This window comes from Mytilus trossulus, unplaced genomic scaffold (assembly GCF_036588685.1).
Source record: "Mytilus trossulus isolate FHL-02 unplaced genomic scaffold, PNRI_Mtr1.1.1.hap1 h1tg000261l__unscaffolded, whole genome shotgun sequence".
Classification (NCBI taxonomy): domain Eukaryota; kingdom Metazoa; phylum Mollusca; class Bivalvia; order Mytilida; family Mytilidae; genus Mytilus; species Mytilus trossulus.
The window spans coordinates 560,903-615,994 of NW_026963321.1; the positions used below are offsets into that span (position 1 = coordinate 560,903).

Here is a 55,092-nt window from a genome sequence, read left to right on the forward strand (position 1 = left end):
ACCAAAACTCCATAAATCAATCCCAACCTTCCTTTTATGGTCATAAACCTTGCGTTGAAATATTATAGATTTCTATTCTTTTATACTTAAGTTATGGTGCAAAAACAAAGAAAAATGCTTATTAGGGCCCCTTTTTGGCCCCAAATTCCTCAACTCCCACAATCAATTCCAACCTTCCTTTTGTGTCCATTAACCTTTTGTCAAAATGACATAGATTTCTATTTACTTAAACTGAAGTTATAGTGTGAAAACCAAGAAAATGCTTATTTGGGCCCTTTTTGGCCCCTAATTCCTAAACTGTTTGGACCAAAACTTCCAAAATCAATTCCAACCTTCCTTTAATGGTCATAAACCTTGTGTTTAAATTTCATAGATTTCTATTTTCTTATAATAAAGTTATAGTATAAAAACTAAAAGTCTTCGGACAACGACGCCAACGTGATACCAATATACGACCAAAACATTTTCAATTTTTGCAGTCGTATAAAAAGTCTTTATTGAACAGGTTACAGTTTGATAACTGTTTACATTGGCATGATAATATGTAGCTTCGTGTTGTATGTATTCTTGTCTAGATGCCATCTAATTAAATGTTGAGTTAACCTACGGAATACCACTGATGTCATTTGAGGGAAAAAATATAAATATAGATATAAATAGATAGCAGAACTCGTGGAATTGAATTCTTCTGTGTACGATTGATAAACTTTGATGGAGTTTGACTGTTGGTGTCTTTGAGCAAATCTTTTATGGAGGTCTGCTCTGTGCTCTGTGATTTTGGTCCATATTTCGGTTCATTCAACACCAGTCGTGACTTTTTTCTGACCATGATGGTATCTGAATAGGAAAAGAAATCATTTTCAAGCTTTAAAACAAAATATTTGGAGTAATTTCTGTTGAGCCTGCGACTAATGTCACAGAAAGCTCAACATAGGGATAGTGATCTGGCAGCGTTAGCTAACTTCTTAAAAGCTTTATATTTTAGAAGGTGAAAGACCTGGATGCTTCATACTTTGTATATAGATACCTCATGTTTTGAAGTCTGTCAGTCACATGCCCAATTAGTGGGAGATATTAACATGCAAAGTCGAGGGAATTGTGCAAATGTTGATACAAACATGAAAATTACCACAAAGCATCATTATTATAAACTTTTGAAGAAACAACTGCTGGCCATTAAAAAAATCATATTTTCAAGATAGCCACGGCCTTTTCTAAAATGGCTGTTTGTACATTTGAAAATACTATTTTTTGTGAAAAACAGCGATCAAGTTTGGTAGCTACCTTCCTGACATGTGAAATATTTAATAGAAATGAATGTGTGGCATATACAGGGTTTGCGCGTGCGCGAAAATGTATCAAAATTCATCAAAAAACATTTGAACTATTAACTACAAAATTAGTGTTTCGGGATTTTCAATGATCTTATGATTTGGTTTGATGACATTTTATAATGTTATGATACACATGATTTAACCATTTTGCGCATACGTATAAATCTATGTAACGTATAAAATTTTCTGACGTTAGACACACAAACCAATTAATGTGTTTGTAGATAGATTTGTGTGTGTGTGTTCTCTTAAATTGTTTCTTTTAAAATTGTTATACGATGATGACTGATGTACCCATATTTTGACTTTTATTTATTGTGTCTGTTTAGTTAACGCATCAGTTTAAATATACCAGAAGTTGATGAGACTGTCATCAAAGTGAAAGGCTTAGCGCTATAAAACCAGGTCTAAACCATCATTTTCTACATTTGAAAATGCCTGTACCAAGTCAGGATTATGACACTTCTTGTCCATTCGTTTTTTGATGCGTTTTGTTATTTGATTTTGCCATGTGATTATGGAGTTTTAGAATTGATTTGCCTCTAAGTTCAGTATTTTTGTGATTTTACTTTTTGCAATGATCAGGTATTCGATGGACAAGGAGAAACGTGGTTAATACGGGAGACACATCACTAGTAACGGCAGATCAGCCACTTTTGGTAATGGTTATTCAGTGGGAATGTGTACGGAGAAGAAAAGTTTATCGTCATGTGGGATGGATTGCACATTGAAATGACTTGTTATAAAATTCTGAGTGATATATTACTTCATAGTGGATGGACATGTGTCCTTACTAAACCCATTATTGCAACACCTAGAACGGCAGATTCTTTGTATGTATGTTTAAATGTACCTAGGACTAGACACACGCATCAGATAACCGTATGTGTTTTGCTTGAACTGATTTATCGGCTTAAGAAAGCTAAACTCAGAAATTATAATCATGTCATGACTCTGTGACGTTCAATGATTTGATAGACTGGTGCAAGGAAATATATTCATCTAGACTATTAATCCCCGGCGTTCAATTATAAAATAAAAACTTCTTGTGAATTTGGTAGTATGCTCATTTCATGAGTCTGATTTTGTACAAACAGTCCATATAAGCATGATGCTGTATTTATCTAGGTCTTGATCGTGTAAATTATTCTCGATCGTTAACGACCTTCTCCGAGATATGGCTTCCATTCTCTAACATCACCCACAGGTGGCAATTGATTTTGAAAATGAAAATTTCACTGTACGCAAGACCAGCAAATATTTTTCTTATAGCACAATTGATCAGGCAAAAACAGAATAATGCAATCGTGATTGGCAATGTTGTTGTCATAGGGTTAACAGAAGATCCCTTTTAGACATATGGATGGTAGCTAGACCAGAAGTCAGTCGAATATCAGATGAATTTGAAAGATCTAGTGGTTTTAGGCACTACAAAAACACAAAAGGATTTCTTTAAAAAGATCTCAAAGGCAAACAATACGAAGATCGTTTTAAGCAAATGCAAAACAAAGGAGAACCTGTTTCTTATAACCAGATCAAAAAGAACAATTTCCTGTTCGTAAATTAAACTGTTAATGTCTTTGTCAAAAACAAAGCTAGATAACCTTAAAAGTGATTGCAAAATCTTTTCTAGACTTGTATTTCTTGTCACAGTAGACAAATTGACTTGGAATATTTCTTTATTCATTACAAACAAACTGCTCTTCCGTTTTTGTCTCAGGATGTCACTTTAAACAGTGGTATTATATCGGTGCAAATGGGTATACTTGAAACGTTATTGCGATTAGCTGATTCAAATTCTGACGCATTTAGATAGGTGGGACAGCAATGGTTTATTCTAGGCCACCTTGTTGGGCAACACTATTTGATGATGTTGTAAAAGAAGTCATACTGCCGTACATAAAATCTTGCATCGATAAGTATTCAAGAGTAGATATTGTATTTGATTTTTACTAAATTAATAATTTAAAGGCTAGATGTGACAAGACAAAAGCAAGGCTCTTGTGCTACACTGAGATGTGTTGGTTCTAGTAGAACACAAGGGGACTGGAGCAGTTTTCTCTGTGAAGATGACAACGAGACGAAATTTTTCAAGTTTCTTGCCGACAGAATTGCTTCTTTAGAGACTAATAATGATACTTTCCAGCTACCCCTTGTAATCATGGAGAAGCAGATACACAAATGTTTGTCCATGTTCGGCTTGCTTCCTGTACGTGACATATCAAATGCTTTTGGTTCTCGTGTAGCTGCTCTTCCTTTCGTTCATACATTGAGTGGATGTGATACTTTATTGGATTTTCGTGGGAAAGGGCATAGGTCAGTTTGGATGACATGGGAAGTATTTCCAGATGTAAGGGACGTTTATTTTCTTCGCTGAGTTATAAAGACGCATACATGGACATCATAGAAGCATTTGTTTGCATCATGTATGACAGAACAGCATATGATCAACATTTGCTGTTAACGAGGCGCGATGTAAATTGTTACCCAGGAAGCAGCGGCATTGTGATGCAGTTCCGCCTACAAGAATATTTTCTCGGAGCACATTTAAAGAAAAGCATATCAAGGAGAACAAGTTTGGGCTCAGCCTGATTTATGTATTCGACAGGTACATGTACCAAGTCATGAACGCTGGGTTTTAGTAAAACGAAATCTATGAAATTTAAACACATGGTAAATTACCACACAAGGAAGGTTGGGAGTGATTTTGAGAGTTTTGGTCTCAATAGTTTAAGAATAAGCCAAAAAAGGGCCCAAATATGCATTTTTCTTGGTTTTCGCACCATAACTTTAGTATCAGTAAATAGAAATCTATGAAATTTAAACACAAGGTTTATGACCCTAAAATAAAGGTTGGTATTGATTTTGGGAGTTTTGGTCCCAACAGTTTAAGAATTAAGGGCCCAAAGGGACCAAATTAAACTTTGTTTGATATCATCAAAAATTGAATAATTGGAGTTCTTTGATATGCCAAATCTAACTGTGTATGTAGATTCTTAGTTTTTGGTCCCGTTTTCAAATTGGTTTACATTGAGGTCCAAAGGGTCCAAAATTTAACTTAGTTTGATTTTCAACAAAAATTGAATTCTTGGGGTTCATTGATATGCTGAATCTAAACATGTACTTAGATTTTTTTATTATGGGCTCAGATTTCATGTTGGTCCAACTCAGGGTCCTAAATTAAACGTTGTATGATTTTCAACAAATATTGAATTATTGGGGTTCTTTGATATGCCGAATCTAAACATGTACTTAGATTTTTGATGGGGTGAAAAAAAAATTTCAAAATTTTTCAAATTTCAAATTTTTGAAAAATTCGAGAAGAAGCTTTAATTGCACAAAATTGTGCAATAGATTTGTAAGATCTTGACATTCATTTGGTCTAAGAAATCTATACTATGTCAACAATTTGATCACAATCCAAGTCAAATAGTTTAATCAAGCTTGAATATTGTGTCAAAATTTCTCAGGAATTTATAACATGGAAAAGACACCAACTCAAAATCGAAATATTAGGGCAAAACATTTTTTGTTAATATTCTAACATGATTTGTTTAGATGATATGTTCCAACGTAATTTGGTCCGACAAGTAATGCTGGGAAATTTCTAGATCTTCAGACATTTCTTCTCAACAAATTATTAAATGAATCACTAGTTGGAAATTTATTTGGCCTTTTAAACTTTTCTTTAATTAGAGCGTCACTGAAGAGACTTCGCAAATACAAATTTCAATCCTGGTATTAATGACGAGTTTATTTATAACCACTGGGTCGATGCCACTGCTGGTGGATCCCCCTTTCCGAGAGTATCAACAGTCCAGTAGCCTCTAAGTGTAGAATCCCCTGACGCATTTTCCCTAGAAAAATAGCCTACTGATTGAAGATGAAAGAGAAAATAATAAAAGCAAAACACGCATATTTCATTCATTTTGTAATGGTACACATATATCAAATAATAAATAATGAAATGGGGGAAGAGGTGGGGGGGGGGGGGGGGGGGGGGTGTTAAAGATGTAGGTAAAATAATATATTAATGTATATACCTCACATTTGAGAACATTAAAATTTGTTTCTTTCAAGAAAACAATGCCAGACATAAAGCAAAGGATTTTTTTTTCGAAAAAGACAATACATTTACATTTGTCAATAAAAGCATCTAATGTTGAATGGTTTGAATTCAAATATTTTTACCGTGATTTTTATAATTATAAAAAAAAAATCAAATTTCAAAAAGCGGAATTATATAACATTGTGTGCTTTTTGAAATAAAAAAATAAGATAAATAAATATTAAATTTTACCTGAAGCAGAAGACCCAAGTTATTTTGTCCTCACAAACTATGTCACTGCTATTTCAATTCATCCATTGCAATGATGAATACCTATGCTTTACATTCACTTCATTATAAAAAAGTGAACTCTTACTTAGGTTTGAATATTACAATGGGAATGGAGAATTTTGCAAGGTCACCCAAACGTGTGAATATGATCTAAATTGGCCAGACAATACTTGGTCATGTTTAATGAAGATTTTACCCCTCGGCTTCGTCTTGGGCTTAAATCTTCATAAACCATGACCAAGTATTGTCTAACCTATAAGAAGAAACTGTTTGTTTCAGACCGTAAACCATCTATAGCCTCAAGCAACATGTCCCTAGTTTTGGCTTCTATCGTGTTCATTATCTTGACGTCTCTTAGTGTTTCTGAAAAAAAAATGCATGCAGTCTATAATTAGCCTGATAATGTTAACCGCTACAAATAATTAGCCTGATAATGTTAACCGCTACAAAAGCATTGATTTTCCTTTCATTTTCTCTTAATATTGTCTTAATATTGTTAGTGAAGTCGAGCAGAAAACGTTACCTATGTGTGAACGTTCCAATCCAAATTCCCCTGTAATTTCATTTTTTATTTGATGTTAATTTACCACATTCCTTTAGATTTTCATGACCTTGATCCAACCCAGTGCTGTAACACAAACAATTAATCTAAATTTTTTTCGTATTTCTTAATATAGCAATTATTTATATACTAGGTAAACCCGTACTGACAGGGAAGTAATTTACCTGTACAGTGTTATGGCGACATCAGGTGATGTGAAGGAAACAGAATTATTTACATGTGCTATCTGTTTAGAACAACTTAAGTCACCTAGAAGTCTACCATGCTTACACACTTTCTGTTTTCAATGTATCAGTGAGTACATTCAGTCATCTGAACGCCGTGCCGGACATAAAATCGCAAATTATACGTGTCCTGTTTGTAGATCAATTGTCACGCCCCCTAATGTAGATTTAGATACAACACGGTGGATTGAATCTCTGCCACATAATTGTACCATCTCATCGCTAATGGAAACTACGAAAGAACCAAACAAGCAAGAGTGCCACATTTGTAAACGCAAACAAAAACATAGTACTTCGACTAAATGGTGTCGTGACTGTGGTGAAGCCTATTGTGACGAGTGTTCTGAATCTCATAATTTTATTAAACCATTGATGGGTCACGTATTGATAAATATTGAGCATATTCAATCCAAAGAATGTGGAATAGATTTGGGTAAATTTTCGGATGCGTGTCCCGTACACAGTTCTAAAGTAGTAGAAGCATACTGTTTCGATCACCAAAAACTCTGCTGCGTGTTGTGTGTAACGTTACAACATAGAAAGTGTGAAGATGTCCAATCTATTGAAGACATTACAAGTAAAACAGGCGAAAATGATACATTTGAAGCAAATTTGACTAAAATTCAAGCAGCTACTGAACAATTACTACAAGAACAAAACAAAGAGAAGGTTGTTGTGAATAAATCGTTGTCCAGTATTGAAAACGATGTCATTGATTTAGTTAATATTGCAAAAAATAAATTAGATAGTTTGCTGGTTGTATTTTTGAAAGAATTGAAGATGATTGAAGAAAATACCGAAAGCAAACTTAATTCAAAATTGGATTTGGTCGAAAAACTCTTAAATCGCATCAACGACTTTGTCAGAACTACAACGTTTATACGATCTTATGGTTCAAAAACACAACTATTCATTCACATCCAAAACTCAAAACAAGACTTTAATTCGGAAATCGAGAAAGCTATAATGTTACTATGGCAGACCACTGGATTAGAAGCTAGTTTTCTTATTGAAAATACACTACAGAACGTGATGGAAATGAAGAGTCTTGGAGAAGTACATGTTACAGAGAAATGTAGTAAATCTGATATAAAGTATGAAGGGCTTGTATCAGATTATTTCCGTGTACCAACAAGTAAAATGTTTGATTCTGTTCATTTGAAAAGAAAGAAAACTGTTACTCTTTATGGACATGTTTTGACCGGGGGGATGTGTATTTCAGATCAGACAATGGTACTTTGTAGTCATACGTTACACAAAATTATAGTCGTCGAAATATCAACAGGAAACATCATAGCAGAATGTGTCTTTTCCAAAAACCCAAAACGACTGACGTATGATACTAAGAACAAGACATTCTATATTTCTTTTTACGGTGGTTTTTTCTACAATGTTAGCTTTGACCAGAGTTTCGGAAAACAAACGAACATTAAAAAGCAATCGCCTTATAATGGAGGGGTATGTATTCATGATAATCATCTTTATATGGTCGTAGGTTGTGAAATCATGAAAATGAAGTTGAATCAAGGTGGATTACTGACGACTGCATTTTCAGCTAGTACAGACTGTACAGAATTAAACGGACTTGCAATAGATTTCAAATCCGAACGTTTAATACATACGACCAAAGATTCCCATATCGTTTGTTCCTCACTTGATGGAAAAAAATGTTTTGATTACAAAGATGATCAAATGAAAAATGTAACCAGCGTAACAGTCAACTCTCGTGGTCTAATATTCGCTGGGGATGAAACTGGGATCGTACATATGCTGTCTGACGACGGGAAACATAGAAAAACCTTACTGGACAAATGCGAGAAAATAAATAGATTGTGCGATATATGGTTGGATAAATCTGAAAAGACTCTGTTCATTTGCGGAAAAGACTATGTAGAACTTTATGATATTTCCTTTTAAGTAAACATTCGGAATCTGATGTACAGTAGTTGTCGTTTGTTTATGTAATATATACGTGTTTCTCGTTTCTCGTTTTGTTTATAGATCTTTATATAAATTAGACCGTTGGTTTTCCCGTTTGAATGGTTTTACACTAGTATTTTTAGGGCCCTTTATAGCTTGTTGTTCGGTGTGAGCCAAGGCTCCGTGTTGAAGGCCGTACTTTAACCTATAATGGTTTACTTTTTAAATTGTTATTTGGATGGAGAGTTGTCTCATTGGCACTCACACCACATCTTCCTATATCTATTCAATATATCAGTGTATGTAAGGTGTGAATCCTGAAATGTCATTTTCACTGTATCCGTGATGCTTTTCTGATGTAGAATGATAAATAGACAGACGACAAATTAATGATTTTTGAATAAGATAACAGGAAATATATAATATGTTCTGTTTTATGAACTCGTGATATAGATATTGAAAAGAGAGGCGAAAGATACCAGAGGGTCAGTTAAACTCATAGATAGAAAATAAACTTTCAACGCCATTGCTAAAAACGAAATAAACAAACAGAGAAATGATTATAATAGTACAAATGAAATAGAAATAGAAATAGTACACATAGAAAACTAAAGACTAAGCAACAAGAACCCAACAAAAACTGGGTGTGATCTCAGGTGCTCCGGAACGTTAAGCAGACCCTACTCCACATGTGGCACCCATCGTGTTGTTTATTTTATTACAAACTTGGTAAACAGTCTTATTCGGTAGGTCACTTTCACGAAAAAGGAAGGAGGTTGTTATTACGACGTACGGAACATATCCGATATCATCTGTGAAACTGTTATTCCATATTTGTCAACCAACTCGTGATGGCGTCCGTAAAATTTACGAAGGGTTGGTTTTCACACTTACTGTTCAGTTTAAGGTAGATATCGTAGTTTAATTAAAGATTGAAATAATTTCAGCATTACTGTGTGGCATATATTCGGCCGCAAGTGATAAAGGTGGACTGTTTCGCTCATAATTGCAGGTTGTACGGTCACCTATGGTTGTCTACACCAACGTTGTCTAATCGAGATCTGAATGATTCAAGAAATACTATGTCAGGAGCCTATAGTTCAGTGGTTGTCGTTTGTTTATGTGTTACACATTTGTTTTTCGTTCATTTTTTTTACATAAATGAGGCCGTTAGTGTTCTCGTTTCAATTGTCTTATCGGGGCCTTTTATAGCTGACAATGCGGTATGGGTTTTGCTCATTGTTGAAGGCCGTACGGTGACCTATAGTTGTTAATGTTTTTGTCATTTTTGTCTTTTGTGGATAGTTGTCTCATTGGCAATCATACCATATCTTCTTTTTTATATGTGGAATAATATCGTGTGCAGGAAAAAGCAGTAAAAGAAATCTGGGAAGACGATACAAACCGCCGCAAATTGTAATATTGACAAGTAGGTGCTATTCCGGGAACAGAAGTATCAAAGTTCCTTTAGTGGAATTAGAGTGAACGAGGAGCACGACTCCACACCGAAAAAAAATAATCTAAAACTGGTAGCAGTAATGAACCGGCCGCTCTGATAAACAAGAGGAGACCAATTATAAAAAAAAACACACTTCACTATGGTACCATAAGAAATACACTGGCATATGGTCTAAAAAGTAGAATTATAGGTGCATGACCCCCTGTCATCTTGCCAGATCACGCACCTGCATTTACACCGCGACAATTGTTTTATTGAAAATAATACGAAAAAAAATAAATCATGAACATCTAAAAGCCATTAGAAGTGTCTCTTTTTTGAAAACTTGTATAGAATATGAAATTCTAGATTGAAAGTTTTTATTTTTCAAAATCTTCAAAACGTCCACAGACTATTGGATGCCAAAAAAACCCGAGCATGTCTCTTTGCACTGTCTGTTTCCTATACGTATGTATTAAGTATTCAAATAAAACGATCCATCTAAAAGTTCCTCCAAAGTAATCCTTCAGTAAATCGTGAAAATCGGAATAACTGTTAAGCTTAAAAGCTGGACATAACCACATACTGTAATACTATTTGTAAAATATTTGAACAAACTTTTGAATATTGACTGAGCACTTTTGCTGTTTTTTTAGCCCTATGATGCTATATATATTAGAGAGTTCTTACAACAAAGCAGACAACTAGTGTTATTATATGATTGTTTTGTTTTGTTTTCTCATTGATTGAGGTTAATACATGATTTGGCACAGCGTCAGCGTCCGTTTAAATTATGAATATTTCAAGGCAACGTAAAGAAAGTTTCCATTTTTCCATTATCTTCTTGTTTCTCTGTTCTTCGCTTTGTTTCGTGTATTTGATTTTAGTTAAACTATAGATCTTTACAACCAGTTTTTATTTGAAAACAATGACAAATTTGACAACTCGGAATGTCAATCTAACCAGTTTCAGCTCTAGGGCAAATATTTCCGTGGTTCCGTCACGCAGTCAAATCCCACAAACTCTCTGACAGACATTGAGTTAAGTTTTCAAATTGATATTTTATCGTGTGTTGTTCTGTGTAGTGCTGTTATACTGTTGTCTCTGTTTTTTGTACCATTAAAACGTTTAATCCCGTTGCAAATGTTTGCACCTGTCCTAAGTCAGGAATCTGATGTTCAGAAGTTGTCGTTTGTTTATGAAATTTATACATGTCATTCGTTTCTCGTTGTTTTATATAGCTAAGACCGTTGGTTTTACCGTTTGAATGGTTTTATAATTGTAATATTGTGGCCCATTTTAGCCTGTTGTTCGGTGTGATCCACAGTATGACTTGATTGAAATTCTGAGAATTGAACTTTTTAAGTCGGCGAAAACTGTAACGGATTTTCCAAACTATTATGAGTAGCAACCTAAAACACAGACTTGAGACACACTGTCCGTAAAGCTCGCACTTGATTGCTATGTTCTAAAAATTGCATTAACAGCGTCTTTTGTGAAAGAATTGAATGATGTGAAAACAAGTAAACGTAGAAAAAACAACACTATCAACGAAAATTAAATGACTTCCGACGTTTCACAATTGTTTCATTTAGTTAGCGATTTAGCGAGTTATCTAGCCGACATAAAGCAAGGGCAGCAACAACATGTCAAGAACCTAACGAAATTGAAAACCTTGATCATAGAATTTGTCAGGATGTACTAAAAGATTCGTTGCGTATCAATACTATAACAGATCGATGTTGACCGGTGAATGTACACTTAAAGCGAAAGTTGAGCTTATTAATGAAAAGCTTAAAGATAATGATCCGGCAGATGAACATCTCAAAACTTTGGTGTCCTCGCGTAATAAATCAGTGTACGATTTATGTTTCAATTGAAAGTATCAATGAACCGCACACACTAGAGTGCAACATTTGCGAACATTAACAGAAGCATAGTTCGGCGACTATATAGTTAAGCTTCTATTAAATCTTGAATAGGTCTAATAGGAGTTTAATTCTGAAATTGAGAATGTTCTTGCGTTATATTACGTCAGGTCGATTGCGTATAAAATTCCTTCGCATGGATAATTCTTTCAAGAATTTGATTGATATGATGAGTCTTGAGAAGTACAAGTTACAAAGAAATGTATCTAATCTATTACCGAGTATGAAGTAGTACTATCAGATTATTTGTTTTTTCCGACTTGCAAATTGTTCTTTTCTTTGAAATTGAAAAGAATAAAAAACTATTAACCTTTATGGTTATAATGTTCGTGCAGGACTGTGTATTTCTGATGAGACAATGGCATTATGCATTTATACGCTTAACAAACTAACTGTTGTCGATATGTCTTCAGAAAAAATACAACAGAACGTGTTTTTCCCAATATCATAACCGACTGACTTATGACACGTCGAATAAGACATTCTATATTTCTTTTTACGGAGGTCACTTTCACAGTGTCATATTTTTTCATGGCTTTGGACAACAAACCCGAATGAAAAATGCAGGACTTGTAATTGTGGCCTGGGGTTTCTATTTACAACAATAATCGTTATATGGTCGTCGGTTGTGAAATCCAGAAAATGAATATAAATCAGGTTGTTCAATTGATACATATTGCACAGATCTTAATGAATTAAAAATTAATCACAAGAAAGATCGTATAATACTTATAACCAAAGATTTTTCTGTTGTCTGCACGTTACTTGAAGGAAAGAAACTATTTTTTTTTACAAAGATGATGAAATGAAAAAGAAAAATGAAATGAAAAAGTTACCAGCGTAACAGTTAACTCTCGTGGTTTAATTTTTGCCGGGGACGAAACAGGGATGGTTCATCTGATATCTGAAGATGTTAAACACATAAGAACAATTCTTGACAAATACGAAAAAAATAAGAAAATTCTGCGAAATCCGGTTACTTCGATATTTTTGTGGTAGGGGTGTGCCATTTTTGCCTCAAAAAACGTACCCATTTTAATATAACATTCAGTGAAATTCAGTACCTATATTTATAAATATAAATATTTAAGAAAGAATGACCTATACTTATATACAATATTTAAAATATGACGTCAAAACGTTATTGAAGATCAAATCAGGAGACAAATTTCCGGGGGTCATTTGGGAACTTATTTGAAAGGTGATCTTTCAAATGAATTTTTTAATTCATTATAATAATTGACCATTAATAATGTAAGATTCTCAATAGCATATTTATAGATGATATGTAGATCGATAATACCCCAAATCAATATACAGTTATCAAACGTAAATGCATCTTAATATAGGATGTTATTAAAAAGGAGGGCCATTCTTATATAAAATCTCGCAAAATTATGACCCATATTTTTGGCACATCCCCTGGATATTTTACCAGGTGTCTCAGAAATGTCTTTGAATTTAATACACCATACCTTAATAAATATTTTTAATTAAATCTACGTTGTTCTAAGTCAACTTGAAATATTCTTTGTAAATTTCGTTGGATAAAAGTAATTAAATTAATCGAGAGACTATACTAGAAATTTTTAAGTGATGAAATCCAGAGGTATAATAAAGTACGGTTTGAATTTAGTTTAAAGTGTCAATTAGGGATTTAGTTGAGTGAGTGATTCGTCATAAAAAAAAAAATCCTAAAATGAATTAAGAGAATGAAAAAGAGATGCAGGTTCTACTTAAATGCGACAAGAATGAAAAAAAAAAAAAAATCTAAAACATATTTCGATATATCACCCAATGCAATTTGCAATGAAAAGTATGATGGATTCCACTAGTAGAGCAAGACCTGTTTTCGCTACCGGAGTATTCATTGTCGGTCCGCATCCAAGGAACATGGATAGATTCGCAGAGAGAAGTACACTTTTGCTATCAACAGCTAAATCCTAAAGGAACCGTAAGCATGAGAATTAAAACAATGATGAACATTGATGAGAGTACGATTCCTGACCTTGGGTATGTACATTTAATATATATTTAACGGAATGAAGTATTGTTCTGATTATATTTGTCGTTATCGTTATGATCTTGAAATGTACAATAAGGATGTTTTATTTAAACTACCTCTAGATCTATATATTCTAGTATATACTATTAAAGTGGACTTAAGTCAGGAACCCTTGTAAATTATTTTCATTAGTTATATCTTTATTCGAAAACTTTTTTTTTCTTTGCACACAAATATCTGCATATCAAAACACCTTTGATTGACCTGATCTTTGAAATTCTAATCGTATTCTGATTTGAATCTCTTATATATCGAATATGGTTTTATCCGCTGCTGAAATGAAAGGAAACATACACAAATATATCAAAGTCGCTTTGATAAAGTAAAGATAGGTGCAAATATACTTACTTGATATGCAAACCGTACAGTAAATCGCTGTGAGTACGTTCACACTATTTACATCAAATTCAAATATTGGAACTAAAAGGTATCAACGGTATTATTCAAAAGACTTTGAGTTCGTTTCGTTTATTCTTTAGTTTTCTATGTTGTGTCATGTGTGCTATTGTTTGTCTGTTTGTCTTTTTTTCATTTTTAGCCATGTCGTTGTCAGTTTATTTTAGATTTTTGAGTTAAAATCTCTGGTATCTTTCGTCCCTCTTGTAATGATGAAGCCCTCGTTATTGATATCAACTTCTTGTATTGTACTGAAAATACAAAGTTGAAGTTTGTTGACATAGTTTTAATCGCATATCGGACTGTTTCCGCTTTTTGTAAATGCTTACGACCGCGTCTGCACAATACTAATAAGTAGGTTTCGATTGATAGCTATAGAACAATAATTGTAAACTCAATTTTCAAATAATTAATGTTCCCCTTATATTTCATTTCCGTGTAAACTTTGGCATTGTATCCGCTGTTTTTGGATTGATGTCACAAATCATAATATGAAAAGGAAGTTCAATCTTTTTTTAATTAGCATGTGATGCCGCACAAAAATGGTGAGTTAAATAGGTATTTCATAAGTATACGAAAACTAAATTTGATAATGATAGATCAATGTGTAACTTCCAGGTGCGAGTATAACATGTATATATCATAACGAGAACATGTCAGTATGATATAACATGAACCCTGTCTGCTCTGCACTTAACTGAAACGCAGAACCTGACTTGTTCAAAACGTGACAACAAGGAAGAAGGCATAACGCCTAAAAAGACAGAATATTCTGATTTTTACCAGCCTTTACACATACTAATACATTATGGTTTTGTAGCGAAGAAATAACAACCACCAATGTTAAATTGTTGATTTAGTTATGCCCGGCACTGATCGAACTTACAACTTACCACATTTCAGGCGAGCATGATACATTAATACACGAGATCGAGGCAGAAATAAAAAGAGTTTTCAACCTCGAATCCGTATCCACCCGAGACACCAATAAACACACTGGTAAGTTCTCTGCTGTGTACGGATTGCTTGTTCACGAAGAGATACTTTTGAGTATGATAATGTGAAAATAAAGCAATCAAGGGGGGTATTGGTTTCATGAATGAAAATGCTGAGCGAAAAAAAAAAAGAGGAAATACAAATTCTCGGCCGCAACTTAAAATCAAATCGATTCAACTTTGAAAAAAATGTGTGCACTCCAATTTTTTACCTTCAGGTTTATTAAATGTATTTTTTTTGTTTTGATCGATTGTGTTTTAAACATTTCAATTTTGAATAATCAAATTCAGTTTGAAAAATATCAAAAGTGCATTTTGTTTTCAGCACATTTACACACTGATTGTTTTGCATGTCATTGGAGTATATTGTCAAAAATGCTTAAAACCGGAAAGCGTATTGACATGTCCAAGAAGTTCTAACGCATGGCTTATTGAGTCTCGTCAAAAGTGTCAAAACAGTGACCACTACCTTTGTTTAGAAACAGACACTCAGACTTCAGACATCAAGACTTTGATAGAATGTTGTATGTCGCCGTTAAATATATCAAAAGGTAAATAAACTTCAGAAGATATATTACCAGAAAATTCAAATTTGAATGAATGATTTTACTGAAAAACTATCTCGGAAAAAGATCAAGAATAATTAACATACGGAACTAACACGATTCTTACAGGAAACACTCATAAGAAACTATCATATTATTAATGGAGTTATAAAGCTAAGAGTTCCAAATGGTGAAGTTGAAATCATCTCTTCGTAAATTTTACGGACGCCATCACGGGAGGGTTGACTGTAATAAAATAACCGTTTCACAGGTGATATCGAATGTTCCTTATGTGGTAACTGCAATACCCTTCCCTTTTCACGAATGTGACCTAATAAGTTATACTATTTTCCGAAGTTGTAATAACATAAGCAACACGACGGGTGTCACATGTGGGGCAGGATATGCCTACTCTTCCAGAGCACATGAGCTTATCCCAAGTTTTTGTGGGGTTCTTGTTGCTTAGTCTTTAGTTTTCTATGTTGTGTGTAATGTACTATTATTTGTCTGTTTGTCTTTTTATTTTCACCCACGGCGTTGTCAGTTTATTTTTAATCTATTAGCGTGACTTTCCCTCTATTATCTTTCGTCCCTCTTTTATTTCTGATATTTCTATAATGTGGATTTTTGTTTTTGTAACCACAATCACAAATACGACATTTTTTTAAAAATTGAATCATCCATGTATCTTTGAGGTATATAGTCATATTTTTTAAATCTTACGTCAGATTAAATTTCCATGGGAGGAGATGGTTATGAATTTGTTTTAAGATTTCTTCAAAAACAAATGAAAATGGTAATTATTGTCTTATTTTACCATAAAAAGTCATTGATATGAAAAACAGAGCGAAGCTTCCATAATTGAACAGTTATAGTTTTATAGACCAGAAGTTATTTGCATGAAATAAAAATATAAAAACGTTATATTTTAATAAATGCGAAAACGGCTAATTGTACAGATTTGAATCAGTTTTATATACGCAACATTACGATGAAACATGCAGAGACAAAATGTCTCTGGATAAAGCAAGTTTCTGTTTCTTTGATACAGAATGAAAACAGATTATCCAATCGATCTATCTGAATAAATAGTGACACTTCTTTCAGTGAAATCTAAGTCTAAGGGCAATTTTAGGTATGAACCTAAAAGAATCACAAGTTCAAAAATGATGTTTGTCTATGGACAACATCCTTTTTTTCACAAAAAAAAATAAACTGATGTTATTAATTTTTTTAGGACACAGACCCAGGTATAACTTACGTAAAAACGTAATACAAGAGATTCCGTGTGAAGATGACTATTTCATGCCATTGGATTATTCATCCAACAGCTACCACGATTATGGACCAAGTCATTGTAAAATCAAAAAAGGTAGCTGTACCGGAGATGGAATGAAAATGTGTAGCACCGGAACTACAACAATGGACACAACTTGTTACTGTGATCATACTAAAAAATATGTACCGCGATTGCTCTCCACTAGCCCTTGTTTCTTTCAGTTTGAAAACGAATGTATGGTTACATCTAGCTGTAATGTTATTATCGAATATAGTAAGTTCATAGGTAGTAACTATTCAATGAAACTATTCTTTTAATTCATTAGTTTTACAAAACTACAATCTATGCGAGAACATAAGCATTTAGGGGATAAGTTAAGATGATTGGTATGCGAGACAATGGCGTAGCTACATTTATATCCAAACTTACGGGCGGTACATCACTGAACAAAATAGGATTCTCATTCGAAAAATATAGATTTTCTTTATTGTGTTTAATTAGATCTCCTTACGCATAGTGTTTAGGTCGGTACGTTTGTTATGCTTCATTTTCTCCTTGCTTGAATTTAGGGGTCAAATTGATGTACAGTACAGAAAGTCAGTGCAAGACGACGATTTCATATGAAACTACGTAAGATTACACTTAATGTTAAATGTTATCTGCCAGAACAGAAAAAAAGTGTGGCATAAGCACCAAAATCAACATCAACAACAAAATATACAATAGCTTCAACATCACCAACATTAACACAATGACCAACATCTATAACAACACTTTTAACACCAACATCAACACGAACATCAATGTCAACATCAACATTTACATCAACACCAACATCATCAACTTCAACTTCAACAACAATACTGCTTTATCAACAACCAAATATACAATAACTTCAACAACACCAACATTAACACAATGACCAACATCTATAACATCACTTTTAACACCAACATCAACACGAACATCAATGTCAACATCAACATTTACATCAACACCAACATCATCAACTTCAACTTCAACAACAATACTGCTTTATCAACAACCAAATATACAATAACTTCAACAACACCAACATTAACACAATGACCAACATCTATAACATCAACGTCAACAACATCACCAGCAGCAAGCAAATAAAAAAACAGCCAGAAAATTTAAACATTTATAAAAATCACAAAATCATAAAATGCAAACATTCATATTACTTCTAAAATGTACTACACTCCATCTAGTGTCTTTATGTACCCATTCAATTTAAGAGATGCTTTTAATTATTAGGTCTTTCCACTTTTCTGTGGAAAGACCTATTGTTTTTCTTCTGATTATTTTTTTTTCTTCCGCCTAATTTTGTTCTTGCGATAAACATTTGTTTCGCAATATGTCGCTTAGATATTTTGTATATGATATCGAACAGTTTATGCGCTTTTAAAATTTACCCTGCGTAAACAAATACTTTTCTTTGTAGGAGTTATCTCCCCAAACACTGTTTTCCTTGTTATCGCATGTCCTTCGCAACCGTAAAAGATTATGACAAATTTATTTTACAAAATTGCTCGTTATATCCTTGGCATGATTTGTCCTATTTTGACCGAAGCGATATGACCGCTCCATATGAGAGTTATTTCCCCTTATGCATCTGATATAAGTGATATGAATTTCTATCTTATAAATCATAAGTGATAGAGACCTAGGATCTTTTGATTTGAGGTCCTTGGTCCCTAAAAATGAAAATTAGGTCAAGGTCAAAGGTCAAGGTCATATTCTAATATTTGAATTTGGCTTATTTTCACTTATATCCAAAGACTGTATAAGATATCAACAAATTTTTTTTACTAAATTGTTAGTTGCGACATGTCGTAAGATGTAAATTTTGATTGCAAGCGTACGCTGAATGTAAAAGGGAGTTTTCTCCCCTCTTGTATTTAAAAATACGCGTTTGGTGATATAACTCATTAACTAAATATAATTAAGACCTATGGTCTTTTAATTTGAGGTCCTTGGTTTATGACCTTGTAATTGATCTCAAGGTCATAGCTTAATTTGACGTTCTAGATTTTGACCTTTGCTTTTATTCTATATGTATACATGATAAAGATATACAACTTTTAGAAAAAGATATCAAACCATTTAACCTTGAAAAAAACAACCGGAAGTGACCTTTTGTAAACCGGAAGTAACTATTTTTTTGTACTTTATTAATATAAAAGTATATAGAACCAGATATTTTTGGAATTAGTGTCAAGTAAATATTCAAATATAATCGGAAGTAACATTTTTCAAACCGGAAGTAACAAATTATCTCCCTTTAAAAAAAAATGTATGGAAACAATATATTTTTGGAATCAGCTTACTAGGAGCTAACATTTGACGATTGAAATGACATTTTAAACTTAGTTTCTCAACTTTTCATATCAAAATACATTGTTTTGATGGAAAGACCTTCAATTGTTCTCTGAACAATTGGTTTTTAATTCTCTATATGTTTCTTTGTATGTTAATCTAGTGTTTTCATTTAAACCTGGGTTTAAACATGACACGAAAGGATATCATGTACTTTTCTTGCTTTACCATTATCAAAAAATTTAAATAGGTCTATATCTTAATTTTAATTTACCTTTTTGCTTGGCCATAAAACCTTGGTATTTATTAGATACATACAAATGTAGTTTTATGTTATTATCCAAATTGCTGACGTATTCGTTTTGCTACATTGTCGTTTCTTGTGTGCTTTGTTCTGTGTTATTGTTCTGGGTTTTAAAGGCAGTTAATGTTTTAATTGGGTTATTCAACAGTTGGTCTTATATCATTTGCACATATTATCTATCGATAATTAATGATGACATATTTTAAATATTTTAGATCAGAGTTTCTTCTTACTACGGACAACGCTTTCAACACAATCATGACAATCAGCAATAGCGTTTCGGGTAAAATTATTCAAATTAAATCTATTTGAAAAAAAGATAAATAGATATGATCTGATTGCCAATTTGAGAGCAATAAAGACAAAACAGGACAACTACGTGAATGTGCGGTCTTCAACTATTAGAAATATAACTAATACTTGAGTTCCTGTATCCCAATTATAGACAAAAATATTGTGGGTTTTGGGTCTATCAATTTCTTTTTAATACCGCCTATAGATGTCCAGGAACGAATTATGAATCACTCTTTATTAAATAATCATTTAGCCTAATGTTTAACCATTATATTTTCAATTGTCATTTTTTATTGAAAACTTCCTTGCCGTGTACCTTTATTCATATATGTTGTGCTAGTCTATAAAACTATAAAGCATCGAATGGAAAATGGAGAAAAGATAATAAAAAGTAAAATCACAAAAATACTGAACTTAGAGGAAAATCAATTCGGAAAGTCCATAATCACATGGCAAAATCAAATAAAAAAACGCATCAAAAACGAATGGACAAGAACTGTCATATTCCTGACTTGGTACAGGCATTTTCAAATATAGAAAATGGTGGATAAAACCTGGTTCTATAGCGCTTACCCTCTCACTTTAATGACAGTCTCATCCAATTTCGTTATATTTACATTGATGCGTTAAATAACAAGACACAATAAATAAAATAGTCAACTATATATATAAGAATTGTTTTGAATGGATCTGATTAGTAATTTTCGCACATCATTTCAGTACTTCTGAGTCATGAGTATTATATTCTGTCAATATCGGTTGCAATTTTTGAATAGTCAATATTATCATCAAATCATATATCTAAAATATACTTAATAGATCTTATTTAAATTTTGGAATGCAATTTGACAGACTTCTTTTGAATTGTATTTTCCTAAAACAAAACTGTTATGTGTTAGGTGATACAATTTATGCGACCCAACCACCAATATAATGTGGCTACAATAGAAATAAAATAAAAGATTCGAAGTGAACCAGAAAGTTTGAAACATCTGAGAATAACAGCTCTACGATGGTTAAAGACATTTAGGATCAAGACTAGTGTCGTTCTGGTATAGAAAATGATGATATTTCTACTAAGATTTTTTTACCTCAGGAATAGATTACCTCAATTGTATTTGACAATTTGTTTTAGGAATTTAAGGTCCTCAATGCACTTTATTTGGCCTTTTTAACTTTTTATGATTCGAGCGTCACTGATGAGTCAATTGTATGGCGCAAATACAAAATTCCATTCCTGATATCTTTGTTTATAAGTTTATTTACAACCACTCGTTGCGATTGCTCGTACTCTTTTGATTCCCCACGGGTATAACCAGCCAAGTCGTCAGCGTTTCTGTTGAAATGAATTATCATTGATATGGTCATAATTTTGAAATAACTGTTTTTTTCAGGCTTTCTCACCTCAGGAACACATTACCTAAGCTGAATTTCTCAAAACATGTGGAAACGTTGGTCCTTAATGATGTTTCGATTTGTACTTTAGTTGGCCTTTTTAACTTATTTTTATTCGAGCGTCACTCATGAGTCTAGACGAAACGCACGTCTGGCGTAAAAACAAAATTTCAATCCTGGTATCTATGATGAGTTTATTATGAATGAACTGGATAAACCTCCTGGCTTAGAAGGAAAATCAAATCTTACGAGCTTCTAAGAATGTTGGAAAGCAAGCGTTGAAATTCGAGGGAAATCTTATACATGTACTTGAGGGATATTTAATTTATCGAAGTTAATGTGTTGTCCAAATTTCAAAATTATGATACACATGCGATTCCATTGTTTACTTACACGTTTCCCTATGTTTGAATGACGTGTTTTTTAACAACCAATTGACATGCCCATATGAACCAACTATGATCCTATTCTTGCCAACTTGTTTCTACATTCTTATAATGCAGATTTTATACAAGAACTTCCCAGGAAGAAAGAAAAGAAGTTAGCAATATTTTTTAACTGGATTTCCAGCTATGTACTAGTAGATGATGTTCTCTCACTAAATAATTAAAAAAATGGTGAGTAAGAGATCGCATCTATCACATCGAACTAGAGAAAAAGGAAACAACATATACAGTTAAGTCGGTATCATATATTGACTTACATCTAAAATTAACCATGTGGGTCGGTTGAAAACACATTTTTACAATGAAAGAGACGAATGTAAACTTTCTGTGTAGCAACATTCCAGCAGCACCTGAATATGGAGTATATATCTCCCAATTGATACCGAATTTCCGGACTTGTATGTCCTTTTATAATTTCCTTGACAGACGGTTGCTACTCACAAGGATGTAATCAAATCAAGCTTTAAAAATGGTGAAGTTGAAATCAGTCCTTCGTAAATTTTACGGACATCATCACGAGTAAGTTGACCATTACCGTATATCTGTTTCAGAGATTTAACGGTTAGGTAGCAATACACAGTTAGGATTTTAGTTTCGCATTTTGGCCCCTGTGTATTTTTCAAATAGGAAAGTGATTGTGTAATAAAATTCATTCTTAGACAGCTGAGTGCTAAATTAGCCTTCAAAGATGGTTGATAAGAGCATCAAGATTATTATTTATATGTTTTATGGGCTGTTTTCTGTTTGGCAATCCGTATTTTCATAGCTAGACCGGCCATCGGTCCAGAAATTAATGTAATGTTTACAAACACTTTTTTCTACACGAAGTTTTTGACGCAATTTTACAAAAAAGTGAGATGAAAGACATATGATTTTCATTGGATTTGCTGAATGATATATCTACACAGTTTCAGAAAAGGTATTACTTCAAGCGATTGAAATTCTACTTTTAGCAAAATTTTGGGGAAATATGTGACATCTTTTCCCCCCTTTTTGCAATATTTTATAACAAATAAATGCAGATTGTTGCCATGGATACACCCAAAAGAAATTATATTTTACCATTTTATATACTGGATATAAAATCTATGGAACTTTGTTTGTTGTTTGTTTCTTTATTTGCCATGGATTTTGTTAGTTTTTTTATCTATGAGTTTGTTTGTTTGTCCCTCTGGTATCTATTTCTTCTCTCTTTTATAAGTATAACTTAAACTCAATGTAAATTCCTGGCCAGACGACGTTTTGCCTACTCAAGATTAAAAAGTTACGCTCTAATCAATTAAGTAAAAATCAAAAGATGTTTGCACGAGAGAAGAGGCATCCTAGACTTATGCGAAACCTAGCTGTTGAAAATGGTATATATATAAATGTATACTCTTTGGAGGACGATGTCGGTGTTTCTCACTGACTGGCCACGCATGGGTTGCGCTGGAAGCCTTTTTCATGAGTCTTTCTTTACTTGATGTAGTGTTTGTGTCAATGAACATGTAAGATGTAGATTTTTAATATTAAAGGTTATTGAGTGATGAACGTTATTGGTATGTTGAATGAATATACCTCGATCCTGTTCAATTTTATCCTAATTCATGTCCATATCGATAATGAAATGAAATGAAAGAGTCTTTTGTAAAGAATAATGTGAGGTATATATTATTAGAAATTTTATTCGCTTAAGCAGATAATGGCATACAACCGAGCTTGTCCTGCCCTTTGGTAATTTTGTGGTCTTGCGATTTTATATGAAACCTGATTTTGAAGCTAGCTAAACCTCTCTCTTGTATGACATTCGCATCAAATGCAATTCTATTGACAACGATGTGTGAACAAAAACAAACAGACATAAAGGTAAAATGTTAACAATAAGGGTATAGATGACAAACAACGTCAGTACCTAGAATCTATACCTCAAAACTTTTTTGTATTATTTGTAAGTTTCATACGGAATATTTATCAAAAAGATGTTTTTTTGTTGAAAAAAAACCGGATTCGACGGTCTTTGACATACCCCTGGTTCATCAACAATCTGCTCAGACAATGCTGACAAAATCTGAGTATCAGCTGCAAGTTCTTGAACACCAAATCCATTTTTCACTAAGGGAAAATGACAAAACCGATAAACAGAAAAGGCTACTTTCTGCTACATAGCTATATCACTGAGACAACAATTGACAAGTGAGTTTGAACTCAGCATTGTATTGAAGCATTGCTGACGTTTTGCAAGTCATATCATCAAGCGTACGCCAGTGTGTTACAAAACATCGCAATTAAGAGTAACATCTCACTTTTGCATTCCTTTGTATATAAGAAAGCATTTTCGAAATTATTTAGTTTAGTTTAGGTCGGAAATTATAAAATATTGTGTAAATTCATTATTATAAAAGATCAAAAGAAAATAATAGACCTATAGTTTAATCACTTATATAACTACCAGTACTACTGGGAGATTCTAAAGGGAAAATAACTTTTTACAATCATATGGGTGTGTCCATTGTTGACTATTACATCTGAAATGCACCATTTCTATCTGATATTAACAATTTCACAGTTGGACAATACTGGCCTACACTTTCTAATCGTTGTCCAATACCAGTGCAGATTTTATACCAGTCAGTTTAAGAGACCGTATTTAATTTACAGAAAATTATATACCTTTATGAAGTTATTTTCTTTCAGAACCATAAGTAATTCTTTTTCAGAATCAACCTGGACGATACCATGTCTCAATATTTTTATTGTGTTTGGATAATTATTGTTAAAAAGGTTCATATATTGATAAGTGAGTTTTATTTCACATTCTAAATGAGCCGTAGGACGTATTAAAACGTGAATGCATTAAAAAGGAATATCCCACTAAAGTGTGGTCGGGAAAATAGGATATTAAATTTTGCAAATGTTCATAAAAAATAAAAAAAATTGGACTGTATAAGTCAGGTAATGCATATTTTAAGGAATTTCTTGTCGTAGAACACAACTTGGGGAAGAAGGATTGCTCAAAGAAAGACTCCCTACGATCGGTCTTTCATGCTCTTCAACTTCGTACTTTATTTGGTCGTTTCAACAAAATTTGGATTCGAGCGTCACTGATGAGTCTTTTGTAAACGAAACGCGCGTCTGGCGCATACACAAAATTTAGTCCTGGTATCTATGATGAGTTAATTGATCAATCTTGACACCCCTCGGTGTGTTCTACAACAAGAAAAACCTTAAAATATGTATTATTTATAACATAACTTGAAAAGAATTGACATAAATGGAGCTTAGGAAGGAGTATTTATAGACAATATTTTATCCTGTGATTTTAGTATAATTATAAAAGAAAAAGATACACTGGTACTGGATAATAATAATAACCCTTTTAATGTATAGCAATATAATATTTAAAAGTAAAAATTGGTTTAAACTAGATTTTGACGTTGATGACGAAATAAAGGCAACAGTAGTATACCGCTGTTCAAAACTCATAAATCCATTGACAAAAAACAAAATCGGGGTAACAAACTTAAAACGAGGGAAACGCAATAAATATACGAGGAGAACAACGAAATAACACTAAAATGTAACACACACAGAAACGGACCGAGCATCACACAAAATCCCTCGAGAATAACAAACATAACATCAAAATCAAATACATGAATTTGGGATAGACAAGTACCGTGACACGTCTTATCGCAATGTGACGTCATGAATTTTTGAAGATTTATTGCACAAGTGCAATATTGGAATTTGTTGCACGCTAACTTTTGATTACTTTATATTATTACTAAATATTTGATTGCTTTACAATAATACAAATTATCATAATTTAATGGATCTCAACAGTTCACTTTTAAGGGGGTTGAATGAAACTGTGTCAAAAGTACCCTCTATGTTTTATAATGCAGCTTTTGTGGGTAATGCAAAGAGTAAAGGTAAAAAAGAATGGAACGTAGAAAAATAAAGAAACCGTTTTGATGGGGAGCGTGAAACTATGAACAGAAAAGTTAAATGTTTAAGTAGAAGGTTGTGTGAACACTTTGAGATTTTACATTTACTTTTCTACATTGGCTAGAGGTATAGGGGGAGGGCTGAGATCTTATAAACATGTTAAACCCCGCCGCATTTTACGCCTGATCTAAGTCAAGAGCCTCTGGCCTTTTTTAGTCTTGTATTATTTTAATTTTAAGTTTCTTGTGTACAATTTGGAAATTAGTATGGCGTTCATTATTACTGAACTAGTATATATTTGTTTAGTGGTCAGCTGAAGGATACCGCCGGGTGTGGAATTTCGCGCTACATTGAAGACCTATTGGTGACCTTCTGCTGTTTTTTTCACTATGGTCGGGTGGTTGTCTCTTTGACACATTCCCCATTTCCATTCTCAATTTTATTTGAGATTATATGTATAACATCAGAAAAAGGAGTATAATAAGTTAGTAAGAAAGAAATATAGAAATTTTCGTCAAAAAGTTCGAATAATATTTTGAAAGCTGAAAAACGCAATCCTGAAGAAATATTTGAGAGCCAGTATTCTTTGAAACCCAACACCGATTCTGATCCTAGTTCAAATATAACTCACCAGAAATAGTTTGAATACTTATGAATGTAAATCAGAAAGATAGTTTCAATTGATAATGATTTTATCTATCAATTTAACTCTGATATTCTCAATTATGACATGACAACTGATGAGGTGATACTATCTTTAAAATCATTTAAGGAAAGTAGAGCTCGGGGAGCTGATGGTTTTTTAAATGAGATGAAAAAAATATCGTGTTCAGTTAATAAAGATATATATGTTAAGTGATTTAATCTTATATTTAAATTTGCGATTTATCACGCTGGTTGGAGAGAAAATTTCATCAAACCAATTATTAGAGGAGGGTGCTTTAATTGTCCCTCAAATTATAGAGGAGTATCAAGCGATTTAGGAAAATTCCTTGACAGAATTTTACAGAATAGATTAGAAAAGCTTTTTGAAAAGATAATAGTTTGCAATGACCAAATTGAATTAAGAAGTGGTTGAAGAACAAGTGACCATATATTAACACTAATGACTAAAGCTTTCAAATCATCATAGAAAATATTTGTCTGTTTTGTAGACTTTTAAAAAAACTTTTGATACAATTAATAGAAATGCATTTTAGATTTAGATCGATACATGATATCAAACAAAACAAAAAGAATCAGAAATAGTTATCTATAAACATTGAACAGGGTAGACACCGCAAATTACCTTTTGAAAACAGATTATGTCCTCTATGTAAAAAGGAAGTAGAAGATGAATATCATTTTTCTTAAAAATGTCAAATTTTAGAAGATTGAGGCAAAAACTTTATTTTGGAAGCAGGGAGTTTAGTTGCAGATTTCACCAAACTGTCTGATGAGAAAAAAATTGCATTTATGTTTATATTTCATGAGTATGACGTAACAAAAAATATTTTCAAGGAAGTTAATGATTTAGATGTATTAAGAAACAACCCAGCTGATAAGCAATACTAGTTGATGTAACAAAATTATGACTATTGTATATTTTTCTTTAAGTATCAGTTATGATATATTTTATAACGTGCATTATTAAATTTGTTCCTCGTACTTTCAAATTTGCAATTTGCCAAAAGTATCACTTCGTCCAAACATTTAAATATACTTATAGTCTAATAGAATATGAATGTTTTATGTTTGTAATGATTGTCATGTTTGTCCTAGTCACAATCCAATATTTGGATTTTACACCAATAAAATGTTTTGATTTGTTTTGATTTACATACTGTTAAACACAATTAGTGAATTAAATGCTTTAACTTGAAGTTCTTCGTCAAACATTCAATAACATTGTCTCCATCAAGAAACAAAGATAATATTACTCAGATACAAGTAAGAGGCGGTCACTTTGTTGATTTGAGAAGAATTCTTTGATGTCGATATTGTTACATTGATCAAGTATAAACAGTTCTGCAATCCCTGGTATTCCCAGTACAGAAATGAATTCGGTATTTAAATACCTGGATGTATACAAATATACATTACTGAAAAATTGTATAAATGTTGCAAATAATTTTGATAGATTGCAACCAATTTTGATAAATAAACTGATCGAATATCATGAATATTCAAACAATGAAAGTTCAGAAATCAAATTGAACTTAATGCACCAATGTTTCATGGCAGATTCATTCTATAAAACTCGGTCTTGTTCCGCTTTTTTACCATTTTCCGAACAGGATAAATAATTGAAGGTCTCGAGCTTACCATGTCTGTTTAAACACGTTCCAATTATGAATGCCTTGAATGATTCTTCGTTGGACATTCCAGGACCGTCATCCCTCCAATCTGGACAACTGTTTGTGATATTGCTGCGACATTCTAAGAATTCTGTCATGATTCTGAGAGAAAAAATGTTGACAAAAATGATTAAATGAGAAATATAAAGAATTCTCTATTTTCAAGGTATAATATCAAAGGGTTTTAAAGAATTGTATTGAGCATTAGGTGCACTATTGTTGTGCATACTGTGCACAATTATTTACAACTGATTTGTGTAATCAGTTTTATTGTCGCAAAGTTATGTTTCTGTGCTTTCGTTATTGTCAATGTTAAGGTGTTTGACAAGGCATGAAGGTATGTCTGTTTTTAGGTATTTATTTAACTACTTACTCATACTGCATTCTTAAACATAATGATCAAGATTTGAGAAACAAAAACAATTTGCCACTTTAAAGTTTGCTGATCTGAATTTTTTTTCATAAAGAATGGGCTCAAAAACTATATGATATCTATACTATACTTTAACTGTTCAAGTGATTTTTTAGCTTATAAACTACCTTAATTAAGATCTTTTAATGTTAGCTAGCAAGTTTGTTTTCCATTAGACGAACTGAATATACATGTATACTCTGTATGGGGTTCCTTTTTATACTTTAATGAAAACTGATATAAGTAAAAGTTATCTTTTTATATTAATGAAAGACCATTATCGTTATTTTCTGCATTTTTCCTTTGATCTTTTTTGTGATAATTTTTCATATCATGCTACTCGCTTGAGAAGGACAATTATCGCTAGAAACTAAGGAGCCACGTGGCGTTACTAACGAAATTGGCATGAAATTGACAACGTCGTCAGAGGTAAAATAGCGATAAACAGATTATCATTGGTCATCTCAACTCGTGACCGGCTCAAGCGAGAAAATCAATCTCGTTGAGATAACCAACGATAATCTATAATGACATACAAATACATCGATCTGTTTCCAAATTATCGACCCCTTCCCATATTCATTCGGAAATTTCTCGCTGCATTGAAGACCTATTGGTGACCTTCTGCTGGTGTCTGTTCCATGGTCAGGTTGTTGTCTCTTTTACACATTTCCCATTTCCATTCAATTTTACAACTATTAAAAACCAAACACAAAAACGCTGGTACAATTCGCAAATTTCAAAAATGAAGGTTATATAGATATTTACAACAGAGCTAGATATTCATGAAATTAGTAATGTACGATATGCACTTTTATCGGTCGTCCCTCTGTCTATATCACTCTGTTCAGCTCTTAATATTATTCCGTATCATGTCTTTGTGACGTCAAATACGTTGACCCGGCCTTAATAACTTTGACCCGGACATATCAGCGACGTCATAATGTTTGAACCGACGTTAATAACTTTGACCCGAACTTATCAAGTCATCTTTTGTGTGCTGTGAAACAAAGAAAACACTTCTGAAACACGCAAATATAGCCCGATAAATCGATTATCAAATTATCTGCATATTGATATTGTAAAATATCAGCTGCTTGACATTATATGAAGGCTTTTTGATCTCGTTCACTACGCTCACTCGACAAAAAGCTTCATATTATGTCTCGCAGCTGATATTTTACGATATCAACATGCAGATAACCTGATAATCGGTACGTACATTTCTAAGATTTTAATGCGACGACAGTTAAGTCTTAGATATTACTACAACGACGGCATGGAAATATATTCCAAATGAACAACACTGACGATCTAAGATGGTATCTATACTATTAAACGAGAAGACCTCATTTTGGGTGTCGCTTCTCTTCTTTCCACAATAAATTAATCTTCATGCCTCTGTGTTCTATATGTACAGTGCATAATCGCATTTGCCATCCATTCATATGATTATCCAGATTGAGTTATTATAGTAGAAAAACGAGAAAAAAGGCGTCCGGATATGTTTCCGTCATTGGACAAAATTTTAAGTCAGATAAGACTTCCGGTTTGCGTTTTCTGTTTACTTTTAACATACATATATACTACCAATAAAGTGTATTTTCTGTCTGATATCCGTCATTGGACATGTTGGACGAAATTTTAATTCAGATAAAACCTCCGGCTCGCGTTTATTGTATACTTTGAAACAAATACATATACTAGGAATAAAGTGTATTTTCTTTCTGATATCGTTTTCAAGTTTACTATCCACGGCGGTCACAGAGTTTATTAAATAGAGAGTGTCTGTATAATATATCAATGACCACCGTGGATCGATTATTAAACTGAGAATTGAATTTAAAAGAAAATACACTTTATTTATAGCAATAAATGAAGCAGGACCTTTTCGGGACGTCGGGAACGGGTGTTTTTAAGATCGAAATTTCGGGATTGACCATTTCGGGATCAGAGATTTCTTTTTTCGAATTTCAGGATGTCGAGATATTTAATTTATATTAAATTCGGAACCTCGGGATTTCATGTTCTTAAGACCGGTGCGATCCCCCTTTTATGAATGTTCATAATATACAGATAAGCGCTAAAATTATCCATGTGTCATTAAAATTAATAGAGAACTAACAAAAAAAAAGGGATTTCTTTTGTGGAAAAAGGAGGAGCCGGGCTAGAAAAACAATTATCCTGTCCCAAATTACCTATGACTTTTGATACCTTTTTTGACATTCTCCAGCTATTAAGTGTTTTACAAAAAAGAATGTGAGAAATGAATGCCAATAAGATAGCACTCCGCAAAAGACCAAAATGACACCGAAATGAACATTTAAAAGTCACATTACGGCCTTCAACAATGTGCAAAGCCGAAACTGCATAGTCTGATATAAAAGGCCCCGAAATGACAATGTAAAACAATGCAAATGAAAATACAAACAGCCTTATTTTTTTTAACAAAAATGAACAAAACACAAATATAAAACACATAAACAAACGACAACCACTAAATTACAGGCCCCTCACTTGAATGATCATAATATACTACATGTATGTTCATAATGAAATTAATAGATAACCAAAAAATAGGAATTTTGGAAATAAAGAAGAAGGGTTAAAAAAAACTTTTTCCTGTCCCCAAGTACCTATTACTTCTGATACTTTACCTGAAATTCACAAGTCAGAAAATCTTTTACAAAATTCGTCCTACAACACTAAAACATACTTTCAACCACGCTCTAAATGCCCGCGATTTCGCGGGTGTGTTCTAGTACGATTTTAAATTTTGACAACGGTAAAGTAATTACAACAGTGGATGCGTATTAAATCATTCCAAATGAATACAAGTGTGCTTATGATTAAAAAAATATAATAAATTTTGTCAAAGGGTAAGTAATTTAACGTCGCTGCGTACTTGTGATGCATATCACCTTGAAATTTAAACTTGTACCTCTCAATACTAACACTCTATGACGTGGTATTGAAGTCTGAAGGGAAATTTGAAACATCCGAAACACCTTGCATCCACCTACTAAATGTTAAGTCAAGCTTATAACTTTGATATTGAAATGCAATAACTTCACATCCAATGGTGAACATTTTCTCTAAGTTAATGGAACAGCTATGGGAAAAAAGATGGCCCCATTGTATGCCAATATTTTTATAGGGAAATAAGAACAGTGAATTCCCTATTTTACTCTTTATCAACCTCTGTCTTGGTTCCGATTCATCGACGATATTGGAGTGGAATAATACTGAACAAGAACATTCAACATAACAACGATGCCTATCCCTTAATAAAAGTCAATGATGAAATTTCTGACTATAATATAACATTTCTTGACACTTATACGGAAATAAAGGATGGAATCATATTAACAGATCTGTTATGCAAGCCCACAGACAAACATCAATAACTCTCTCCTTTGAGTTGCCATCCTAAATATTTTTGCTCCATCAACGATACTACAAAAGGTCAACTTAAAGAATCAGGGCTGCAAAAGGTCAACTAAAAGAATCAGGGCTACAAAAGGAAAGACATTTCAAAGGTTTCTCGCGTGCTAACATCATCAGCCGAGATAAACTTTTACAATTAAAAGTCAAAAAGGTCGACGGTTGAGTGCTGTTTGTGCTGACATACCATTCCAAATTTGACAAGCTATCACACATAATCCGCAAAACTTGGAAAGAAATAAAAAAAATCTTTCCCGAGCCACCTGTACTGGATTTCCGTACTGTTAAAAACCTTTAAGAGTACTTGCTGGTGAGAGCCGATTATTCCTCTAAACCTGACTTTTGGTCTGTGGGCTCTTGTATGTAATACAGAAGCACACGATGTCTGGCTTGTAAAAGAATACTGAATATCCAGACTTTCAAAAATCACTCCACTGATACACAATACATCATATTCTGAAATGTTCATTGCAAGACTACAAATGTTCTGTATCTGCTAAATTACACCTGGGGTGAACAGTTTGTAGAGAATTTAGAACAGCCATTTCAAAAACTAACGAACGGCCCCCGTAGCGACTATCAATGCAAGCAAGACATTCCTCTCAGTTGATATTTAAGATCCCATTGCATCACTTGGGCAGATCTCAATCGACTGACCACTATAATCATATACCAGTACCATAACACGTCTTGGTCTAGGAAAATAGACTCACTCGGGGTAGAATTTAGATAAGAAATTAAAAACGTTTGCTGTAAATGAAAAATGTTGTTCTATTTTGCGCAGTGCTTTACATTTGTGTAATTTTTCATATGAATAAACTGTCTCTGTTGCTATCTCTTTAGCTTTGTCAACTCTGAAATTCTTGATCAGTCTAACATGTCTAAATCGCAGGTTCAATTCAATTGGGTTGTTCAAGTACGCAGCCACTTTTGTCAAATTTGAAATAGTATACCAGCTGATATCTGTCAGTGTTGTTCATTTAACATTAGTTACACGCAGTCGTTGTTGTAACATCGTAACTGTCATTACTACTGAAAGGTTAGAAATGTACCTGTTTTTACTGGTACCTATATATCCAATATCAGTTCTGAAATTTAAGAATTGAATAAGCGTTTTGTGTTTGGTTTTGATTGTATAAGTTCAAGATTGTTATGGTTTAATCAGAAAATATGGATACGATTCATTTTACATCATAATCATACTGAGCTAAGGAGATTTGTTTCCGAAGTCCGTGTACAAAATCTTGTCAAGTCCGGTTTCAGTACTAAATACAATTAAATAATTCAATGTATTTATTCAAACTTTATTTAAAGTAACAATAGTATCACTTTCTAGATATTATCAGAAGGAATAACTTCGCTTACAATAACGACTGTATTAGCATTAAAATCATTCATTTGTAACATAGCAACAACTTCTGAATTGTTGCTCATCGTCATCTACATAAAGCTCTCACAGTTCTGCTCGTAGTTATTTTTGCTGTCAAAGGATTCTGTAATACGTTATCAGTATATCCTTTCTCTTAAATTGGGTCGTGCTTATCATGCTTTTTTCTAGGTTTTTTCATCGGTTGTCTTCTAAATTTATCTGTCTAAGCCAAAACAATTAGGAAAGGGGCCATTTTAACACGATGCAAACATTTCTTGCAATATTTGTTCATTTTGACTTAAAACCCCAACCAGTTCTCGGCCTCTCATTCCATGTAGATATTTTAATTTCATTATTTGCTTCCCTTGCATATACAAGTTTCAGTAACCTGTAATTGCAGAAAGGAATAGTTCATTATCAAAATATCCCCCTGCGCCAACCCCTAAACTCCAATCCAAAAAGGATTAAATGGTCGCCCCTTAACTATGTTTGTTATAAGAATATAGAAATATAAAATAATTGTTAAATTAACTTGAAAGCAAGCGTTTTTATTGTATTATATATCACGACAACAGTATGAAAATGAAAATGTTTGGAAGAATATATATAATTATGAGTGATACAAGTATACGTATATCATCTATATCTAAATGTAATCTTCGTACATATTTTGGTTTACCTTATAACACTGAGAAATAGTGTTTGTGAGAAAAGTAGTTTCCCAACGCCTTATAGTTTTTAGAAAGTGGTAATTGGTAAAATACATGTCTTTGTATATGTTTTTCTAAGCACCGCAACAATATTATTCAGATTGATTTCTTTATTAAAATCAAATCACCAGTTTTAACTTATACATTATATAAATGAACACACAACTAAAAAGGGTTAGCAGGTTTATTTCATCTGGATCAAATTATATCATGTCTATTGGCAGTATAATTCTCCAAAATCACCTTGAAGTTTTAAAGACAATAACCTTATATAAAGGAATTTTCCTTACAAATCTAGCACGGTATGCATCAAAGACATTTTTTTCACATAAATAAGGCCGTTAGTTTTCTAGCTTGAATTGTTTTACATTGTGTTACCGGGGCATTTTATAGCGGACTTTATGCGGTATTGGTTTTGCTAATTGTTGAAGGCCGTACGGTGACCTATAATTGATAATGTTTGTGTCATTTTGGTCTTTTGTGGATAGTTGTCTTATTGGCAATCATACCACATATTCTTTTTTTTTTTTATATCAAAGTGCCTTTACTTATAAAAGTTTTATTGTTGACACATTTATAACACCGCATGGTAATAGTGAAGGTTTGTTCATTCAATCGCTATACTCCATACACTTGCAATGTAAAAAAACAATAAAAAAGAAAGACAATAACTATGGGAGGATGTCTTTCCATAATTATGTATACTTTGTGTTTGGCCCATAAATGTATATGCATGTATGCTGTGTATGTTATTTATATGAGAGACATATAATAAACTGTTACTGATGTTAAAAACCTGAAACTACTAATATCTTTACCTGCACTAACTGGAGTATACACGTCCTATCCCTATATATATTTGGGAAAGCAAATTTACAGATCTAACATTGTTGGGTTGATGTTTAGACGAGTTGTATATATATATATATATATATATGCTTTCGCAAATTTTTGGTTCTTCCCTCGCCGGGATTCGAACCCATGCTACTGTGATATCGTGACACCAAATCGCCTGCACTGCAGCCGTCCCGCTAGACCACACGACCACATGGGCTCTCAAAAAAGAGCTTACGGTTGGCATGTGTTACCTTTCCACGTCAGTTTTAATCTAGCGGCGTACTACAGTACATAATATATAAGGCAAGAAGATGTTATTGTTACAGATCAGCTAAATTATCTATAGTAAAGGATCCTACAAATTAATGTAAGATACAGTCACAGAAAATAATTATATTCATAAGTACGTCTGAGTCAGTGACAACCCTACAACAGATGTATTGATCGGATCGCCATCAATGATGGTGATACATGGCTGTGTACATAATGTATATACAACTCGTCTAAACATCAATCCAACAATGTTAGATCTGTAAATTTGCTTTCGCAAATTTTTGGTTCTTCCCTCGCCGGGATTCGAACCCATGCTACTGTAATATCGTGGCACCAAATCGCATGCACTGCAGCCGTCCCGCTAGACCACACGACCACCTGGGCTCTCAAAAAAAGAGCTTTTGGTGGGCATGTGTTACCTTTCCACGTCAGTTTTAATATGTTTGCTGTTGGTGCCTGTATACCTCTTTCAACTTTTGCGTTGTTCTTAGTTAGATGGAATGTTTACTGGTTATCAAAGGTACATGGATTATGATTCAGTACGCCAGACGTGCGTTTCGTCTACACAAGACTCATCAGTGACGCATCCTTTGTGTTGTCGTCTCCTATATACCCCAATATTCTCCCTGTGTTTGGGACAACTATACGTATCGAGAGTTGTTGAATAATCAAGTTTAAACTCCCAAATACATGAAGGACTCAGAAGTGCGATGGGATGTTGAAATATGATGGTAACGCTGAAGTGTGATGGACAACGCCGAAGCGGGATGGTCCGTACGCGCTGGTGTCTATTTAACGCATAATTGATATATGTTTCAAAATATTTTTTAATAGTTCAATATTCATGCATTCATGGTCTGTGGATGTCTTTCATTACAATTGCATACTGAATGAGAGATTGCCTACCTATAAGTTGTTTCTCTAATAAGTTCCTTTTTTATAGTCCTAAATATATACCAGACAAAAAGGTCCTCTGGTATTTGTTAAACCATGTATCACAGGCTAGCTAACAAATATGCTGCGAAACTGGCTTCTCACATTTCAAAATGTGTATGACATCCTCAGACATTGGGTGGTCCCACAAGGAGAATTATTTTTGAAGGAACATTGTTGTGACATGTTATACATGTTATACTGTATCAGACATATCTTCTTACACATGTATATCATTTTTCTCAACTAATCTACTTTTTGTATTTTTTTTTATAAAGAAGTCAGATAACGCGAGATAACTTTAAGAAAAAGCTTCTAAAAGATTTCACATGAAGTTGGGATTTCGTTATGGGTCTTCCATGAAGAAAGTATAAAAAAAAATTATGTGTGAGGATCAAAGTTATTTTACTGGGTTTTAATAATCATACCTTTTTCGAATCGGGTTAACACAATGTTATATGGAATCGTTTATATCTGTTTTTAGTTTTAGTTTTTATGCATTTCTGAGGAAACTTGTAATACTTAAAATCATGAAGGGAATTATAGGGTTTGGCTTAGGGTTAGCAATCCCGGAAATATTAACAATAAGGGGTTTATTCATTTTACAAACACTCATTGCAATACGATATTTGGTATCGTCCAAATGAAATGGTATGGTCTAATACTTAGTATAGACCGAATGTGACGTCAGAAAAAGGTCAAGACGAATGTATAATTAGAAGATTATCAGTTTAAACAAAAATAATATGTTCTTACCTTATGTCACACACTACGCTAAACACATCACTTTGAAAAATGTAAGACGGTGGATCATAATATTTAAGAGGAGTTCCTTCTGTAGCTTCCCTAGTACATTGGTAGAGAGACGCTCCGGGGTCATTACATAGTTCACTCAACAAACCACCATATAGATCTGTGAAATAATTATTTGAGAAGACTGTTGAATAATTACTAATACATGTTACTTTTTGATAAATTGCTTAAAGGGGCAATATATGTCAGATTCGTGTTTACCGATTTCACTCAAATTCTTATAGTTGATTAATAACATTCTAAAACGTATATCCAAGTTACAATAACTCTGAAATAAACAGTCAATAAAGCCTGTACTCGAAATCAGGATATTGTGTGTATTTTTAGTCTAGACGCTAACTTATTTTAAAACTAACGAGATGACCACCGGATTCTGTCAAATACCCCGATACAAACATGAATATAAATAAATTCAGGCATCGTGCAATTGACTTTTATAGCTCTGTTTGATTTCATTTTAAAGGTCGAAAAATAAGTTAAACTATTTTTTTTTATATTGTGAATGAAATCAGTCAACGAAGAGTTTCACTTTTGTTGACATTATATTCCTATTAATAACTGGCTACGATTTGCGTGAGTATGAAATAATTGTTATATGACGTATAAATGTAGTGCCTTTTTTCAATCAAAACCCTAATTTGTGAGTAAATAACCAAATTAGGAGACCCGCGAAATTTAAAAAAATAAACTCTTTGTTTTAATACTACCCGATTGTACCGTGATTTCGTGGGCGTCTTCTAGTTACTTTTAATCTTTATTATCACGCGTAAAAGGTGACAAGTATATGGAGAATACAATAACACAAAACATTTTGTAAAATTATATTGCACTTAAAGCAATCTTCATGGTCGGTGAAACACAATCAATAATTTCACCAAACAATCAAAATTTTCAAATCATAAACTTAGTTTTAAAATTAAGTAGTTTAGAAATATTTAAAGTCATAATAAACGAGTGACCGGTTAAAAAAATAATGTTATTACAATTCTTGACCCAATGCATACAAGCATCATAAACTTGTTTTGCACGATTTTATTATTCTTTTCGCATAAATTACGTATAATGATCGATTTTTTTTTCAATCGGTCAGTGTTGTTGTGAATATATAGCAGGCAATTAAAGTTCGTGTTTTGAAGCCGAAGGTTAGCGATTGCCATCTGTGTGTCAACAATTAACAACAAAGCATGGATATTAATGACGTGTTAAACTTGTACAATCAAACAATAGTTTATTTTAAGTACATCCATGCGTATTGCGATCACCATATTTTAACGAGATTGGTCACACTGAGGCCATACGGAAAAATCTGTCGTGGAACTAAAATAAAGAAAACTTCTTCTAAATATGAACAAATAAAAGAATTTTCTTCAGAAAAAAGTATATGTACATAAGTTTTATAATGAAAACTATTCATTAAGTTATAAAAAATAAAATGCTTTATTTTTTTTTAAGTTAAGATTTCTTATGACTTTAAACAAACTTTAATAATACTTAACTGAATGTACATTTTTGATCCTTTCTCTTTTTGAAACTTTGAATAAATTGATTAAAACACTTCGATTAAAGAATCATATCTATCATTTTTATCCGGTAGATAGATAACTTAGACGCTTGTTTTATATTATATCTAGTTTTTCTGAAAACATTGTTTTCGTTTTGTTTTGGTTTTGTATATTTTATTTTATTTCGTTCCTTTCTTATTCCGTTTTACACTTGTAAAAGGTATCCGCTTTTTGGCCTTTTCTCCTTTCATATATTTAAATCAAAAATCAAACATTGAAACTTTTAAACAGCGAAATAATACTAAACTGAAAGTACAGTTTTGGTCATTTCGCTTTTTGAAATTTTGAATGTTTGATTTTTGATTTAAATTTATCAAAGGTTGCTTAAACATCTTAACAATTTGATTATTTGGTGAAATTTTCAAAATGTGTAAAAATGTTAAAATATTTAAAGGTTAGAAATATTGATATTTTAAAACTTTGATCAACAGTAAAGAAAAAATCACTAATATATGATTTTTTTTTCTTAAAATTTTGAATTGGTAAGTGTTAGTTACACCGACCGTACACTCAACTTTATTGTATATGGTGAGCTAGGAATAATTCCGACTTCACTAAAAAGATGCGTATGATAAATTACTGGTGTAAACAGGTTAAAGAAAATGAAACAAAATTTTCATCATTTTATATAATTTCGTACATGTTTACTACACAGATTATGATAATGAATTTAAGTGGTTAAATTTTTATTTTTTTAGATGATTGTGTTATGTCAAATGTTTGGCAGAACCAGACTTCTTTCTTATCAATATGGTTTTCAAAGTGTATTGAACAGAAACTGTAGGATAAATTTATACAATTTTGGTATTCATAAATGTTTAAGTCGCCTAATACATTGTGTTATAGGCTATCCAAAACTCATTTTTGTTTAAAGAAATATATCTAAGTGTTATCACCCTACTATATGTTCATCTATTGCAAATGTTGATGTTGTAGTCACCGATTGCAAGTCAAGACCGCGCAATTTTCCAAGAAACGAAAAAAAGTTATGACCTCTCTAACACTCAACGGATATCGGTTATCAATACCAGTATGTCATGTTATGTAGTTAGTTGAATAATGCTAGAAAAAATCTGATTCCCCTTTTTGTCACAGAAAATATTAACACTCATAAGTTTGAAAAGCAATTTTTTCCAACAATGTAATCATATAGAAAAACTATGTAAATCTATTAAGAAAGTTCAAGAGAAGAGTCCTTCTTCAAGGTTAGAACATTTATGTATTACTTTATACATGTATGTGTGATTCACATATGCTATATAAGTTTGTTTATTGCTAATATGTATAAATTCTCTATAACATTTTTTTAAAGGGAATAAAAATAATAATTCAGAAAATGAGAAGTAACAGTAGATCGAATCACATAATAGTCATGTAACAATTAAATCGAACGTATCAGTGCCTAACACTAAAATATACCAACCGTAAAATATTAAAGAAATCCTAAAACGTCCAAGTAAATGCATTCTCTATAGTACTTTTCAGCAAAATGTGTTCATTCTTATACATCACATGCCTTTTATATTAGTTATTCTCTATAATGAATACCAAAAATGACATATTAATCAACTTAATTGTTACGTCTGATTAACTGATTATTTCCACCATTCTGATTTTTGAATAACGCAAATTAATCAGTAATCGGATTGTTTTTACCTTCAACATGTTCAAATAGTGCAAACATATTTCTCTCTGAAATGCCGTTTTGAAGTTCTTGCAGTCTTTCACAAAAACAGAAATATAAAATTGAAGGCCATACCTTGACCTATAATGGTTTACTTTTATAAATTGTTATTTGGATGGAGAGTTATCTCAATGGCGCTCATACCACATCTTCCTATATTTATATAATCTGAACCCAATATTTCTTTTAATGTCTGTATTTGAAAAAGGTATGCATACATAGCTAGTCGTGAGTCACATAGAGTTAAAAAAAAGAAAAGAAAAGAAGGATGATTTAATATGGACACTTAGTCCTAATACAAATGGCAGTTATGATGAGACACCGATGTCATGAGTATGTTTAAATTGACATTTATGACATTATATGGACATTTACATCAAGTACTTGTTCAAGTGAAATATGAGTAAAAAAATGCCTTGCTGTGTATGTATCAAACGGTTTTGGACTGTATCAGAGGGATTGATATTTTTCAAAAGATTGATTTTGTTCTTGTTTCGAAAAATGATCTGGTCAACATTCAGACAAAAGACTGTTTGCCTTTTTTTTTTGTAATAAGTAGTACAAATGAAAACATTCCTTCGAAAGGAAAGGACGTTGCTGGTACTAATAGTAACCTCTGGATAAACATATTCAAGTTATTTTTTTATTTTATTTAGTATTACGAAGGGGATATTTCAACGAAACTAAGTGATAGGAAATGTGAAAAAGAAATATATCAAGATGTATAACAGTCAAACGAGTATCCGAGTACTTAAACTGTTCTCGATTACTCGACCATTCGAGCGAGTACTCGTTGCCATCCCTAGCGTATATCAATAACTTCTTAATGGAACAATTTAAATAAATAAAATTAACAGTGTAACATTCAGTCTAACAACAAGTTATGGACGTTGCTATTATATCTATATATCTATATAGTACACTTAAAGGACATTTTTTTTAATTAACAGGAAATGAAAACAAAGTTAACATGGAGCGTAAGATTCTATTTTTTACGTCAAGCTTGTGTTTCATTCAGTTTAAAATTATTTCTTAACATCTTGTCCGGAAAAATGCAGTAATCGTTGAAAATAATAAACTCATTATAGATACCAGGACTAAAATGAAAGCGTTCGTGATCGCAGAAATAAAAGGAATACTGTAACGGGAGACTTTTTTACGCAGACATCGATTAAGAAATATACACATACAATGAAATCGATACCCACAATTCCCAAATGAGGAATATACCTACCCAGATTGAGATAAAACGGAATTCACGAAGTAATATGATTTCCGAAACACTCGGACGAGGCAGTAAAGAATACATAAGTCCATCTCAACCACTTCGAGTAAACGATGCAAATAAGATGGAAAATTCTTACACTATAACAGGTACCAAATGAAAAAGGGTAAAAGCTTGTTACTGCTGATGGTTAATTCGACCCAATTAACGGGAAATAACATTTGCTCGTTACGTCAATATTCTTAAGGAGACACTTATAGAGATGAAACTGTTATGAAGACATTGTATGCTTATTTTGGATGGACAACATTAGCTTAAATTTACCATGAAATATATAAAAGTCAGTTAATGCAAATAACTGTCAACTGACTATATATATTTTCGGTACTGTGACTTATCTTTTTAATATTTCCTTGCTGATCACCTTTGCTATTTGATTTTTATTGATATATAGGACAAAACATCAACAAACGACAATAACTCATATGAGGAATCCACAGAAAATGTTTACCATGCTGATATATTTGCAGATCTTGTCTAGCTAATATTTTTATGCAAGTTTTTGGACATCGTCATTCAGTGACAGCAACTATCTACTATACGAAGTCCTACCAGATTTCACCCATATATATATTAAAGGGCTTGGTAATTTCCTATACACTCTATGAAGAATTCGGAAGAGATTTTCTTAAACAAAAACCTGGCTCGGAATCTATCTATAGCAATTTTAAGGATAATAAACAAAGCTTGTATTTTACCCGTATGTCCTATATTTAGCCTGTTCGATTGTAACAGTTGGTATACTCATCGGTCAATTTTTATAACTAGATCCCAACGCAAAGGATTACATTGCGGTTCCATTTCTCGTATTTATTTTCAGCGGAGACAAAGGTTATTTCAAACCTTTGTTTAAGTGTATCAAATTTTGAACCGGGTATCTTTGATAGGTTTCAACTATAGACAGGTGTATTTAAAGTTGTTATTGAAGACCTGTTGGTGACGTTCTGTTGTTATCTGTTTTGTGGTCGGATTGTTGTCTCTTTGATACATTCCTCATTTCCATTCTCAATTGTATTAGATAAAAGTTTTAACAATAGTACAAGATCATGTGGATTCACATGTAAAAAAGTCTTATTTTTGTCGCAGTTTTTTTGAATGTATTGGTTAGTGATATGCATTTTTAATTGACATCTGTAATACATTTATGGTTTTGACCATCGACGGTGTGTTCGTTTGATCGTTCATTTATTGACCGTTTTGGAGAATTATCTTTTAATCGGTTTTTTTTGTTTGTTTTATATTATTAATGCCACAGCTGTTAAGTTAAAGTGATGTGTTGCCAAATGTTAAGGTATCGCATTGAAAGATCATTGCAGTTCTGTTATTCAAATAAGAACACAAGTGTCACCTGTTATCGGGTATTGTGTTTCTACAGACACTCAGTATATAAGAGGATCAAACATGAACTGTAGGTTCACACTTTTAAAAGTTAATTCTTTTCAGACAGTTTTCAGCATATCATAGATTAGATATAAGGTCGAACTATCGTTAAAAGCTCAATAATTGTATAAAATTCCATTATATTGCCAACGATGTGTGAATAAAACAATCCGACATAATATATAAAATGTCAAAAATAGTGATACAGCAATAAACGTTGTGTTATTATAGTTATCACAATACAAACACATAGATATATAAACAAATGTTTACCGTGACACAATAACACTATGACGGATTTATAAGTACAGAGCCACGTCAAATGCAAGAAAGAAACAAAAAAGAGCACATAGAAAAGCACACTAGCAAAAACAAAAGACAGAAATACAGAAATTATCATAGAACAAAAACACAACGACGGGATGTACAACTATAGAGCACCGTTATATGTAACTAAGAAACACACAAAGGCATACAGAAAAGCTTATTAGCAAAAACGAAATACAAGAATACGAAGATTAGCAAGAAACAATTCCACAATGATGGGATGTATAAGTACAGAGCTACGTCAAATGGATACCACCAAAAGAACAAACTATACTGAAAATCGCCTTACATTATGATTTTTTACTCTAGATGTTTTGTAAAAATATTAAAAAACAATGGAATTGGTTATCATATGTTTCAATTCAATCAAAATACATTGGAGCATCTGAGATAATTCTGGTTTAAACCGGAGTACCTGAAAGTACCCCGGTTCTCACTGGAGAACCTAAGATCATCAGTTATACGCTCAAAACCTTAATATCACTAAATTAACAATGGAGCACCTAAGATCATTAGTTATACACTCAAAACCTTAATAGTACTAGATTCTGATTCAAACCGGAGTACCTGAAAGTACCCCGGTTTTCACTGGAAAACCTAAGATCATCAGTTGTACACTCAAAACCTTAATATCATTAAATTAACAATGGAGCACCTAAGATCATTAGTTATACACTCAAAACCTTTATAGTACTAGATTAAACATGGAGCCTCTGAGATTTACACTAAAGCATCAGAGATCAACAAATTTACAACGGATCACCTAAAATCATTCCTTTTATACTGAATCACATGAGATCATCTAGGTTTTGTGTGTATAAGTGCTTCTCCGTCTCTCCTGTTTCCTGTTTTATTTACTTTTCTAGTCTCACTTTTGCATTAACATTGTAAGTTTTTCTCGACTGCCAGTATGAGTTTGAAAATGTCTTTGGTATTTTTCGCCTCTCTACTTATATTTTTTATAACATTAATGTCAGCAGATTATACTAATGATTTTTGAAAAGGAATCCCAGATTAACAGTTTTCAGGTCATTAGGGTGAATCAAACCGATGGTGTTGATAAATATTTTACCTCGTGTCGCCTAATTGGTCATTATATTATCATTCTATTGTTCCATGTGGAGAAATATTTAATTTGATTTCAATTCCACTTCATTTCTGAAGGGAATTGATGTCCTTAGATTAATTTATTTATAAGTAGTTTTATAGAGTTTAATCAAGATAAGAAAAATATAATTCTACAAAGTTTGTTCATAATATCTATTGTCAATATATCATATATAACCACTTGATTATAGATGTGTGTCGACAAAAAAATGAACGTATGCAAAAGCTCAATTTATCATATTTTGTATATAAATGGTGAAGGTTTGGCTAGACACAAAAATAGGTTCAACCTACCATTATTTTTCTTAAAATGGCTTGTACCATTATATTGTATCTAAAATTTCATTTCTATGAATGTTGAATTGTTGTCTGGTTTTTTTTTTTGCACGTCTGTGTTCTGTTATTGTGTTGTTTTCCTCTTAAAGCTCTCGGTTTAAGTTTGTAACCCGGATTTGTTTTCACCCAATCGACTTATGACTTTTGAACAGCGGTATACTACTGTTGTTATCATACTCTATACAATGATTGAGCATAGAATAAATCACTATTGAGATCCAAATGATTTTCATATTCTGCTTAGACAATGCACTAATATGATGTTTAATAATGATGGTATAAATGAAATGTCGATATGAGTTGAATTGATTTATTCATTATCGCCATTCTATATATATATTTTCTTTCTGTGACGTATTAAATTTATATTAAGATCCATTTTGTTACATCTTGTGATCAATTTTATTTGGCAATCGTCAATGGCAGTCAGCAGGGTTAAAGAACATCAGTTGTTCGACCTGTTAGTCAAATGCGTTTTGTTTAAATATACTTTTTCACTTTTTTTTGGTCTTTTGGAAAATGTTGTTTGTGCTGTTTTTAGACCCTTCTACAACGAAATTTGTTTGACATGCACACGTATAAAAATTGCGGTTTTTATCCAACGCAATCATAGGTTTAAACGCAGTTTTCAATTTAGACTCGTATATAGATATATATATATATTAAATATCGTATTGTTTATTTTTTATACTAACTCCAGACTGAGCTTTCATCTGAAAATTAACAACGAAACCACGAAGGACAAACCATATTTTGCTGTTGTGACCACCTTTGCAATCGAGGCAAAAAATGAATCAATGTATACTTTCTATTTTCTAGACTTCTGATATTTTTTTAAAATAATGTGTGTGGTCCCTTTATATCAAAACTCATTTTTGTATGTTATGAGCAAGCTCTAATAACTTCTTTTTTTGTGTGTTTAATGACTTTAAAACTTACCTAAACATATCACGTGCTTTAAATTATTAGTTGATAAAACACGCGCATATTCAATAAACTATCGGAATAATGTATACTGACGATCACTTCATTGAATTGAATAAAATCTTTACCAAACCTTAACATAATCTGATTATTCTCCATTCTGGCAATTGACCAATTACAGGCATATTTCTAAAAAATTGACAGATGGTAATTTGCCGCACAGCTGCGTTAAAAATTCAGGCAAATTTATTTGACTCAGGACTGTTCTTTCGAACTAATTATTTTTACATATTAGGTCAAGACAAAAATCAAACAGAACGTTTACCTTGAAACAAAATGAATCATAACGAAAAAGAAATTGATATCATAGCTAGTTCATTACCGATGCAAATCAGACTGATCAAGAAACCAGGGTACTCTAATTACATATCAACGGGTTCAAAATGTGGTCATGTGAACATGTAAAGTTAGATTAAAACAAGGTAACTATGTGACTACACAAACTAAGCAGCAAAGTGAGATTGACTGACACAAGGTATGTGGCTACACAGACTTAGCAGTAAAGTTAGATTGACTGACACAAGGTACGTGGCTACACAGACTTAGCAGTAAAGTTAGATTGACTGACACAAGGTATGTGGCTACACAGACTTAGCAGTAAAGTTAGATTGACTGACACAAGGTATGTGGCTACACAGACTTAGCAGTAAAGTTAGATTGACTGACACAAGGTATGTGGCTACACAGACTTAGCAGTAAAGTTAGATTGACTGACACAAGGTATGTGGCTACACAGACTTAGCAGTAAAGTTAGATTGACTGACACAAGGTATGTGGCTACACAGACTTAGCAGTAAAGTTAGATTGACTGACACAAGGTACGTGGCTATGCAGACTAAGCAGTTAAGTAAGATTGACACAAAGTATCTCTGTGATTGTACACGTTACAATTGGGATATTGGTTATGTTAGAAGGTGATTTGTTATTGTTAACATCTTTGGTTAAGTCACTAAACCATTTCAAGAATAAATCATACGTCCCTCTTCCAAGTTACAACCAACGATAGAAAAAACAAAAATATATGGGGTATCCATCTATGACACAAAATCAGTTGCTCTTTTCATTACACGAGATTTGACCTATGGATCAAATTCATGCACAGAAGCAATTTACCGTCTTGTTGGAATACAGTTGAAAGTTTATGCCTGACAGCTAATGATAATTAAATTTTCTCCCCAAAGAGCAATGACAGATAACGAAAATGACCAATCAGACAACTGGCAGAGAAATATTTATTAAAGCCATTTGTGTGAAGTCCCGTATGTACGTGAACTGAGTCACCCTGAGATTTACAATTTTGAATTCATCAACAAATATAAAGTATCATACACAAATGCTATTTAAATTGTTCTAAGCATCTAATTTCATAATTAGTTAATATCTAAATTGTTAATACATTCTATTTCGAAATGGTGAACTAATTAATTTTCAGATTTTTACAAATGTTTAGGAAAATTGGGATACAAGAAATGCCTTTTTTTAAGAACAATTTCATGTTGAAGACATGGTTTTTTGTTTGTTGTTTTTTTTACATATTCACACTCTTCGTGACTCAGTTGCTATATAGACGTTATATTGTGTTTTAAACTTCAAAATGGCATGACCTACTCATTGATATGCTAATATACGTATATTGATCATTGTTTGAAATGTTGTATAATGCACTTATAAGTCTGTTTTGATATAGAATTTTGATTAAAATGTTGAGTTGAAATGTTTCATTTTCTAGGGATCAAGGTAATCAAAAAACGGATGTACGACATATGTTGTCTTTATCTATACAAGATAAAGCTGACTAGGAGTTCTGCGGAACGCTGTTTATCACCTGTAATTGTTTCAGACATTAAAAAAATATAGTATTGACCTTGAAAAATAACCTTTCCAATTAACCAGTAACGAAAATATGGAAAACGAAAACTCTAAGGATTCCATCTCTTGGTAATGAAGCTTTTATCCCAGTTTTGAAATTCAATGAAAGTTTGACACATTTAGCGATGTCACAGAAAGTAAAATACGACTGCATATAAATATAACAGCACAAATAAGACAAAATGATAGATCCCTTTATTACGAAAGGAAGAAAAAAATCACATAATATATTAAATATTTAATGATTAAACCATTATACCAAAAGTGAACCAACATATGGACAATATCAACGGCAAGTTTCGGGTTTCCACAATAACAAGTTGGTTAATAAGTCAGCAAGTATCATAAATCAATTACAATGCTAATATTACTGATCCGAAACACAGGTTACTCCAAAAATATACCAATACGTACAAAACATGCAAAATGAGAACAGGCAACAAAGAATAAAGCAAAAACTACCTTTACAAAAGTACACGAGTGTTGTACTCAGTTATTTTCAAATCAGACAATCAAGTTGCAATGGTGAATTTAAGCTGCTTGTAACATGTGAAAATTACATTGAGTGCTATTATTGAAACATGTGACATGTAATTACAAGTTGCTGAAGACACGGTATCGTCGATAGTGGTATTCTCTTTCTCTATGTCTGTCTTGTTCTGGCTTTCTGGGAGCTTTGTTGGTAATTCCGTGTACATATCAAGCCATATAAACTTAGACGAATTGGGTTCAAGACACTCCACTGGCAGACGGACGTATGAAGAATGTAACAAAAAATCGTAAAACTCTTCGGAACATCCGAACTCTTGTGTTTTGTTGACAGAACATTGGATTCCATTAATCATACGGCTGAAGAAATAAAACATAATATTAACAGCATCGGCATTGCGTTCTTAAAAAAAATATACTGTTAACGTCATTTATTTGCCAATTATTCGAATGCAAAAGGACGATTGAAGTTAAAATTAGCATTTATCTAATGTACGTTTGATTTTATTTGAGTTGTTTTTTTGTGTTTGAACACCACTTTTAAGCACCACTTTTTTTTATATATATATATATGCTATTTCGTGGCGGCCAGTTTTTATCGGTAGAGGAAGCCAGAGTCCCGAAGATAACTACCGATAAGAAAACTGACAATCCTCGTAAATTGAGATTGAAGTGGAGTGCACCTGCACGAGCGGGTTTCGAACTCACAACTTCAGTGTTGACTGCTGTCTGGCTAGTGATCACAATAGTAACTACGTAAACCAGTCGGTCACCGAGGCTCCCATCCGTTTGAAAGTCAACAATTTTACCTATGATAACTGTTTACACCACTGGGTCGATGCCACCTCTAGTGGACGTTTCGTACCCGAGACGAGGGTATCACCAGCCCAGTAGTCAGCACTTCGGTATGAATATCAATTATATGGTCATTTTTATAAATTCCCTGTTACAAAACTTTTAATTTTCGAAAAAAACTAAGGATTTTCTTTTCCCAGTCATATATTTGCTTAGCCGTATATGCATACCTTTTTGGAACTTTGGGTCTACAATGCTCTTCAACTTTGTACTTGTTTAGCTTTATAGCTATTTTGATCTGAGCGTCACTGATGAGTCTTATGTAGACGAAACGCGCTTCTGGAGTATTAAATTATAAGCCTGGTACCTTTGCTAAATGGTTAAAGTGTAATTTTCATTGTCGTAAGCTGAAAGGGAAAACGGTAGTATTTATTCTGCCTTCGGCTACAATACTAACGTTTTCTTAATTTACCACTTTTTTTAAATTAACCTGAACAAAACAGTTATGTGTGGTTTTAACACTGTATTATTTTGTTTTAAAGATTGAAGCAAAATAGTATCATGACCAACTTCCAACGGAGATCGTTTATGTTATCCAAGCCACCGTCATTTTAAACCAAATTTATGATATTTAGGGAGTTTTTTCAAATAATTCTCTCGAAAATTTATGAATGGGGTTCAAAATTTATATTTTAAATATACAAACTGCATTTATTCATAGATAAATTAAAAAAAATATTAGTAAACCCTTACAACCAATCACGGCGCTTTTAAGTTGACTTCCTTCGCCATCCTTAGGTACACAAAAGGCCAACCTAAATCTGGGAAAATGTAATAATGCTATTTTCCTTATAACTACTTTCAATAATTTACTTTAAATATACATTAACAGTTAAAAGTCCATACCTGCAAAATTGTTGCCATGAATAATCTGGCGAATCTGTATACACTTCCCATACATCGTCTTCAACAAGTTCGTAAGTTATGCAATTCCGGTTGACATGAAAAATCACATCTGTTTGTTTTGAACCAATGCACGTCATTCCATCCTCGAACACTGATATAAACAATTTTAAAGATATTCCTGTATTTTACGATAACTAATGAAAATCCAATATTGATAAGGATGCTACCATTTGATTTTTATGGGGGGCTAGGATGAAAAATATTGACATGCATTTATTTTAATTGTAATCTTTGTCCTGCATTTTCATTTTCACTCTATTCGGTCCTGCGTTGCTTGTTTTGACTTTTTAATTCATTCTGACTTTTTTTTACATACATTATCATCTGACTATTTTTATGGCAAAGTGTCTCATCCTGCATTTTTTTTACTCAAAACTCCTGTACTTCTAAAAAAATTCATCCTAGTCCCCCCTCCCATAAAATGGTTGCTCCCTAATATATAATTTCGTTATGGTATTGATAAACCTATACCTCGGTCTGAAATTCGACAAACATTTTGTTCATTCATTACCTCTTTTCGGCAATCTCAGTTTGAAACAATGCTATAAATATCCACATGTATAACAAATACATTGCTAAAAACTTTGGTGGAAACATAGCAATGTATGAATGTTGCAAATAATTCTGGTGTAAGTTTTGGTGTGTAATTTTGATATAAAGAAAAGTCATCGAAGGAGAAAAAATAAGTACTACAAATAACAAAATATGCACTGAATTCAAATCGAAATCAATGCATACGTATTTGTAAATTGTGTAATAAATTCTGCAAAATTCGGATATTGAAAAAAAACGTTACGTATCTTTATTTAAAATAATAAGTAGTTTCAGGTCTTTGACTTACCATTTCTGTTTACACACGTACCAATAATGAATGATTTAAATGCTTCGATGTTCATTGAGGTAGGTCCATCATCCCGGTAACCTGGACAACTGTCTGTGACATTGCCATAACATTCTATAAGTTTGGTCATGATTCTAAGAAAAAAAATATTTAAAAAAAAACATGTATTTCAAAAAATTAAAGAATCCAGGATTATCTTTCTTAGGGTTTTCAAATATTAAGCACAGACTAAAATTCGAGTACAGACATTTTTTATATTGCAAGATCACCCAATTTAAGTGATTTAGGAAGAAATATATTTACCACTTAATTGCAAGCATGATATCACTAAGTCCATGGAAGTGTCATATATGTGGCGATCTAACGGAGGGACAGTATGGGTAAGTATTCCTTCCTATCTAGGGTTATCAATGATGCAGAACTGTTCTGTGGAATTACCAACGAGGCAGAACACATCCTTATGATTACCAACGATGCAAAACTGCTTTCAATGATTACCAACGAGGCGGAACTATTCTCTGTGATTACCAACTTGACAGCACTACTCTCTATGATTACCAACGAGGCAGAACTAAGTATAACGTACTGTTTATGAATACAAACGAGGTATAACTACTCTCTAAGATTACCAACGAGACAAAACAACTCTCTATGATTACCAACAAGGCAGAACCACTCTTGAGGAATACCAACGAGACAGAACTAAGTATTCCCTAATCTCTAGGATAACCAACGAGCAGAAGTATTCTCTAGGATTATCAGCGAGACAAAATTACTCTCTAGGAATACACACAAATCAGATCTACTCTCTAGGGATACCAACAAGTCAGATCTACTCTCTAGGAATACAAACAAGTCAGATCTACTCTCTAGGGATACAAACAAGTCAGATCTACTATCTAGGGATAAAAACAAGTCAGATCTACTCTCTATGAATACAAACAAGTCAGATCTACTATCTAGGGATACAAACAAGTCAGATCTACTCTCTATGAATACAAACAAGTCAGATCTACTCTCTTGGGATACCAACAATGCAGAATTTACGATTTAACAGCACGAAAACGAAAAGAAGTTTATATTAAGAGCAGTTGTGATTAAACAGAGTCGAACGTTACTAACGTGATATTTAAACAAAAATATCGAAAGCAAACTTACAATGAAATGGTACAACATAAACAACGATTATTAGACACACACCAGTCTACTAAACACAACATACAAATCTTAAGATTTTGAACAAGATCAAGAATAACATAGCAACGGCTTCGTATAAGTCTATTTTTCGAATGGTGGGGTTCGTGTTGTTTATTCTTTTGATCTCTATGTTGTGTCATGTGAACTATTGTTTGTCTGTTTTCATATGTCGCCATGGCGTTGTCAATTTGTTTTCGACTTGCGAGTTTGACTGTCCCTCTGGTATCTTTCGTCCCTTTTTTCTCGTAGTCAGTGACACAATAAACGAGAATATAAGTGTGGGAAATGACCGAACAAATCATGTTTTTATTTTTTTCAGCAAGAACTCTTGATTCAAAAGCTTCCATGTCAGTGGCAACACGTTTTCAACGAATCATGATATTAATGCAAACTCTTGAGATCAACTGTAAAAATATCATTCGACATGAATGCTTTGTTTGTGTTTGTTGTGAGTTTAGTTAACCGTCCACAGTTGAGGATTTCTGTATGTTAGATGGTTTCTTTTGTATTCTTTGTTAAGTAAAATGACAAAGACGCTATCAAGATACTTACCTATATAATATAAATATACGAATAAATATTTTACGATTTAACGAAGGAGAACATGTTCTTACCTTATTTCACACACTGGTGTAAAAATATGACTATAAAAAATGTAGGATGGTGGAGGATACTTGTATATTATGGACTTGCCCAATGCATCACTCACACAGCTATACATAGATACTGAGGCGTCATTACATAGATCATTTCGTAATCCACCATATAGGTCTGTGAAGTAATTATTAAAGATTTTTTTTTACTTATTTCTTCTACGGATTCTTTATGAAATATCTTAACTTTTATTTTAAATTTTAGCTAAACATTTTTGAAATCAGAGATAATTCTGTTCAGAAAGCAAAATAACAGTAATTGAATAATAGCAACCGTACAAGTTAAATAAAAGTAAAATAAAAAAATATTAAAAATTATAAATAATGCAACGGTTTTTTTAGTTTTTTTTATTAACTTCTATTTGATTATCACATGTCAACGATGCCATTAATAAGAATAATACCATAAGATTATATAATGAACAGTAGCGCAATAATATTTGTACAATATTAAAGTATATACAAATGTATTTGAATATCTCAGTGTAAATGCCTATAACTAAAAATACCAACCGTAAAATATTAAAGAAATAAGAACACTTCCAAGAAAATGCATTCTTTAAAGTACTTTTCTAAGACAGTGTTTGATCATATACATCACTTGTCCCTTTATATCAACAATGCTCAATAGTGAATATCATATATGAATTTTTAATGAATTAAAGTGTCATACCTCATTAATTTTTTCCCTCATTTTGATATGAAAATGAACCATAAATCGGATTGCCATAACGTCCAAATAATGAAATAATAATTTTCTCTAAAATCACAATTTGAAGTTTTTGCAATTAATCACAAAAAACTGACCTATCATCTAAACCCAATTTTTCTATTGATATCTTAATTTGGAAGCCATCACACCTGTCAACTACACTTAATATAAACACAAATGGCAGTTAAAAAGTTATTCCGATGTCTAAATTGACATAAATGACTTACGAGTGATATTTTACACCAAATATTTGTCCACATTAGATATTTCTGTGCGAGTTTGTATCAAAATGTGTCCGACTGCATTGTTGCCAAAAAGATTTAAAAAAAGCCAATGACAAATGGATATGATTGTTCAATTTAAAAGCAACAAGTCGGGATACTTGCGTTACATACCTAAAATAGTTCATTCTTTTAGTAAAAGGACAGAAGCCGTTTAAGTACGACCTGAAAGTGAAAAGGAAATCTCTACACTTTTACACGATAAATTTAATTTATATTATAGTTTTACTATAGTATTAATAGAGTCAAAGGTCAGTGGTTTTACACAAACATCCAATCAAATGTGTCACAACTTTAACAGTAAATATCATGCATACATTTTTTCTGTTAAAATAAAATGTACAAAAAAACTAACCCGAACTTATCCCAGTGCTTTAATGACCTTTGGGATTCCTACTTTTCCCCTTGAAACTAACCTCAACTTATATTTAAAGCTTTTCATTTTACCGATGATACTGTTTTATTGTCAGAAACAAAGGAAGACCTTCAAATGCAATTAAATTGCTTCAGTGAATATTGTGATACTTGGAAACTTAAAGTAAATACATCTAAGACTATAGTTTTAATTTTTCTAAAGGACAGCCTAATAATACTAATTTCATTTAAACAGAAACTAAAGGCTCTAAAGAGCCTGTGTCGCTCACCTTGGTATATGTGAATTTAACAAAGGAAGCAGACAGTTGATGACAAAATTGTGTTTAGGTGATTGTGATGTGTTTGTACATCTTACTTTACTGAACATTCTTGCTGCTTACAATTATATCTATCTATAATGAACTTGTTTGTGTAGTTTCAGTGGAAAATGTTAGTAAAAATTTACAAATTTTATGAAAATTGTTAAAAATTGATTATAAAGGACAATAACTTCTTTTTTTTTGTCATTTTGACTTATTTGTTAGTCTTAAATTGCTGCACATTATTGCTGTTTACGGTTTGTCTCTATCTATAATAATATTCAAGATAATAACCCAAAACTGCAAAATTTCCTTAAAATTACCAATTTAGGGGCAGCACCCTAACAACGAGTTGTCCCATTCATCTTAAAATTTCAGGGCAGATAGATCCTGACCAGATAAACAATTTTACCCTTTGTCAGATTTACTCTAAATGCTTGGGTTTTTGAGTAATAACCAAAACTGCATTTAACCTCCATGCTCTATTTTTAGCCGTGGTGGCCATCTTGGTTGGTTGGCAGGGTAAAAAAAACACAATTTTTAAACTAGATATTCCAATGATGATTGTGGCCAGGTTTGGATTAATTTGGCCCGGTAGTTTCAGAGGAGAAGATTTTTGTAAAAGATCATGGATATTTCCGAAAAATGATTAAAAATTGACTATAAAGGGCAATAACTCCTAAATGGGTCAACTGACCATTTTGGTCATGTTGACTTATTTGTAAATCTTACTTTGCTGAACATTATTGCTGTAACAGTTTATCTCCATCTATAATAATATTCAAGATAATAACCAAAAACAGTAAAATTTCCTTAAAATTACCAATTTAGGGGCAGCAACCCAACAATGGGTTGTCCCATTCATCTTAAAATTTCAGGGCAGATAGATCCTGACCAGATAAACAATTTTACCCTTTGTCAGATTTACTATAAATGCTTGGGTTTTTGAGTAATAACCAAAACTGCATTTAACCTCCATGCTCTATTTTTAGCCGTGGTGGCCATCTTGGTTGGTTGGCAGGGTATAAAAACACAATTTTTAAACTAGATATTCCAATGATGATTGTGGCCAGGTTTGGATTAATTTGG

The 55,092-nt window shown here is 32.6% G+C and overlaps 3 protein-coding genes across 3 annotated transcripts; 1 reads left to right on the plus strand and 2 right to left on the minus strand.

The window, feature by feature from the left end:
- Positions 1–6,411: 6,411 nt before the first annotated feature.
- LOC134701707 (uncharacterized) lies at positions 6,412–8,378 on the plus strand. Its single transcript, XM_063562840.1, has one exon. It carries the CDS (start codon positions 6,412–6,414, stop codon positions 8,374–8,376), a length of 1,965 nt encoding a protein of 654 aa, XP_063418910.1. The 3' UTR covers positions 8,377–8,378.
- A 9,466-nt stretch (positions 8,379–17,844) lies between these two features.
- Positions 17,845–39,962, minus strand: LOC134701709 (uncharacterized). Its single transcript, XM_063562841.1, has 4 exons — positions 39,847–39,962; positions 36,805–36,961; positions 28,039–28,172; positions 17,845–18,041 (listed from the first exon to the last, which is right to left on the minus strand). Exons 1-4 carry the CDS (start codon positions 39,887–39,889, stop codon positions 17,845–17,847), a joined length of 531 nt encoding a protein of 176 aa, XP_063418911.1. The 5' UTR covers positions 39,890–39,962.
- A 7,776-nt stretch (positions 39,963–47,738) lies between these two features.
- On the minus strand, positions 47,739–52,391 carry LOC134701731 (uncharacterized). Its single transcript, XM_063562879.1, has 4 exons — positions 52,298–52,391; positions 50,487–50,620; positions 49,586–49,736; positions 47,739–48,244 (listed from the first exon to the last, which is right to left on the minus strand). Exons 2-4 carry the CDS (start codon positions 50,614–50,616, stop codon positions 47,908–47,910), a joined length of 618 nt encoding a protein of 205 aa, XP_063418949.1. The 5' UTR covers positions 50,617–50,620; positions 52,298–52,391; the 3' UTR covers positions 47,739–47,907.
- Positions 52,392–55,092: the final 2,701 nt, after the last annotated feature.

Bases quoted from the DNA above. Each gene is read 5' to 3' on its own strand.
- LOC134701709 (XM_063562841.1), bottom strand. From the start codon at position 39,889: ATGCATTTACTTGGACGTTTTAGGATTTCTTTAATATTTTACG. The intron at 36,962-39,846 runs GTTGGTATATTT...ATTATTTCACAG, and splicing joins GATTTCTTTAATATTTTACG to ATCTATATGGTGGTTTGTTG. The intron at 18,042-28,038 runs GTAAGCTCGAGA...TTGTTGTTGAAG, and splicing joins AACGTGTTTAAACAGACATG to TTGAAGTTGATGATGTTGGT.
- LOC134701707 (XM_063562840.1), top strand. From the start codon at position 6,412: ATGGCGACATCAGGTGATGTGAAGGAAACAGAATTATTTACATGTGCT.
- LOC134701731 (XM_063562879.1), bottom strand. From the start codon at position 50,616: ATGACCAAACTTATAGAATGTTATGGCAATGTCACAGACAGTTGTCCA. The intron at 49,737-50,486 runs GTAAGTCAAAGA...TGTTTATATCAG, and splicing joins TACGTGTGTAAACAGAAATG to TGTTCGAGGATGGAATGACG. The intron at 48,245-49,585 runs GTATGGACTTTT...TTATTTCTTCAG, and splicing joins TCATGGCAACAATTTTGCAG to CCGTATGATTAATGGAATCC.